This window comes from Larus michahellis, chromosome 1, assembly GCF_964199755.1.
Source record: "Larus michahellis chromosome 1, bLarMic1.1, whole genome shotgun sequence".
Classification (NCBI taxonomy): domain Eukaryota; kingdom Metazoa; phylum Chordata; class Aves; order Charadriiformes; family Laridae; genus Larus; species Larus michahellis.
Genome location: NC_133896.1, coordinates 82369915 through 82439941, shown reverse-complemented (window position 1 = coordinate 82439941; position 70027 = coordinate 82369915). Strand labels below are relative to the sequence as shown.

At 48.3% G+C, this 70027-nt stretch overlaps 4 protein-coding genes across 5 annotated transcripts in view; 1 reads left to right on the top strand and 3 right to left on the bottom strand.

Moving 5' to 3' along the window:
* The window catches only part of LOC141743781 (C->U-editing enzyme APOBEC-1-like), an 8512-nt gene extending 5960 nt beyond the window's left edge, over positions 1 to 2552 (bottom strand). Inside the window, exon 1 of one of the 2 annotated variants that reach the window (XM_074588714.1) lies at positions 2283 to 2552. In XM_074588714.1, the coding sequence (XP_074444815.1) occupies positions 2283 to 2305 (23 nt within the window). In that variant the 5' untranslated portion in view covers positions 2306 to 2552. The remainder of the gene's footprint in view (positions 1 to 2282) is intronic. The other variant, XM_074588724.1, reaches the window with a different exon arrangement.
* A 19130-nt stretch (positions 2553 to 21682) lies between these two features.
* Positions 21683 to 26132, top strand: LOC141737792 (homeobox protein NANOG-like). The gene is made up of 4 exons (XM_074572759.1): positions 21683 to 21851; positions 22274 to 22542; positions 23314 to 23403; positions 23873 to 26132. Exons 1-4 carry the CDS (start codon positions 21683 to 21685, stop codon positions 24287 to 24289), a joined length of 945 nt encoding a protein of 314 aa, XP_074428860.1. The 3' UTR covers positions 24290 to 26132.
* Positions 26133 to 31446: 5314 nt separating this feature from the next.
* Positions 31447 to 37330, bottom strand: LOC141737790 (homeobox protein NANOG-like). The gene is made up of 4 exons (XM_074572758.1): positions 37150 to 37330; positions 33639 to 33913; positions 32238 to 32327; positions 31447 to 31809 (listed from the first exon to the last, which is right to left on the bottom strand). The coding sequence occupies exons 1-4, from the start codon at positions 37328 to 37330 to the stop codon at positions 31447 to 31449; spliced, it is 909 nt and encodes a 302-aa protein (XP_074428859.1).
* A 21137-nt stretch (positions 37331 to 58467) lies between these two features.
* Positions 58468 to 69690, bottom strand: LOC141743775 (solute carrier family 2, facilitated glucose transporter member 3). Its single transcript, XM_074588703.1, has 10 exons — positions 69523 to 69690; positions 66362 to 66457; positions 64832 to 64992; positions 64311 to 64551; positions 63979 to 64141; positions 63134 to 63321; positions 62658 to 62762; positions 62136 to 62237; positions 61690 to 61893; positions 58468 to 61173 (listed from the first exon to the last, which is right to left on the bottom strand). Exons 1-10 carry the CDS (start codon positions 69535 to 69537, stop codon positions 60958 to 60960), a joined length of 1491 nt encoding a protein of 496 aa, XP_074444804.1. The 5' UTR covers positions 69538 to 69690; the 3' UTR covers positions 58468 to 60957.
* Positions 69691 to 70027: the final 337 nt, after the last annotated feature.

Genomic DNA, 70027 nt, shown 5'->3' with positions numbered 1-70027 from the left:
AATCTCTGTGTATATAAACCACAGAAACTGTACATGCAGATTTCTTTATCAGACTTTCTATTGAATTTATGTAAATGTAGCAAATGTAAATGTCACCAACTGTTTAATTCTGGTACAGGAATAACTTTTTTTATTACACTTAATTCCTTTAGTATGTTGTTGAAAAAAACAACAGAGAGAGACAAAAGTGAAGCATGGGCTTAATTTTTATTTTTTCTCATTTGAGCTGCTAAAAGAGATATATTTTTTCTCTGTGTGTGGGTGTGCGTGTGTATACAGGAAATATAGTGACCGTGGTTGAAGTTTACCGAAGAAAATACATTTAACTCCCAACACTCAAGCCCAACCAGTTCATCTAATTCTTACAGAGGCTATCTTTACTGTTTTGAAAAGCAATGTTACAATAGATTACAGAGATCTGACTTGTTCAAAGGTATCTGTAGTTGTTGCCATCCAACTATAACATACAGACAAGTTAAAATTTCCAGGTCTTACTTAAATTGGTCTTAAGCATCCTCTTGCCTGTATCTTGACCATAAAATATTGCACTGTGGATAAGCTATTGCAGTGGGTGTTGTGTGCGTATTTTCAGGGACATAAAGCTATTTCTTTAGAACAGACTTGCACTACACTAATCTTCAAGATATAGCCACCTGAAAGACGTGTTAAGCCAAGTGGAATCGATTGTGTCATCAACGCAATAGAAACAAAAGTCTGCATTCTTATAAATATCTGCTACAGATATAACTTGCTATTTTTTAGATAATGGATTAATTGTAAATTTAAACAGCTCTAACAGAAGGACAGACAAGAAATTTGAAAAACATCATTAAAACATTCCACACTACAGAATATATACAGAATCCCAGCACCTATTCCTTTTTCTCCCCAAACCAGATAAGAAAATACTTAAAATAAGCTGTGAGTTTACAGATGAATTGCCCAAAGCCATGCAATCACTTTGATTTTTTTTATTTTTATAACTATCACAAACAGTCCTTGCTGTTCAGTATTGTTACATACGGTAGACATATACACATGGAGCCTAACTCAAAAAAATGGTTCCTTGATACAAATAAGAGATAAAATTACGAGTTAGCAAAAAAAGAAAAAATAAAAAATCCTAAAACTTTTTTAGTGTTCTTACTAAATTTGGTGCATCGGTCTCATGAAGGTGAACTTGTAACCTTTTCAGAATTTAAGAGCTGGAGAGAAATACACCAACTGTAAAGACTGAGTATTTGAAAGGTGAATTGCACACAAAAATGTTTAGAGGAGTTAGGGGAGAAAATGGCAGAGGGATGACAGCCAACATAACTTTAGGCTTTATTTTCTTTTCTATTAATATGCCACTGCTATGTAAATGTGCATTAAACCTTAAAGATGTATTGACTGATGACAAATATCTTCTAAAATGTGTTAGTTATACCTTTTCCATTGTCCCATCATCCTTAACTTGGACAGGAATGCAATGAGTTTGTTTTAAAATGGACTAATTTTATGAAAACGGCTCCTAAAACTCATCTCTCCTTTACTAAAACTTTGTGTAATACACTGCACCATTATAGATATTTAATAATTTTCCTTCCTTCCTCTCACGCTTATTAGAAACTATTTAAAATTCTGCTCATTGCAAGATAATAACAGTAATAATGACAATATCTAAACTGTACAAGCATAGGTGTGTCAAAACTTCTTTAATCCACGTTTTTCTTCCATGGCTAAACATTTGAACAGCTCATGCACTTCTTTACTGAACTGTGCATTAAAAGTATTGTTTTTTCCTTCTATTGGACAGAGAATGTCTGGTCTGACACTTCCTGTTTATTTCGTGGCACAACAGCCATTTCAAGACCTCAAAACAGTCGAGCAGGGAATAGGCACTTTTGGATTCTCTTGCTGCCCAGCGTTGGGGTGAGCCAGCTCCTGCCGTAGCCTGTCCCCAACCCACCCCATCTTCCGCTCATTTTTATCAGCACTTTTTGTTCCTGGACGTTTTATGGCTCCCATGACAGTTTTACGCTGGCAGGAACTTCCCCGCCAGGCTCAGAGTTCGGTGCTACCCCCGGCCCGCTGCAGTGACACTGGGGACCAGGTCTCCCAGTCAGGTATGCTGGCACCAGTACCACCCTCGCCCTTCCCCAAGCAAGGCAGAGACTTTGCACAGACAAAAAGCAAGCCCCTGGGCCACACAGCGCGGGGTCCCCTTGGGTTGGAGCAGCGATGACACAGAGCTGAAGCTGGGGCGTTTTTCTTTTGGTCAGCGATTATTTTTTTTTTACCCTCTCAGTTTTTTCTCATACATGGCTTCTCCTCTCCCCGTGAACCCTCCGGCTCTGCTCCGTTCCTTCAGTGGTGTCCTCCTTTCTGTTTCTGTTCCTGCAGACGGGGGCTCCACCCACGGCCGATGGCGGAGCACACTCCCCAGGCTCTGCTGGCTCCGGGTGATGTAGGAGGAAAGGGAAAAAAATGGTTTGACCAAGGTTGCTACCACATAATGGCACGTCTTTACCAGCCTGCCCTTAGCAGCACTACCTTAGATGGGGAGCGAGGGCTGTTACAGGTTTCCGGTTAAAAAAACGTAATAATTGGACAACCTCTCTGAAGCCTTCTTGTAAGTTTGAAAAGGATGATAGCACTTCGTTGGCGGAAAAATGAGATTTATTCAACCATGCAGGAAACTCCTCCCAGTAGCGCAGCTGCTCCGTGTGGCACGCAGGCCTGTCCTCCGAAGCACACAAAGCTCAGCTCGGTGGTGGCTCGGCCTCACGCCCTGCGAGGTCGCAGTCCTTCTGTGCTGACACAGCTGTGTCAAGGACATATATCTATATATACATTATACACACACCTCTAATGAGAGACTTCACTCACAAGGTATCAGCAAAGCTTCCTCACCTTCCCTGCCAAACCCAGAGAGGAGGAAGAGAGGGGGCCGTGTCTTGGGAGCCTTGCAGAAGACACAGCATTCGAGGAGATGGTGATCTCAAACAGGCCATGTCTTCTTTCTTGGGCCTTGTGCTTAGGGACTGAGAAGCCCGTATGTTACCAATGCAATCCGTAATTTATATACACAGGTCTGTGGTGTCCCTGCAGCATGGCCTTCGGGCCGTGCCGCGTTGCACAAATCCCTAGGCCGCAGGACAAACTTATCTGGTGGATCATAACAGAGGAGCCTGCAGGCACGTCCTGCTTGGTTCCAGCTATTCTGCCACCTTCACGGCCCTGACGTTATCTACATGTGCAGCAGGAAGTTCAGACATCCCTTAGGAACAGAATTGTGCTCCTGTAAGACAATAGGTAATAGGTCAGATGACCCAAACAGGGGAGCTGCCCTTCATGGACAGGACCTGTGCAGTGAGCCATGGGGAAATCCAGACAGGGCCTGACCAACGCTGCGTGAACGGGGGGTGCCCAGCATCCGAAGGCATATTAGATTTACTCACTGTCTATAGTCCTCTTCTTATTCTGTCTTATTAAAACAGCTACTTTATTTAGCCATTTGTTGTCAGGCCTTTCTTACTGATACCCACTAAGTACCCTGCACCATCTCTCTTGCACATATATATGATCCTAGCCAGGCCACTGAGATGCACACATCTTGGTGCTGAGAGATTTTTTTTTTTTTTTGAGATTTGTAAAATAAAATCACATTCCGCTTCCTTAAGGTCTTTTTGTTATACTAATTTCCTACGGAGACGTTTAGGAAAGATAGTAGCTCCCATGTCCCACAGAGTTACTACTGTTCACCCAACCGCTATGCTAGAAGAATAGAGTGTGGCTCAGCAACTTTGCCAGCCGCCATCTGAAAACACTGCCAAGGCAAAACTAGCAAGACCTAGGGTGACACTGAGGAGCAGCTACAATTACCAGTCACTTGGGTGCTCATATTCGGCTTGCAGATTAACTGGACTGTGGATGCAGAGAGCTTAGCTGGCTCCATGGAAAGTCTGGCTGGGTTCATTAGCTGAGGCACAGCACTGCCTGCTCAGGTCTGGAAACATTACAAATACTTTCATAAGACACCAAACCTAAGCTAACAAGGACCAGATGTGTCTAGAAAGAGCGCTGCAGAGACTCTGCAGGCATGTTCCTGAGACTAGGAGCCATGGGGAGCAGGGGGCAATGACACCCGAGTGACTCTTCCTAGACCCATGAAGGGGCCAGCTCTGCCTGAAGGTGAGCTATGCCACGCTCTGCATGTCGGCCGCACTCTGTGATCTAGGAGGCTAGGTGACCTCAGGCTCAACACTGCTTGGATGCACAGAGCCAGCTTTGGCCTAGTACAGTGACAGAGCTCTTTGGCCCTCGAAGAACTGGCCTTTTTTTTGTTGTTTTTTCCATTACCTGGGATATCCCAAAACTGCATGAGTTGACAGTATACGGATTTTGGTTTCCATTTCTCTTTTCATGGAGTATCTGAAGAAAATTGCTGAGCCCTGTCTCTCCTGAGGGACAAGGAGCTTCAGTGATTTCAGGGCTGATGCTGGAGATAGCACCAGATGTTGACGCCAGCTTGTTAAAATCTCTTGGCTTGAGTGCTGGCTGCCTCAGAAACCACCTCTCTCCATGAGGGGCAAAGAGAGCACTGTGGGCTGTTGTCTAACCAATGCATGCCACTCCAACCTGATGGGCACACTGTGTGCACCTTAGAAGAGGATGTGAAGACATGCATGACCAGTGTGTTCCTTTTGACATGGTTGTTTCTGCCTGTGTTGTATCTGTGTCAACAGTGCAACTTTCTGAAAGCTGAAAAGGATCACAGATACTACTGGAAAGGTTTGCTAGGAGTGCATACGTGTCAGGTATTAAATAAGGTACTCCTGTCATAAAAAAAATACAAATGGAAGTTCATGGTGGAAATTCATGAAGCTCAAGGTTGTGATAAACACACCTACCTTTGACTGAAAAACTTACATTACTAAGGAATAGGCCTCTCTGGAGATTTTAGATTGAGACACACAACACTCATAAGAAAGTGACACTCAGCCTGTAGGGGACTGAGTGGAGGTTCGATGAGAAAGTTTCCAGCAGGATAACGTGAGTATGCGTTTGTTCACATGACCCATTCCAGCCGCCCTGCTCTGACAGCAATAAACATTACCTAAGATGAAGTCAAGAGATGGGACGGTACTTTCTTAAACTGCAGAAGCTCTCATCACCAGAATGTGCCTGTCAACAACTTCATCCAAAGATGTAAGCAGTATGTCACTGGCTAACACTAAGTAATGCCTATATCTCTTCTCCAGAAGCCATTTCCCATTCTACATATTACTTCACCTCTAGCTCCACAAATCATATTGCTTGTATCTGTGACCCCTGAAAGCCCTTAGTGGACAGACACACACTCATTGCAACAACTATAATTTCTCAGGATTAGTAAATTTACCCGTGATTCTCACTCACATATTCTCCATCATGCAACCAACACTACTGAATGACACAGGGGTATCAAACTAACACAGCTTGAGATGCAAGAACATATCTTTTCCTAGGTCAGGTTCTCTTTCAGTCTTCCAGAGATTGCTTTTCCTGACCAGGCTTTATCATCTCCTGTGTACAGCAACAGCAACGTGGCATGCTGATCTGGATTTCCCACAGCTTGGGGAAAAAGATGCTTTTGTTGTGCTGTGACGGCTTCACATCGTGTTGTCAAGCCACACGTTAACCTTCTCTGAGTGAGCCGACAACAAAAGGCTGGATGTTGAGGGCTTCCAGTTTCCAAACACCCAGGGCTTGAACTGCCTCCTCCTGCTGCTGCAGTGTCCTAAGACTCGATGAAAATGACATGCTGCACTGCTGAGATAACACGTTAGCCCCTTCGCTACAGAGTGGGATGTCCTTACGTAAGGTCATGTCATGGGATGGTGGCTGCCCTCAGAAACAGCCAGTCCCTTCCTGGGAAGTTGTCCAAACATCTGCTCTGTGCAACAGGAGTGCAACCCTGCAATGCACAGCATGAGCCATGCTCAGGACCACCTGAAGCACCAGCTTCACACATGCAGGGCATATGCTGGCACAAAATCACAGCTGGGGGGAGTCAGAATGTGGCTGTGGGCCCACACCTGAGCTAGAACAAATCTGCGGCACCTACCGATGACCAACAACACTGCCTGGCTCTGGCATTAATGGTCAGGATCTGCCGGGTAATTAATAACTGTTATTAATTACTGATGAGTTTATAGAGGAAGTAGGTTAGGTAACTAGATTGGCAGACAGCCAATGAAGAAAAAAAGGAAACTGATGACTTTGATTGATGTGTCCACCGTCATTTTGCCTTTTGAGCACTCTGTCCATATTTGTTATTTCAGTGAAAGCTTAGATACCACGATGAAAAACATGATGTGAGATCATCAGCAGGTAGGTAACTCAAGCAGGAATACAAAACATCTTGTTCTGACAGCTCAGTCATGGGACATATGAGTCATAATTAGTTGGATTTCTCTCATTCTGTATGCTGCTCTTTTTTTATATTTATTACTCAATGAAATAGAAACCGTAACATAACTGCATTTTTGTGATCCATTTTCCTCTTTTAAAAGCTTGCAGGAAATATTTCCTATGCAGATATAGGATGTTGGTCCCCCAACAGCTGGGCCTTTTTGTCCCCCACGTCTGTTTGTGATCTTGTTAAGGAACTTCTATCACCTCCCAGAGTTGAATAGGATAGGTGAATCTGTACAAGCCAGGAGCTTTATAGGAAACAATTGTCACCAAAACCAGTGTATCACAAAACTACAGCGTGCCCTAGCACATCTCTTTGTAGCCTCTTGGGCATTGTTGACCTTTGCTGTCAGATTCTGAAGTCTTTCCTTACAGCTCAGCCCCTCTAGCCTCAGACCTGTGTCACAGCCATTCGTCTGACATTATATATATGTCCAGGCCCCTGGGACAAAGAACAGGAGGGACAGTTTAGAGCTCAAAAAACAAGAGACGAATAAATACCTCAGTAAAATTACTGATCCCTGTTATTAAGCTTGTTTCCTTGTTCTATAAGGCACAAGCTGCCCTAATGCTTTTCAAAGAGTTTAAATTGGATGACTGGGCAGACAGCAAAATAGCTTCTGTTTTGAAAGCTGGTGTTTGAAGAAAGAAGAATGGAACGGGAAAAGTCATCTCCCGATTTCAGGCCTGAGCAGTGCAATAGCATACAGGATTTCCCTCTCTCTTTAAAGGAGATCTCTCTTTCCTGTGTCATCTATGTGCCAACTGACCACTTCTCTCCTCACTGCCAAAAGACTGCCCTGAACAGTGACGCTGCCCTTCGGTTACTCCATCTTAATTAGCTGGTGAAAGAAACTCTTCCCATAATGAGGAAACATGAGTCAGACAGAAGCAAAGAAAGCCAGACTGGGATACATCACATCTCTGTGCAGCTCTAGTTGCCCATTTGCAAGGCCTTCCCATTACCAGAGGAATTTCTTGGAGACATTCGTGGTAACAGAAGCCAGTCCACCCCTCAGTACTAGCCAGCCTCCTCCATGCCATCCCAGAGGCAGCAGGCAGCTGCCTACGCATCCGTGTATGAGCAATGAGCCAGCAGAGCTGAGGACCCATGGACAGCCCTTTGCTGCACCAGCACCAATAGCTCTGGGGAAACCCAGCCTACCCGGTGGTTGAACCCTCGGGCTTTTTTTCGGACAGAGATACATGAGCATCCAAGAGGCAATGTAGCCAGGCAGTGGAATTTGTCTCTGATCTCTGTGCCCAAGTCAGCCCTGTGTCCACCTCCTCTCTTGAATCTGAGTATCTCCAGAAGGAAAATTCAAGTTGCAGCGGTGGGTAGTAGACGAATGAAAGGAGAGATGGGGATAAAGAGGTTCTCTAAGGGCATGGTGGCTGTGCGGGGGCTGGGGGGGAGTGGCAGGGACAAGGATTTTGGCAAAAGTCCATGGCGAGGGAAAAAATCCCAACTGCTGTGAAATCTACAGAGAAACAAAGAATGAGGAAAACTTCATTTTCTTCTCTCTGGCCCCAGTTTGTCCTCAGTCTCTAGCCTTAGAAAGATACAACACGAGCCAGGACACCTTTATCTTGACTTTGAGCAACAGACTGTGTCTATGCTAGGATTTTGCAGTCATGCCTAAAGGAGAAGGAGCAGGGTGAGCTGTGAAATGGGCTTAAATCCAAATCCCAAACAAGCAAAGTTGCTTTATTGGGCTTGCATCTTTGCAGATGCTTTGAAGCAGGATAGCTCCACTTACTACGGCACAAATCGTTCATAAGGCTGCAGCGGGACTGTCACCGGGTGTGTGTTATTGCTGTTCTGCTGCCGGTTACCACCCTTGCAGTCCTGTTACTGGGGAGAACAGGATGAATGGTCTCCTCTGTAGATTTTTTAATGTTTAATTCTAGTCAATTATGCCAAGAGGTAGTAAAAGAGCTTGGAGAGCCGCTCTGCTAAGGAACAAATGGATTTTGGCCAAAAATAAGCAGGCACCGAAGCAAACGGGAAGCTGCAATGGGATATGAAGCAAGGTATCACAAACTTGGGAAATTCCATTTTCCCAGAAATATCTTTTCTGACTGACTTCAGACAAGCTTGAAGACAGCTGGCCAGAAATCAGCTTGTTCCCTGAAAAGCACCATCCTGATGAGATGTTTTTATTCAGACTCACAACACCAACAAGGTCCCTCCTTCCCTTCCCGCCCAGTCTCACTGGCTTCTCACCCACGTACTGTGTTGTCCTCTGAAAACAGCTGATAGCCAGAGGCATGCAGCTAGGATGCCACAGAGCCAGGTTTAAAAAGGGGTATGAACCTGAGTCTCACCCGGGAGTGGCTACTCAATTAACCTCCTTCTTTTTAGCCTGGAGAACCCTTCCCAAAGGAATAAAAAAAAATGATAATAAAAAAAATAAAAGAAAATCAAAACTTTCCACAGAAACCTTTTGGTTCTGTCCAAGAAACCTTTCCCTCTGAAAGCCAAGAAATCCTGGTCAGCTCAGCTCTCATTCCTGCACGAAACTGCTGTGTCTGCAATATAGAAACCAACTCTGCAGAAACAGATTGTCCTCAATTGAGGAGAACAAAAGCTACCACTAAGCACACAAGGGTGGGATTTACATTTTGACAGCTTCTTCTACAGAAGGATGAGGCTTTTCTTAAACGTAGCATTGGACTGTGCCGCTGTAGCAAGTAAAGCTCCTACTTTGTCTTTCCCTGCTGTACCCCACCCCTACTCTCTGTTGCTGCTACTAGGGCAGGAGGGCACAGTTCCTTCAGGTGAGTCTCTGAGTTTCAAATAAGGAGTGAGCACTGTCAAAGCCAAAGGGACTGCTGAGCTGGTTAGTGTCCATGGCACACCGAAAATAGTATGGATATTCAACATGATAGTGTGGGAAAGTCCTCCTGCCCTCGACAGTGAATGGCCATGCACTCCTAAACCTCACAGCCGCAGAACCTTTGCTTTGTTGGTGCCAATGGTTACTCCAGTCTGGGATGCTGTCATCCTCACCGTCAGGCAGGAGAGGAATACGTGCGAGGCTGTGAGGCAGCATACTCGATAGGTGGATAGGGCTTTCTTCTAAGATACAACAGATTTTGACGCAAATAAAGAGCATCTACCCACATGCAAACATTGAAACAGATGGAAGTTGGAGATTAAGAAACTATTGTTATTTTGGCTTCTGTGAGCATGCAAAGAAGCCTGATGCGATCTGATTGTGATTTAAGAGGCAGGGCTGGAAAGCAGATGACAGTGTCCTCAGTGTTGCCAATACCATGCACACCAAGAGCACCCCACAACATAAATGACCATAATGGCAATATAAAAGATCATAAAACAGAACAAGAGAATTCTCCATCTCCAGAAGAAGAAGAAGAAGAAGAAGAGAAAAGCCTTAATAAAAAGAAAACAGCAGAAAGGCGCAAAGCAGAGGTTTGGTCTACACTGGTACGGTGCCTGCATCCTTGTAGCTGATGGCAGCTACTGTTACGGTCATATTGGTGCAAGCAGCGGGCGCATCAAAATCGACTCTATCAGCAGCTATGTTTGGCTTCAAATGAAGTTTGCCTTGGTTACTAGCCAGAGACTGCTGCACGTCACACAGAAGCAAGAAAACAGAGTAAGGAGATAGAGTCGTGAAGGAAAAAATACAGGGAGAACGAGAATTTAAAATGGCGGGCCATCTGGAAAACAAAATGAACAGGAAGAAATACATGAGAAAAATAAAAGCAAATAAAACAGAGAACAGAATAAGCAGAAAGACCTGAGGGGGGATCAGAGATGGACCAGGCACAGGAGGCTCCCTGGAACGCCACGCTTCCATCCTGTCTGTGCAAGGGGAATAAAATGCTGAATACCCCATGCCACAAGGCTCACTTATCCCGTGTGTGGAGAAGACAGACCAGAAGAGCATGACAGGTGGTGGAGGGGACGGAAATCCTTCTCCTAGACCCGCCTTTAGTCTTTGCCAGCCTGGCTTCTGGCATATGTTCCAGCCCTGCCGGGAACCCTGTTAGCAACAATATCATCCTAAAATAAGGAAAGTTCAGCCTCATTTCATATAGCCTCCAGCGGCTCAGGGCATGTACCCTTGGGGTTTACACCTTACAGATTAAGATCTTCAGAACCCATTTTAGCTGAAGGGCTTATTTGCACAGGAATTTTCCCCCAGTTATGGCCTTTATTGTACAGGTATCCGTGTAGCGGAGTCTCTAGTGCATGAGTCACTCTCCTGCAGCTCCAGTAGCAAAAGCAGCACCAGTGGAGAATTTGAGTAGCCTGCCGCAAAGCCAAGAGCTAGTAACTGTGTCACGCTGAAAGACGCACAAGTAAAGAGTAGTGAGTTTCAACTGCCGCTGAGACCAGAACAGGTGAGTCAACACCTCTGCAAGATTTCCGGTGGCACATTCCGTCTTTGCAAAAAGTTACAGTTTGCAGTTACAGTCTGACATGTCACCCCAGAAAGGAGGCTAGTCCCTCCCTCTGTGCAAACAAGCAAAGACGCACATTTTGCACCAATTAAACTAGGCCCAGCTTGCAGCCAGTGAAGTTGATGCCAACGCAAATACCAGTTTATAAAGGTTGTGCCTGGGACTTGCTGCCAGCAACAGAAATCATGCCCAAAACACAAGTGCGGGTGAGTGCCGTGAGCCTGAAGAAGAGGGGAAGAGCAGAAAGGCACAAGAACCATTGTGCAGGGCGTTGGGGGGAAGCTATGTTTTCAAGTTTTTATTTTGGATACAAAATGAGTAAATAGAATTTCCTGGATTTATGTGCTGTCACGGCTGTTATCACTGCATATCTTGTTCAGGTTCACAACACTCTCTGGATGTCTTGTGAAGGTACCTGAAATTGTCCTCTTGGGAATAGCTTTCAGGAGCCAATCCGGTTATGAAGGAATAGACAAAACAAGAGAAGAATAAAGGAAGAAAGCTCATGTCACTAAATTCCCAAAGATTTTACTCATGTGATAGCAGTGGACAACGCTACGAGAGAATGCACAGCATTCCCCTTTCTGAGGAGCGGGACTTCTTCATCTGGATGATGTTTCCCCATTTGTCCTGTCCCTCAGCCGCAGCTCAGCTCTTGTTTTGAGACCTGGAAAGAGTTGCTTGTGTGTGGGAAGAGGGGCCCAAGTTTGTAAAAGACCTCGGCAGTTCAAGCCTGTCTAACCCAATGTATGGAGCCGCTATTATGGAGATGCGCATCCGCGGTGCCTTGCTGCAGCATTCATAGCAAGCCGGTGACCGAGCCGGAATTTCTGTCGCTGAAGTGGGAAGTAGTTTTCCTTCGTGAAGCTGCCAGCTTTCCAGAGCTCCTGGAAACTGTTGTTGAGGGATGGGAAGAGGGGAGGCAGGACCAACGCTCCCGGCGTATCTCAGCCCGGTGTCTAAAAAGACGCTGGGATACGCAGGGCGAGCCCATCGCAGCACCGAGCTCTCTGTACCCGCTCTCACTCGGTACCACCTTGCCCTGCCCGGGAGGGGCAGTAACTAATGGCGTAACCTGCCCCATCTCGGCTCGCCGCCTCCGCGCTGCCCGGTCCTGCTCCCCCACGGGAGACCGCCAGCTCCCCCGTCCCCTCACCGGCTTCGCTTCCAGCCCCTGCCCGCCTCGCTTGCCATATACTCGGCGACGACGAAGGTGGTGGCGGCGGCGCTAAAAACGCCCTCGCCCCCTCGGAGGCTCTGGGGACGCTGTCGCAGCCCGGCGGGCAGACGTCCCCCGACAACCCCCCGCACCCCGCCGGGCCGCCGGCGGCGGGAGGGGCAGGAGGAGGGGGACGCGGAAGGGGACGCAGCCTCCCCCCGCCGCTCCCGCGGCCGGCGCGGCCGTCTGCTGCCCCTCGGTGGCCGCCTGAGGGTGAAGCAGAGGAGAGACGGGAGGGACGCCACTGCCCCGACCCCCGATTTCCCCACCCCCGTGTCCCAAAACCGGCTCTTTCTCACATCAGGGCCACAGCCCGGGGTGGACTCCGAGCCGCGGGGCTGGTCTGCGGGCAGGGTTACACCTTCTTCTTTGCAGATGTGAGATGGAGCTGATTGCATAAAGCAGAAAACCCCGAGGAGCTGCTTACTTGGGTAAATGCAGCTATTTGGGCTAATACGAAGCGACTCTTTGCCTGAAAGTGGCGTTCCCTCAGAGGTCTGAAGGGATTCGAGCGCCGCAGTGCCCCAGGCCAGGTGCCCCTCTCCCTGGAGGGCAGCACAAGGCAGGAGCGCACAAGGGAAGTGCTACAGCTCCCACAGGTTGTCTTTCGGGATCGGGAGTAGGCAGCTTCCACACTGCCCTCCTGGCAGGGGGCATCCATCCCAGCAAAGGCCTGTGGGAGAAGCTGTCTTAACAGATACGTGATGAATCCCAACAGCCTCCTGCCCCACTCTGTGCGGCGCCTATGGCTGGGGCACAGAAAGCAGCAGTGTCACGGCCTGTACGCCCTTTCCCTAAATACAAGCAGCGGTCTGGGCAGGAGGCGTTGCCAGCATGTGATCCTCAGGCCAGGATCTTCACTTATTCTCAGCCTAAGAATGCGAGGTGTCAAAGACACGTGAATCACCTGATGCTTGCTCCAGGCCCGGCAGGACCGCCAGGCCACCACAAAGCCTTGTGCCTCCATTTCCTAGCATGTGGGGAAAACAAACAACAAAAAAAAATAGCAATAACAGTTAGCCAGTGCTATGTGCACTGCTGAGGGTGGGGTGGGGAGGTGGGCAGTGACCAGTTTGTGGGAAGTGATTAATTAGGACTGTATTTTCTTTTTGTCAGCTATACTGAGGAGACAATGTGTTATTTTCAGTCCTGCCCCTAACCTGAAAATTTAGGTCATGCCAAGCCAGGCCATAGGTAGATCATTTTGCCACAGAACTACCCAATGTAATTGCATTGCGTTTGCTTGCAGTTTGGACACCACTCCTTCAGATCGCTGCAAGAGTATTTAACCAGCAGCTCAGCTGGGTTTTGCAGCTTCTTAGATTCAAACGGTGCAAACTCCATCATTATCCATAACCAAGCCACAGAGTTAAGTGCTGGCTTGGAGATGTACCCTAGGACAGCGGTCCTTGTGGTAAGGTAAGGTCTTCCCCTGATATGAAAAGCTGCCTGGAGCTGAGTCTGATGATGAACGTGGGTTTGTGAGGAACCCGGCACAGTGTGATGGTGGAGATCCCTCAGTTATCCTGGACAGTTACTGTGTTCTAAGCACACCACTTCCTAAAATACCAGGTCAGACCAGCTGGCCGGTTATCGTTCTTCTGACAACGCATACAAAAAGAAACTCTCCTCCCCTCCCAACATGAGTTAGCAAACAGTGTTGGCAGCCTCCAAAGTCAATTGACTAGAGCACAAGGGCAGGGCTGGGAAGCGTTTCCCCCACCCCCGTTGACCTGCTTCTCTTTGTATCTGACCCATGTTTTCTAACTGAGGCTGCCCCTACTTACCAAACTGTCCAGTTCACGGTCTCCTTGATGTACTCAGCCTCAGACCACCGTGTAGAGATTCCTTTAATGCTCTGAAGTCAACAGCTGGCATCTACTGGTGTCAGCAGTTCCACTTTACTGGTACAGGGGAGCTCTCTCAGCCTGTGAAAATCAAGTCTAAACAGGAGGCACAACTGTCTCTGAGGTCTTAGTAAGGCTGTGCTACAAAATACCCCGATCTCACCGCTTTGCTTTCCAAGTAGAAGGTGCACTTCTACAACATACACCTCAAATGCAAACAGCTGTGAGCACACTATGAGCAAGCCCTAAACCAAGCCAGCTACCCCAAACTCAAATCCTCCACAACACGTGCAGTTCTCTCCCTGCGGAGAAGACGAGAAAGAGACAAAGAACCACATGTGGCAGATCTGAGTCAGGGCACTGAATAGTCCACCGGAAAATGCTCAGACACCATGACGATGAAGGCAATCTAGGAAACTAGACAGAATAGGATGGTTTTCTGTTCTCTTTTTCTCTTTCCTCCCCTCTACTTAATGTGGCCTATTTTTTTCTCACTGTGTTTAACTTTATTTCTTTGTCCAGGAATGCATGTATTGCCACATGTAAATAAAGGGTCAGATTATGCACTCAGATACGCTGTTACAAGCATGGAAAAATGTCAAACCTCAGTGCCACCCAAGCCAATGTGAAACTCTCTTAGACTGTCATGGGACCAGAATCTACCCAAGCTGAGGACTTCTCCCAGTTACACAGAGGGAAAAGAAAGCAGCACCTGTCCCACTGGGCTAATTCCCTCTCTTCTGGCCTTAAATTCAGGAGGTTGAAACCAGACGTTCCTGTGTTTCACCACAGGGGAGGTTTTAAAGCTAGGAAGAGATGTTGTACAGAACAGCCTGATTCTGAGGATTTTCTTTTCCTCCTGTTTCCTGGTGCTATAGCAGATTGCTGTTAAGCAGGCTGCCAACAGCCCCTGGCATTTCCGTGACTGCATCATTCAACGCTGTGATGGACGGGTTCAGGTGCTCCAAGCAGCTCTCTCAAGCCACTGGAATGTCAGTACATGAATGACACATGCAAGGGACAGGCATTGAATCCCATGACCCTGGTACACCTGTTCTCTGGGGATTAAATCACAGAAGAGGAGTGCAACAGGGGATGGCCTTCATCACTGAACTGTGCTGGGGAACACGTTGCTCGATAGCCTGCTCTGGCTGCAGGACAACGCTGCTGCCTTGACCCCGTACCGAGTGCAGCTGGTGGACAGATCAGAGATCAGATCTCCAGCTGGGCCCAGCACATGGTGTCGCAGAGCAGATGGGTACTGATAGAAACTGAAATCTTCAGTGGTTTGTGTCAACGTGCTGTCTGTGAACTGCAGTGGCTGAGGAGAGGTGAACGGCATCTGGCTTGACCATTTCTGCTGCAGAGGTGGGGAAGTCTGGTGGGTGCGGTAAGCGAAGAGAGACAGCCGAGGTGTTACCATGTCACAGGGCCCTGCTGGATCACAAGTCAACACCTGCATCTTTGCACCAAAGCCATGCAACACTCCACAAGGTTACTTTGCATCTGCAGGCGCTTTGACACTATTATTAGGCTGTTTACAACTATAATAAAGCAACTCAGTCATGAGTGGGGTTAAGAGAAGGTGTTCTCAGGCCTGTCTTAGCCCCAGAGTTTGCATGGAGCACACAACTGGGGTTAGAACTGGATTTTTTAGCAAGATGTTGTTCCCAACACAGACAGTCATGCCTGCTCCTCCTCCTTCATGACTAAGCTATGCTGGGGAAGAATTTTTATTTTGTCACAGCAGAGGCTGGGGTTCTGGGCTTCTTTCATTGTGTGATCCTGTGGCTTTTTCTGATCTTGCAGCCTGGGAAGAGATGCAGTTGACAATAGTCTCTTTTTGATTCTTTCTTTGCTGCCCCAAAAGATGCGCTTTCACAGCCTAATATGAGCTGTTTCTCCATGGACAATCTGAAGGAGATGAAGCACAGGCAATTTTTACCTTTAGGCCAGTAGCTGATGTCAATGCTATATTCCCCTCCCCAGCCTCCACCCTTCACTGGATTCAATTCCTAGGCAAATGACATACAGTTAAAAAAGCTACAGCCTCTCACCGTTGGTCTCTTCTTTGTCTCTTTTTTTTCCACCTAAGCCAACTCGGCCATCTAAATACTGTCAGACAAAGGCAGGCAAATCTTTTTCTTCCGTCAGTCCCAGACAACATCCACTTGCAGATCCCATTCCACAGCCCTGGGCTTCACCGGCTCTACTATTCAGATGTAGAGCAGGTGCCAGCCAGGGAGCCTCACGCTCTAACACTTGCTAATCGCTCATGAATGCATGTGCAAGAGCCGGTCTTGGAGAAAAGGAGACAGGTGGGGGTAAGGGCCAGGCAATGCGGGGATCCCTGTCTCATCCCCTGACAGATTTGAAAGATGAGCACCCTTTTCCCTAATCCTAGCCTTCCCTGTAATTAGACACTCACTCGCCTCACAGGTGATTTGCTCTTATGAGGACTTTCTGGGGCTTAAAAAATACAAATGGCACAGAATGGGCACAGTGACCTGCCCGAAAAGTACGTGCTAACTTGGAAGAGCTTGGTTACTGGGATGTATTAGCAGCACTTGCAAACTGTGTGCCCACTTACGACCTGTGCAAGTGTAATTGCAATCCTCCACTTGGCGCATAATCCTCATTAGTTGTGTTCTGATACGCATTAACAACGGTGAGATGTGTGGGATCAGCCTCGCATGAGAGATGTGAAAGAAAACAGGTGCCACAATACACGGTGAACTCGAAAGAGCCTTCAACACGTGTGGAATCTAGCTACCACTTCAAGGCCCCCGCTCGAACCGAAGGGTCTGGCAGCAATGGGTTTTCCAGAGACTTTTCCCACTGGGTGAGTTGTAGGAAACTGTCCCCATCAGAATGGGGAAGACAAAGCAAAGACAAAAAAAAAAAGCGCTTCTGTTTCATTTCAAAGTTCCTAAGCCATCTGTGTTTGGGGAACAAAAGGCAAGCTGCCTGATGCACCTGAAACAGAGCATCCTTTCGGAGGAGAGTGGGGGACGTGACTCCTGTTTTGAGGCGGCACAGGGCCTTCCGTAGGCTGAGAACCACAGGACTTGCTGTTCCCTTCTAGTGGTGGAAACGGCAGAAAGTATTTTAACACAGCTATGTCTATGCTGTTTTCTTTTAATCAGAGGACACCTACCTCAGCCTGCGGGAACAACCACCCTATGGCTAAAGGGAAGAGGGGAGAATTCGAGGAGAGAGGATGCTCGGAAGGGTTTTGCTCGATATACACAACCTCTCTGTGTTCCCCAGGACACAACCCTGCTCATTTGCAATAACCTTCACACAACCCTGGCTCCAAGCTGTGCTGCTCGCAAGTCTTCCCTTGGGCACGCTATTTCGTATTCCAGCTGATGGGCACTAGTAGGGAACATTTCTTGAGATCAGTGCTTACAACTACAGCACTCCAGCATCATGTGCGTGGCAGGCATGGATAAAGGGTTGATAAAGAAAGAACAGACCCGTCAAACCCTAGAAATTTGTGTTGGCTCACTAGCCTGCTTCCCACCTGTTTTATGACATTCAGTTTTCCTGCCTTTTCAGGGAGTCGCTTGGTTTTGGGCCATGTCTCCGCTGTCCCAGTCTGCCTCACCACTGCTAACAAAGGGCCACATCATCCAGTAATTCTCAGGTGATTGAGACACTGGGAGGGAGAAGCTTTGTCCTTTTCTCGACCTGCTCCCCTAAAGAGTCAAGAGAAAGGAAAACTGTATTTTAATATGAATGAGAGTCTAATTTTTGTTATTCTTTCTTGACCCCCCTTCCTTCCACAAACATGGCATCTTGGGTCCAGACTGTGAGCTGTGACCACGCTACAGGGGGCAGGCTGTCCGGAGCCAAGAGCTGGGCAAGTACTGAGGGCTGCAGGGCAGGAGCGTTCTCACATGACTAACTTGAGAAGCGTTCAATTTTAGGAAAAAATAAAAAAAATAAAAATAAATAAATAAAATCAAAGGTGCCTGCTTGGGAGAAAAGCCAGACAAGCTCAACAGAATACAAGGGAGGGATTTCTACCTGCCTTCCCCAACCACGCACAGCCCTGACAGAGAATGATGGCTCCCAGGGAAACAAACCTCTTGAGGGGAAATGGGGCTCAGGCCAAGGTTCCCTGTTCACTAATACCAAGCCTGCACCGTGGCACCTCGCTGAGGCCCATGGACATGAGCAGAATGACACAGCAACACTCAGTGACACTTCACAGTATTCACCAAAACACGGATGACCCAGGTTTGAGCTAGCTACAGGAGGACAGAAGAGCACCTAAAATAAACATAACGTCTGAGACAACCTCTTCCGCTATAACGTTAACCTGCTGATGACGATGAGTTTGGCAATGCTCTGAGGTAGGAACCCGTAGCATTTCTGACCCAATGGTATGAGCTCCAGAACTGGATTTACAGTATCAGTGATCTGCTAGTTCCCCAACTCCAGCCTAGGTAAAATGGTGTGTTTGTATCACCTCAGTGCAAGGTTGAGCTCCAGGCCTCTGAAGGTAGTGACCCTACTGGCACTAATGGGGGACCCCTTGTAGAGGGAACTTGCTGGATGAAAATATCTTCCAGCCACAGTCCCATCTCACCTGTGCTTGGGCCAAGACTGCTTTTAGACCTGAGCTTCTATCTCTGCTGCTGGGCTACAGAAAAGGCTTATTATGGCATGCTTCAGCCCAGTGAGTGTCTACATTCACTTCCCTATACTTACTGAGCCAACTTATGCTTACTCACGTGACTAATGCTCCACACTATTAGGCACATAATGATTTTAGAACTGCAAAAGGGGAGGTGGTCACAGCATGAAGGGAGAGTGGGACACGACCTTGGGCCAAAAAAAACAAATCGTTGCTGCTATTTGGCCCTGTTGAGAAAAACAGGACTAGACTAGACTAAATCTGGACTGTTTTGCTGTTCCATCTGAAAACAGCTCCAAAAGAAACACGAGTGGATACTTGCATCTGCTCTATGAGTCATTCCCAGCAGGTATTTTTTTAAAGCACAGCAGCTGTAGACAGTCATGAGCAGCATATCCAGTTTGCGGGCTGATGGTGCCACAGGGTGGATGTCCCAGACCTGCCGCCCTGGGGAGCCTCTCAAGTGCCCACATCTTGCTTCCTATAGCATCCTCTGTGCCTGTATGACTTCTGGATTTACCTTCCCAAGATATTTTTATGGATACCATTTATGTGGGGGGAAATAACTGGGTTTCTTTTCCTAAATAAATTCTGACTTTAGATAGTATGGTTTTATACTCTCACACAAGTCTTGTTTCTCTCACAAAGACATTAAAAAATATGTTTGGTCACCTGATTAGAGATATGGTTGGGGAGAAGGAGCAAATTATCCTCACTGGAAGGAAATATGTGGTGGTTAAAGCATAAAAGCAACAGGAATGGAAGACAAGTGGGACAAGAAAAACAGAAGATGAACAAAAAAAAAAAAAAAGAAGAAGAGGGGAAATGAAATCGATTCCACGCACACTGCAAAGCAGGTCTGTCTCTGGGACGGAATCCGACCTATACGTGAAAACTGATCCATATATGAAAACTGCAAAACTATGAGCAGCTCTGCTGCATTTCCAAACACACACGCAATTCCCCGAGGGAGGATCTGCTGGCGGAGGCGGTGTTACTCCGGCTATGAAATGCTAATCCCTCTGCCGCGGGTGTCCCTCGCAAGCCGCGTCCCCTCCGATGACTCGGGGGGGTTCCTGCGGCCTGTGAGACGGTCTCCAGGCGGGTGCCCTTGCGACAGTACGGTATCAGTCCAAAAAATTATTTCGCCTGGTGCTGTAGAGGCAGACACGGGGCGGCCCTAGAGCTGTCACTGCCGAGAGATACCCGAACGCCAGGGCTTTGGTTTGCAGGCACATGCCCCCTCGCCCCGACCCTGCGTTTTTCTCCCTCTTTGCAACGGGCTGGTTTTTGGCGGAGAGTCCCCGTGGGGGAGCGGGCGTGTCCCGGGGCAGCAGGGGGACGGGCGGCCCCTCGCTCCCACAGCGGGCAGCACGATCGCTTCGCGTCCGTGGGGCAATCCCGTTCCGTGCGTGCGCCGGCGGGACGGGCGGGAACCCCGAAACCCACAGTCCGGGGCTGCGAAGGCAGGGGGAGCGACACGGCACGGGGAGACGGGGGGGGACAACTTCGTTCACACACACACCCCCCCCCCGGCTGGCACTGCTTGCTTCGGGGCCAGAAGCGGGCTCTGGCTCTAGCTCTGTATTTCATCCCTCTCCCCCGATTATAGTCACTTTCCCCCGCGTTCCTAATCGTCTCTCCGTCTAGATACTGTCCGGATTCTAACCGAGAAACGAAATCACCGTTAATTAGGAGGTGATCAAAGGTGGGCCCGACAAGGACCCCTCCAGGCGGGCAGCGCCGCGGCGTTACCGTGCGGGCCGTGGGCTCGGGCTACCAGCTGGAGCTCGTTTCTCATGATGACTCAAGAGAGGAGGAGATATATGGGAGACAAGGGAAGACCCACTGTCATCTCCAAAAGATTTTTTCAACGGGACAACAGGTTAGGAGCTACTCCCCTGCCTTTGTATACAGGTAGGTGCCCATGTCCTGTTTCCTTGCGCTGGGGGGGAGGTGAGGAATTTGCTTGATGTGTCACATGCCCTCATTTGTACTTTTCCCAGGTGGTTTTCCAGGTTTTGTAACTCCCGGGCTATGAGATCCTCCCAATAAACTTTTATTTCCTTAAAGGAAGTAGTAATAGTTTGTGGGGGGAGGAGAGTATCTTTCCCAAGCAGACCGTGGACCCTGGTTTCAAACCCTTAAGATCTATAAGGCTCTTTTTATAGTGGTACTGCTCTTGTTTCCTTTGGGATCTGACTGGGTGATTCCCACCTCTCTCTGGTGCATAGCAAAAATAAACCTTTTTTTTTTTTTCTAACCTACCGGTTCTTTCAAAAGAAAAAAAAAAAAACCAAAACCAAAAAACAAACAAAACCAACAAAGTGTCAAATAGATAAGGAAAGAAGCTTGAAAAAGCTGAAGTGCCATCTCTCTGTGCCCCTGCAAAACAGGCCTGCCTGTCTCGGCCTTGGGCTAGCCGCTGGAGAAACAGCTTGCCTTTCTTTGAGCCCTCTTCCCTGCAATACAGACACCGCTCTGTAGCGCCCCCCCCCCCGCCCCCAGTCTGTATTCACTTGCGGGGAGGTGGGGGGGCTTATCTGTTTGCAACCATGGTTGCGATCTGCAATGCAGACGCGCAGAGCCTCCGCATGCCCCGGGGCAGGTTCTGGGTTCCCCTCCATTCTTTGCGTTTGGGTGGGGACGGGTGAGGAGGCGGAGGTGGGGAGAAAGAGTGTTAAATGTGGGGGGTGGGGGGGTGTCTGCCAACCCCCGTCCAACTCACCAGGCGTCTCTGCCGGTCCTTCTGGCCCCGAGGGGGAAACAAGGCTCTTCCACCCACCCCCCAGCAGGGAGAGGTGTGCTGGCGGCAACGGCCCGACCCCCACCGCGGCACCTAGGAGCCAAGTTGGGAAGCGGGGCCTGGTGTCCCAACCCTCCCCCACTCGCCGAATACCCCCAAAGTCCCTCCCCTCCAATCAACTGACTTTTAACATGACAATGGCCGTGACAATCCCTTCTAGCCAAGGCCAGGCTGGGGAGGACATAAAGCATCCCCCCACCTCCGCCTAATGGGGGTACCCGCCCGCGGGCTGCCTGCAGCCTCCACCGCCAGCTCGCCGCCTGCTCTGGTCTGGGGGTCCCGGCCCGGCCATGAGTGCCCACCTGGCCATGCCACCTTACGTGCCCTACCCCGGCGCGGTGAGGTATGGGGATTATTACTGGCTCTCTCCAGGGAGCATGGACAGCCTGCCCGCCGAGGAGGCTCCGGCGGCGGACGCCCCCTCCTTCCCCGCGGCGGAGAAGACGCCCAGCCACACAGGTAGGCGCCCGGCCCGGCTGGTCCCGGCGGAGCGATCGGGCTGCCCTGGACTGGGAGGGTGGTTGTGTCCCTCCTGACCCTGGGGTGGGGGGCGATGCCGGTGTTGCCGACGGTCCCCCGCCCCGGCGAGGATGCGACGGGCCCTGGTCCGTCGGCTGCCCCGCTGGAAGCGGCGGGGAGCCTGCCGGCGGCCCCTGTGTCCAGGCGGGACGGGGCAGAGGTGTGAGCAGAGAGGGATCTCGGTTCCGTTGCCCCGGGGGGGCCTGTGCCCACTTCTCCGCGCTGCATTGCCCGCGGCTGCGGAGCCCCTGCAAGCCCCCGAGGCCCACACGATCTTAAAGTCTCCCGAGAAGCTGGGCTTCGAAGTCTTTGCCTCTTTCCCAGATGACCCTGCTCACCCCAGTTCTCTCTTTTCTTCCCAGATGTCTCCCCAGCTTCCTCCAGCTCTGGGACGCTCATCCAGTACACCCCAGACTCTGCCACTAGCCCCACCGCAGAGTGCCCATCTCCCCATCCCTCTTTCCAGAAGGCCAAGGAGGAAGGTGAGGGTGTGGTGAAGAAGGCCAAGAGCCGCACAGCCTTCTCCCAGGAGCAGCTGCAAATCCTGCACCAGCGGTTTCAGAGCCAGAAGTACCTCAGCCCCCAGCAGATCCGGGAGCTGGCTGCTGCCCTGGGGCTCACCTACAAGCAGGTGAACATCTTGCTCTGAGCGGCTGAATCGCATCCCCTGTGTGAACTGCTCTTGCGAGCGGAGTTTTTTTAGGTGTTTTTTCTTAGACTCCAGAGATGAGTTTCTTTCGTGGTCTTGTTCATGCCATTGCTTACGTGGGAGAGCAGAGGGTGTGAAAACTTATGACTCAGTCTTCCTCTTATGTTTGGTTCCAGCCCTACTATTCAACCACTCCGTGCAGGTGTTTGAAAGGCCATACAGATCAGGGCCATGCAGAGTCAGCTTACTGTTCTGGGTGGACATGTGCTGTCTCTGAATGTGAAAAGTCCGATACTGGCATTGCTGTGCCTTTCTTAGTCAGAGTGGCACCTGGGTCTCTCCCTAGAGAGAGGGTCCTTGCCCCACCAGCTACTCCTTGCCCCACCAGCTACGCATGTCTGGCTGAAGGAATGACTCACTCCTGAGTCAGCACTGATCTTCGCAGAGCAATGAGATGCTGCTGCTGTGCAAGCCGTGTTTCTGCAGTTGTCTTGGCCTGTCTTTCTGGTAGGGTTTTTGATGCCATGAAAGATACCATGGTGATCTGAGGAGTGAGAGTATTAGTTTTCAAGTCTCAGCTCTGATTCTATGGCTACCTGGGTCTGCTGCATACTGTTAGCTGCTGAAATGATACGCAGTATTTGAAGCCAAGCAGCAACTGGATTGTAGTAGAAAGTGAAACATCTTTAGGATGTGTAGTAAGCTCTGAGAATGAATTTCTAATGCCCTATGTCCTTTCCTCGTCACTTCTAGGTGAAAACATGGTTTCAGAATCAACGGATGAAATTTAAACGTTGCCAGAAGGAGAGCCAGTGGGTAGAAAAAGGAGTGTATCTACCACAGGTGAGATAATTTCCCCTTTCCCCCATTGCCACCAGTCGCAGTTCCTCCAGTCTATGGGGAAAAGTGTTATCATGTCCAACCTGTTAACTCAAAACAATGCACAGGACTCAATATTATCAAGCTAGTTGTATTTCTCGTAATAGGGCTTGCAGTGGCATCTATTTTAATTCTGCCCTGGCACTGAAAGAGTTTTACTTCCAGCCCACTTACCTCCCAAATGAGACTAGATAGAAAACGAAACAGCCAAAGAGGGCCAGCAAGGCTACTTGCCCTTTTTCTCCCCAGCATGGTGCTCCCAGACATGTTGAGTTGGTTATTAGTCTACAGTGAGGACAATGAGTAAAAAAAAAAATACACTATTGTTTGGCACGGGAGAGGGGGTGAGGGAGAAAGGAGGACCCATCCCAAAGAATGGGCACAGTTAGGATGGTGCTCTGCATTACTGAACAGCCTTCTCTGTCTCTCTTAGAATGGGTTTCATCAGGCTGCGTACCTGGATATAACCCCCACGTTTCACCAGGGCTTCCCTGTCTGTGCCAGCAGAAATCTTCAGGCTGTGACCAACGTGCACCAGGCTTACGGCAGTGGCCAGACTTATGGGAATGGGCAGAGCCTGTACTCGTTCATGGCTGTGGAGGATGAGGGGCTCTTTGGAAAAGGTGGGACAAGCTGCAATACCCAGCAAGCCATGGGTTTATTAAGCCAGCAGATAAACTTCTATCATGGCTACCCTGCTGATGTGGATTATGTCAGCCTGGAGTCGGAAGACAGCTACAGCTTCCAGAGCACCTCTGACAATGTCACACCGTTCTCAAGCTCTCCTGTACGGCATCAGTACCAGGCCTCTTGGCATCCCCTGGGGACCCAGAGTGGTTATGACTCTTAGACCTAAGGATTTTTTCCTCCCTTCTCCTGTTTTCTCTCATGGGGTTTCTAGGGTCTTGACTCAGGGATCCAGTTTCTGTTCCTTTCTCTTGCCCCTCCTCTCCTACTCCTGTTTTAACCATTGATGGGGCTCAGCACCCTGCTGCCTTGGGCTAGTTTTCTGTTAAAAGGCACCTGTCTGTTCATGGTTAACCCTTGGCAAGGGTGTTTTGTGTGAGGATAGATGAAACCTCATTCATGGGCGGTAATGAGCAATGCCACAGCCAGGAGCAGCAGAGGTTGTAAAGGTCCACGTTTTCTGGCCAAGTCTCGCATTCCTCTGCTGCCTCTTTAGCAGGTGATCTCTGATCCTTGCTCTGTGTGTCTTGCAAAGCTTTGCTGGAGAAGAAAACCCTGTACTTCAGCATATTTCTGCTAGAAATACCTTGTTGTAGCCCAGAATCTTTCCTGCTGTCTTGCCTACTTCTGTTGTTACCACAGTCCGCGAATTCTTGTTACCGAAGAACCGCGAATAGGTTCTTCATCTGCATCCTCTCCTCCCTCACTGAAAAGCTACATGAGATCATCTGATTTTGGATGACTTGATCCATTTAACTCTCAGCAGCTCCCCCTGCCCCGGAGCAGTCAGCACCTGCCTGCCCCTTGCCTGCTGCCCTCCTGTGTGCACAGGGCAGCTGAGAGGAGGAGAAGAGGAAGAGAAGTGGGGTAGAATATTGCCCATATCTCAGGTAGAAACTTTGGTTTCCAAAGCTGCTAACACGCTTGTGCCTGTCAGCTCGTTTGGGACGGTGTCTCTGGGACCGTCCCCACCCAGTTTAGATCTTTTCTACATCTCTGTGCTGAAAGACTGTTGGCTTGTCCCAACCTGAAAATTGCAGCAGAGGGTAGCCCGAAGTGGCGTGGTTGGAAGTGTTGGAAGATGGCTCCAAAGAGCCATCTTTGGAGTGGTGAGAACAGTCTGCTTATCTGTACGTGATGGTCCCCTAGCACTTCACAAACACAGCACCACTACGGTGCAGCTTTCTCTGGGGTGGAGGCAGGCAGCTAGGTAAAGGACTTGGTGATTTTTAAAGCTGATGTTTTATGTCACTTCTCATGGAACCTGGATGTCGGGGGTGGGGAATCCTGTTGGGTCCCAGTGGAGTTGTCATCCGCGGGGCTAGAGCAGGATGGTTCCCCACGCTCTTGTCCAATACCAGTTTTAAAAGTGTAAACTAATAGGATTTTTGGCCCTTCCCCAGGCCCTAGTTGGATCTCTTCTGTTTTATTCTGATGGAAAGGGCACTGGCTGCCTCATCTGGCGTAAGTACCCACGCGCTGGGGGAAGTGAGAAGTTTAGAGAAACCTAGTTAGACAAAATGAGGAAAATGCTGGTTTAAAATTTTCAGGTGTGTTTTTTTTTTAAATAAAACTGAATCATCTTTTCCAGTATGGAGAAACCGGAAGTCGGCTCCAACCTATGTGAAACTGACTTTTTTTTTTTTACAAGGTGTAGAATTGCAGAGTCCAGTCTGCCACTGCCCAAGAATACAAAATAGCATGAGCTGGCAAAAGCATAAATACTTCTGTGGTAGAGGTTTCGTTATTTTTGTGGTTAGTGCACAATTTTTGCTGCAACCCTGTCTCAAAATGTCTGCACAAGGGTTGTACGTCACAGTTAAATTTTCACTGCAAAGGAGGCGAACATTTGTTTTTGTTCCAGACCGATTTTTCTTAAACTGTGTTTTCTTGCAGTGATCTCAAGCATGTTTTATGTTTTGTGCATGTTGTCTTTTACTACTTTGTTTCTGCTTGATGTTCTTACAAACTTGTTTGAATTGAAAATAAATTACTTTATTTTAATGTTGAAACTGTGTTGCCAGCTTGCATCGGAACAGCCTGGGACGAGAATGGTTATTCTGCCTGGGTTAGACCAGCAGTACTGAGGGGGGGAAAAAGTAACCCTCCTGTGTTTCTTCCAGAAGTAGGATCAAGGCACTCTTTAAAAGGACCTGGTCACAGAAGCCCGTGAGCCTTGTTTTTAACATGCAGGTGTGTTGCCTAGTGCAAGGGGGGTGCTCCAGGGGCAGGCAACTGGACTGCTAGCTGCTGGCTTGCGGTAACGTGTAGCTCTGTAACGTGCTTGTGTTAGTCCTTAAACTGCGATGCTTCAAAACAGATTTTTAAGTACGAGGGTGGGGGCAAAAGAAAAAGTGTCTTTTGAGATTGGGTGGCCACCTCTCATCGCTCCAGAAGGTCACGGTTAGAGGTTTGAAGTCCTGCCTCATAGAGGGCTCTCTTGGGGTTCTTGTGCCAACCTCAAATAGCTGCAGAAGTTTGTGTAGAAGTTTGTGCGTGAATCCTGCCTCTGGCACTGAAACAAAAACTTCTTTCTTTCCCTGCTTTGCTCCAAGACTGCGTTTATCTCCTCTTAGCAGCTGGGAGCAACAATTCAGATGTCCTGAAATGTGAGACAGACACATTGGGACCAAAGCAGTGCATCAGCAGCTACAGATGTAGAGACTTAATTAACCTCTTTCCACTCAGTGAGCTTTGGTTCATCAGAGCTTTGCTTTCCTTATATAGCTCTTAGTTTGAACACCTGTGGACCTTGCGTGCAGCCAAGGGCTGTGAGTGTCCATGCACAGCAGCACTAATGGAACGAAGGGGCTGTCTGTGTTCAGTGGTTGATGCTACTGCTGTGTCAGCAGAGCCAAGTTCCAGTTAATAGCAACACTTCAAACTAGCAAAAATGATCTGTTTGGGTTTAATCCCAGGTTCCTTAAACTACAGTACACCACCAAAGCTTTTCATCGGCCTGAAGAGTTAGCTAAACCGGCAGCTGACTGCTCAGGCTCAAGATGTCACATGTTCTTTGCTGACTAGAACCTGCCTGTGTGGGTGCCGAAGCATGTCTGCTTTCCTTTTGCAGTACTGCAATGGTCTGCTTCCAAGTGTGAGATGGAATATGTGCAGGAAGGCGAGGGAGTGGAAGTTTGAGCCTTGCGGAGGAGGAAGAAAGGTGGAGTGGGTTGCCAGCCTTCAACAGTAGAATAATGTAAATCTGCCCTGGAAGAGGGGGAAAAGGCAGGTTCACACGGTGTCCTGTATTACAAACCAGATCCTTCCTCATGCTGACATAAGTTTCGTGTCCCAGCATCAGTTTGGATGAATTCTGAGTAATGGTCTAGTAGTAGTGTTAATTTCAGCAATTCCCTTGAAAACACAAAGCTGAACCACGTACCTATAAAAGTCATAGATACTAAAGCCTTGCCTTTCAAGTTTAAAATTAGCAGCTTCCAGGTTTGGGGGTGGAGAGGTGAGGCAGGGAATGAATGGGTTTGGGGGGTTTTTTTGCTGCTGTTTTTGTTTGGTTTTGTGTTGTGGTTTTTTTTTTAAATGCAAACTTAAACTCTCAAAAAACATGCAATGTTCACAGGTCTTCATAGAATGATTGCAGAGGATGCTTGGTACAAATTACCTGTGTTCCTTGGGAGTGTTTCTCTTCCGTGTTTCTGCCACAAGGGTAAGGAGGTAGCCGGAGCTCTGCTGGCAGATCTCCTGTAGAAACGGATCGTGTTGCTAAAACAGCCCTGAGAGTGAGATGACTCGCCCTGCACGCTGTGCTCTGTGTTACCGCATTTACTGTGGAACCGTTCTGCAGCAATAGAGTGTTCCTTCATGGGCGTATTATTCTCCCGGTTGCTCAGCCTGGGTTGCACGCAGGTTTGGCAAGCCCACGTAGTTGCAGAGCTGGAGGGAATATGCAGAATGTCTGTTGGAATTTTGGCAGGTGGGCCGGAAAGTAGATCAGGAGGGGTTTCTAAAAGCCATGGAATGAAATAGAGTTCTGCCTTTCCACAGTGCTGGAGATCTGTTACCTTGCCGTGCCTGAGTCACCTCACTATGTGAAACAGCTGCACAGGTAATCGCAGCACTACTATCCAAATGGTGGAGCTGCAACTAATCCCTCCAGATTCATACTTCCCAAAGGGAAGTAAGTGCGTGTCAGCAAAAGCCCTTTCTGTTGGGTTACATTGCGTCTCAGTTAGGACTGCTGCTTCGTGTGACTGTGCTGCGTAACAGTGATTTCTGCACACTGCAAACATGACTTGCCTTGCCAGTAAATCTTTTTAAGATAAAGCTGTAAACTCATACGGAGGTTTTTTTGTACGTATTATAGATTGTGGAAACAATCTATTTGCACTTTCACAGTATCTCTGCAGCATCAACACTCCGGTATGTCAATGCTGCAGATGTAGGTCCAGTGGTGGAGAGAATCCCACCCAAACGGAATACATTAGATCTGGTACAGACTATGTAGATGTTTATTCTCTAGTTTATTGGGTTCAAGCCTTTGCTGTCCCATAGGCAAAATACCAAGCAAGTAGAGTGGTGCAAGCAACCTCATTCCTTGCTCTCTGTGTCAACGTGGCCTGCAGCGATGTTTTACAAGCTGCATGTTTCTTCTGAGTGGGCCATGAGCAAGGGCTCACAGCCCCAGTTGTCTCTCCAGTGCAGATAAAAGACATGATCTTTGCTTTAATAGGCTCTTCCCTACAGGCATGTGTAAGCATTATATTTAGTTATCTAACTACACCGCATCACTCAAACGCTGAGCTAACAGGGTTTTGGAAATTTTCAGTAAAGCACTGCTACATGTCTCTTGCTTGGCCCATCATCAAGTGGCCAGGAGCATCTTGTCCAGCACCCAAAATCATGGCACTGGTCTTAGACCAAAAAAAAAAAAAGTTTTTCCTTTCCTGTGAGGGACATGTTATCTTCATGCTGTCCAAAGTTTTGAAGAGCACCCTCGGGTCATATCTGTGGATCTCTTTCATAACCAGGCTAGAATTAATTTCTCACATTTAGTGGCAGTCCATCTGCTCACAGAAAGGGTATGTCTCTAGCAGCTGGGCTGTGTCTGAACCACTAAATCTTTTACAAATTACAACATCGGGACTGCTGCCTTAGGTGAGCCCCAAGATCCATCCAAGTCTTTGCTAGATACTAGTGGAAAACCAGAAGAGAAAATAAGTCACAGATGTTCCTCTCTGGCTGGCGGTGGCCAAGTGGCTGCCTGTAACTGGAGCTGCATCCTGATACAGCAGACATCAATGAACTCCCTTCCTGGAAGTTGCTTTCTTGCCTGTTTGAATTCCAAAAGTTTCTTGGTCCTCAGAACCACCTGTGGCAATAAGCTCAGTCTTTGAGTGATGGCATCTGAAAAATGTTATGGGTCTCTTGAGGAAACTGCAAGATTTGGTACTGTTTATTAGCACAGCTTTGCTGAAGGTCAGTCATTGGGAGATCACAACTATTACTATTGTAGTCAGCATCCTTCTGCAAGCCAGTCCCAGAGACTTCACACCAAGATCCTGCTTGTCCTAAAGCATCCCTGAAGGAACAGGGCGTGATAGGTGCCTCCTTTTCCAGAGAAGTATTAGTGAGGAGCAGTCACAAGCTCAACTTCTTTGCCTACAGCAGCCTTTTATGGAGGTGTCATGGAAAGGTTCCAGGTGATATTCAGGTTAGTGACAGCACTGTTGGCTCCAAAGGAGCTGAATAAACTCCTCCCACTCATGTGAGAGCCTTGATAATTGCTGCTATCGTAGTCCACCTTCAGATATTAACCAGCACCTTTCAGTTAAGCTAACTCAATTGATTTCCATCCCTCTGACGGTGCAGCAGTTGCAAGAACATGTCTTTCCCAAGCTTAGGCACTTACTTTTTGGGTGTAAGACATTTGTGTTTGGGCTGTGATTTAAAATGCATCTCCAAAATGGTACGACTTGGAAATTAGCCCTCCAATAGATCTTATTTTTCCCCAAATCATGCTGGTTATACAGTTTACAGTACAGCTCTATAAACAGTGTAGCTGGACAACCAAAGAGTGTCTGCATGAGGGAGTGGAAGTGGGAACAAACAGCTGTGAGGCACAGGGACAGAAACTGGCTTTGCCAATAAAAGCCCATGCCTCTTATTACGCCGGTTGCAAGCATCAATTGCCTTCATTTTATGCTCATTTTTTTTTAACCATGACAGCTACTTCATTGCATTAAGATAAAGTCATTGTCATCATCAAAGAGTGATAGAAAGCCTGTGGCTCAGGTTACTGGGGCTCCGTTTTTAAATCTACCTTGATACACACATCTGGTTTTAGGTACTTAGACATTTATAGTGGTACCTCTATGTTTTAGCCGGTCCCAGTATTAAACGTTGCTAGGTAGGGGAAATTCTTAAGGTGGGTGGTAGTTAGTCACTTTGTCCTTCAACTCTAGATATCTGGCATTGCTAAGAGTCATGAAGCTGATCCACTAATAACACAGAAAAATCTCTATTTGTAGGTTCAGAGTCAAATCAGTAACGACAATGGCATACGGTTGCTATGGCTATTTATGCTCCGTCTGGATTTTATACTGCAATGCTCTGTTACAGTGGAATAAAGATACAAAAAAAATACATAATCCATCTTAAAAAATATTTTATTATTTGCCCAATTGAACGCACTGTTTGGTTTTCTTGAGGGGAGGCACAGAAAGATACACACTAGAACAAAGGGCTTATTTACCATGTTGATGCTTATGAGATCATCTTGCCAGCCTTTCTGCAAGCTGCTTATCACATCTCCTTTCACTAGACACTTCATCAATTCTATACCTTAGGGCTGACCTACAGGACTGGCGGTCTAACCATCAGATGGATGCCTGGCATGTGACAGTAACTTCTCCAACTTCTGTGAAAGACATGTGACCAGCACCTCTCCATACAGACCACGGCTTCACGTGTTACGCGTACACAACTGTGCAGTGATACGTATAAAAGAGATCCCCGAAGGAATCTGTGCCTCCTCTGAGACAAGTTACAATAATTTAGAAGGTCCAGGGGATAGTCTAGGTAGCCAGATCTTGGGTCTTGCTATAAGGGAGCTTGGTTGTCTGTGCCAATAAAGAAAGGTGCACATGTAAGGGCATACAAATCAAGGGCTGTATGTACCTATATGGTCAAACAAGTATCTGCATGTCTGTGTGTCTGTGCATGCTTGCAGGCACATATTTGGATGTCAAAACAAGTTCTAGCTACGTAATGCCCTTGAGTTGGAGAACACATGAATAACAAAGGAAGAGATGAGAATAATATTTGATTTCTGGGTGCCCAAGTACCCCACATCCACAGTGCTTAGGAGTGATAGAGATGGTGGCCGGCAGTGGTTGGGAAAGGAGCCCCCATGGTGGCCGAGTGGTGGAAGTTACAGCCGTCACCTGTCTTTGTGCCTGGATATTCCACACTGCCAGGACAGCTGTGGTAAAAGTCTACTTTGTGCTGGGCAATGAAGCCCACTGTCTGCTGGACACTGCAGGTGCCCCCACCTTTGCCAAAGACTCCTCCATCCTCGTTGGTCACAATGGTGTAAGCGTTCTGCCCTGTTCCGTAGTGCTGACGGGGGGGAGGCATGGCTTGGATGTTGCTGGCTGCGGTGATCGGGTAGCCCTGGTGGAATTTGGGGTGCACGTCCAGGTAAGTACTTGGCTGGAAGCCACTCTGAAAGGGAAAGACAGAGAGTCAGAACACATACCTTCACTGGTGTGGAGACACATAGTGGGGCTATGTCCCTTCACATTTCATGTTGTCTCTTGATCAGCAGCAATGGCACGGGAGGGCAAGAAGAACCATATCCATCTCCATAGCTCAGGGGTGGATACGCAGTCGCATATATATATATATATATATATATATATGTGAGGAAAAGAGCTTTTCTCTGGAAGCATTTCAGCGGCATAGTCAGCCCACTGCTAGGCTACCTACAGAACATGGAGAGTTGTGCCAAGTCTGTGCCTCTGTGCTGAACAAACTAGAAGGCAGGATATGCTAGTACTTGTATGCTGAAGTTGCCCCTGTGAAGGAAATATATCACAGGACTTATCTGCCTAGATAGAAGGGCCATGCTGAGCCTCGTGCTATGTTCTTACTTGTGTGAGGCACTGAGCCCGTTCAGTCCACAGGCTGTGCTTCTGACACCTTTTCAGCTTCATTCTCCGGTTCTGGAACCAAGTCTTAACCTGCATGGGGAAGGGAGAGCAGAGAAAACATCAGCAAAGGAGAGGGAAGAGCAAACCTTATCAGATTCACAAGCAGCAAAGAGTGACCAGATGGCATAGATATATGGACAGCAGCAGATAAAGCCCTTTAAGAGCTCCCTGGGGTTGCTGCCAAGGGGAGATGTCTGTCTAGCAGCCTCAGCAGGTGGTTGGTACATCTGCATGGTTGGGGGAGGGAGCGGCATTATGTCCACGGGACAGTCATAGCTGTGACAAATTGACTCATTTCAATCATGGAGATGAATGAGTGGTGCAAATTAGACCCACCCAGGTCTCTACAAGGCCCCTGCACTACAGTCTGACTTCTAAGACACTGTTTCGGCGTGCCAGTGAGCGGAGAAGGTAGAGGACCAGCAGCTCCCAAATTCAAGGCTCCTTGCTGGGGTGAATTCCAGAGCCGTTTCCCCTCAGGGCTGTGTCTGCAGCCTTTGCAAGGATGTGGATTTGAGGAAAGAGCAAATTGTCCCACCGGTCTTTTTCCTGACAGCAGGCAGTTCAGCGTGTGCATGTGTATGTGTGCGCTTACAATGCATGTGTAACTTTTTTAGTCCCAGGGCATTCCCTGGCATCCAGGCCATCATGCCCGGGTCTGAGACCCAAATTCCAGGCAGATTTTGGACTTGTAACTGCAAGCGCTTGTGCCCCATTGCCCAGTCCCCTCTGCTTTAGGAAGGCATCAATTGAGCTAGGGCCAGTTCACTACACACGACCTACCTGGAGACCAGCAGAGACCCTAAAGGGCTGCGATGTATGAACCTAGCAGTACCCACACGGAGCGGGTGTCAAGCAGCCAGGCAGTGCTGAGGGTGGGACATTATTAGGCATTCAACAAGATCAGCCCCAGGAAAAGTTAGCAATAGCTTTCAGCATGTCGCAGTTCTGTGGTTCAGAGAACTGATGCATGCCAGGGTTTCTGTGAAGGTCACCAGTGCATGGAAAAAATGCGTGAAGTGCTGTCAAGCACAGGGTAGATGTTATTTGTGGCAAACAACATATTCATCACTGTATTTGCAATTCTACTACAAGTATTGGCAACAGTACCCTTAACTGACCTCTCACTGGGGAGGCCCCAATGAGGTGCCACTGACTCTCCTGTCCCCCGGAAGTGCTTCTGATCTTTGGGCATGAATAGATAGGGGAGCAACTGTTAGCTGGCACCTTTGCCTCTATACTATGCTGCTGGGAACTCATTTTTCCATCCTGTCACTGCCTTATGTGACCGTTAAGCCACTGTGTGACAGATATACCATGGGTCAAAGTCTCTGTGTTCACCTGCTTGTAGGTGAGCCCCAGGACAGCAGCCAGCTCCCGGATCTGCTGGGGGCTGAGGTATTTCTGGCTCTGGAACCTCTGGTGCAGGGTTTGCAGCTGCTCCTTGGAGAAAGCCGTGCGGCTCTTGGCCTTCCTAACACCCTCCATGCCATCTTCTTTGCCCTTCTGAGACTTAGCTGTAGGCTGTGGGGAAGAGGATGCCGAATGTGGACTGGTGGCTGAATCTGGTGTGAATTGGCTGAAATTCCCAGAGCTGGATGAAGCTGGGGATACTTCTAGAAATAAAAAGACAATGGGAAAAGGTATACAAGACATTATGCACAGCTGTATTCCTACAAGCATGCTCCCTGCCTGCTGTAGAGCTCCTTGCCTACCAGAGAGGGGCTTTCTTGAGGCAAAGGCTTTGTGTCACCCTGCTTTCTTCATGGATCCGTGAGCACAGACAAGCCCACTGACAGCAAGCAGCTTCCCAGCTCAGCCTTCTGGATTGCCCATGGCTCCCTTTTGCATGGTGGAAAAGTCAGGGCAGGGAGGGGAGAATGGTGGACGTTGTCTCACAGTGTTACTATCCTGTTCCAAAAGGCCCTGGTAATATTTTGGTCTCAGTGAGGTGTAAAGAGGCCTGGTCATGACTGCAAGCATGGCCTTGGGTTGGTGACTAGGGTCCCCAAAACTTCCTGCCCAGTAATTTCAAGGCACCTGATAGGCAGTGGAAAAGCATCCTCCGACCAGGTTGTATGGTGGGGCAGAGCAATTGGTGCCTCACAAAGATGGGGCGGCGGGTGGAGAGCATCAGTCAGGCCTTGGATATTGGCTCACTCCTGTTGGCCTGTGGCTCCCACTACAGACCATCCCACTGCTGGAAACACGTGTATAGATGAAGGGACCTATTTGGCTGAGGGGGGCTTCTGGTGAGAGAATAATGAAGGAGAGAAATTTGACATGGAAGAGGGGAGATAGAGAGGAAAGGTGGATGTGTGGGACAGGTGAGAAGAGCCAGTAATCCTGTACCAGGGGCATGGGGGACAAAATTCAAGAGTGCAGAGAAAGGTGTCCAAGCCCCTTCTCATTTGTCCTGGTACATGTCTTAAGGGGTCTCTGTTGAGGACAAAGTCGAGATAAAGATCTAAAGCAAAAACTTCCTAAACAATCTGGGCTACTAGTCCAGACAAAAGCCGACAAAATGCTAAGTCATTCAGGCTGCCTGAACAGGAGAATGCTAACAACAGAGATTACCCTAGAACCTTTTTGTCAGGTGCCTGGTTGCTGTGGTCTGTGAGAGGCTGAGACCTTCTCAGGCCAGCCCTGACAGAAGGGCCAGTCTGCCCCCTGCCCCATAACTGCAATGATAGATCTGTCCATCCCTCCTTCCTCCGGCTACTGCTCTGCAAACCTTCTGCATGGTCCCTCCCCTCTCTTCCTACCGACCTTTCAGGAGAGTCGGGGTATAGTGAATTGGGCAGTGCCATTTTCAGTACGCACCTTCTGACTACTGAGCCCAACCAATAGCTCCCAATCTCCTTCCTAGTCACCCTGCGAGCTGTGACTCTGAAGCCCACTGACACCCTCCTCAACCTCCCAAATGTATATCCAATGCAAAGTACTGATGGCCTCCTGAGGAATGGGCTCCTCATCCACCCTACCAAACCCTTCCTACCAAAACCTTCTTCTGTCCTAAACGGAGAGGCTACTAAGCAATCACTCAAAAGCCTTGAGGTGTTGCTGGGCCTAAGAAAGGTTGCCATATCTGCGGTATCTTTTCCCTTGTTACCCCTCTGACAGAGGCATGCCTGTCTTTGTGGTGCCTGCCCCTCTAGAGTTGCAGGGTCTTATAGGCCTGCTCTTAGCTATTTCCTATCCCTAAGAGATGATAATCACCCAGAGCTCGGGATGTGTGAAGAGACAGGGATGTAGTGGGGCAGGTTTCTAGTGCTGGGGAGTGGGGCCGTGAGGATTACAAAGGGATTCTGCCCATGAGGAGAAAGGGACTGTCAACAGAATAGGTGCAAGGGCCTGAGGTGTTATGGGCATGGGAATAGACTGCAGAGCCTGAGAGGAAGCTGAACATCTGTGATGACCTGGATGCACAGGAAGCTAAAATGTCATATTGGACCACAGGATGCTCGGCTTTTGCAGGCTGTGTAGTAAAAACCTTATAGGTAGGACGTGAGCATGCTGAGAATGTGGGCTTGGAAAACAGGAAAGTATTCTGTTAGACAGGAACCACAGCAAGACACCATAGAGCTAAATATCCCACACGTTCCTGCTCGGCCTGTCATCCCAAACCCTCATGTAGTTTACCACCTGCAGCTCAAGGTCAAGACAAAGGCGCTCCCTCTCCCATGAGAAGAGAGTGAAAGGAAAGAGGAAGCAAGAAACACAAACAGCAGTGCAACAGACATAAACATGAACACCTAAGACAGACCCACTCCCACAAACCCTTGACATCTGTAGGCTTTTGCTGCCACGACTGGGGCCTCTCTGTAGAGAGGCACCAGAGGAGAGAGTTTGAAGACAGGCTTTAAATCTGTATGCCAGGCCCATTGGGGGCACAAATGAGTCAATCTGCCTGCGGCCTCTGTGGAGCAGGCAGCACGCAAAGAACCTAAGCCTTTCTCCAAACTACCTGGGGCAAGTAGCCATGTGCCCAGTAGTCTCCAGTCACTCTGCCCAAGCCTGTAGCTCTCTGTAGCTACAGGGCTTGAAATTGGAACTCCAAAAGCTCACTCTCCTCCCACCTACTAATCTTACAAGAGCGTTAGTCACTCTGTTGACCTGCAACAGGGCTGGGCAAAAACCTGCTTTAATCAGCTGTTCTGTTGCCACTCTGGAGTGGGAGAGGAATGTCAGGAACAGAAAATGCCACCGCGGTGGGGCCTGGGACATTTTTTGCAAAGAGAGAAAGGCAAGGCAACAAGAACATAGAAAGGAGAGGGAAACAGAGAGAGGAAAATGGCAAACTAAAAGAAGCAGACAATAATGACGCTGGATTTAAAGGGAGGAGATTTCCCAGCACAGTGATTCAGAGCACACCCTGGCTCAAGTTTAATGAGCATATGATGGGCACGAGGAGTTTGTAAGGGGATAAGGGATGCCACAAGCAGAATTCCCTTCAGGATTTGTTTCTCTCCATAGCACACATGACAGCATTTGACTGAAAGGAGGCTCAGACATTCCTGCCCCGAGAACCATGAACTTGCATAAGACCATCTTGTCATACTGCCCTTCAGCCTGGGGCGGAGACCTGCCAGTGCCTGGACTCTCACTGGCTCTGCTGAGGTTTAGGAAACCGGTTCACAGCCACCAAAGAAAAGCAGCATGGAAAGGTGCTGTCACTGCCCAAGGTCACCCATCCTACTTGCCTACCACATCCCACTTTGCCCAGCTCACACATTAGGAAACCCGAGGCAGGAAGAGAGAAAAATTTGCCCAAGGTGGTTAAGTGAGCGGCTGACCTGGGAGCACAGGTATGCTGGGGATCAGGCTCTGGGACTTGGCGGAAACGCCTTACCTGCTGTCTGCCTCTTCCCTCCTGCCTCCGGAGACTGACTGGCACTGGCGGCTCCCGCTGGCCCAGCCGAAGCGGGGGCATGTCCTGCCTCCCCCGCCGAGTTCCAGTAAAACTCCACGTACCCCATGCCACTCCCGCTGGGGTAAGCCTGGTAAGGGGGCAGAGCCAAGTGTGCGCACATGGGGGGCAGAGGAAGGGGTGATTCCCCCGCCTTCTAAGAGATGCCACCTTCACCTGGGGGCCAGGTCTCACCACAAGCTGAGGGAGCTCCGGAGTGTAGACAGGCGGTTACCTTTATAGCTAGCTATACCCTGCCTGGGCCTGCAATATTCACCATCGTCCGCTCCTCCAGGCTCTTTGTCATGTTAAAGAGGCTGATTGGTGGGGTGGGGACAGAGCCGGGGGGGTGGGGGAAGAGGGGAAGCCACACATGGCATCAGGGCTAAAATATGTCCCCTGTGAATTCTTCCCATTCTGCAGGTTCCTCAGTCTCACCTGAGCAGGGGTCTGATCCAGGGCCCCGGGAAACCTCCTCCCTCTTGCTTCAAATTGTCCTGTCACAAAAGAAACCCGTGAGTGCAGATGTCCTGTGGAAGAGAGCTGTTCACTGCACTGGGAGAACAAATCCCAACTAATATCCACCACATGGGAGCGGACAGGAGGCAGATCTGCTGCTGAGCTGCTCTGTAGCACATCGGGCAAACCCAAGCCCTGGCTCCAGGTTATAGTGAGGGTTCTGAGACCTTTGCTTCATTGCTTGTGTCACATTGACACCCCCCACAAGACCCACACACACCCTCCTGACCTGACAGCACTTCCCACACTCTTGGTGCAGGTGTCATAGATGGAGCAAGCGGGGAAACCCAAGTAGGGATCAGACCTGGGGCTAGAACCTACCAGTTTTTTGAAACTGAGAAGGAATTTCCTTCATGCAGGCATTTGAAGGAGCCAGCTGAAAACGCATCTGGCCCATCTTCCACATGCCTGCACCAGAGCAAACTCAGAAACACTGAACAAGTCACATCTACCACCAGATCTCGTTTTGCAGAGCACACTCAGAAATCTCAGCTGGCTGGTCTACAGAGGAACAGTCAACAGAGACAGAGGTAGGAAGAGATTTAGCGCAGGTGAGGTCCACAGCTAGCAGATTTGCTCCCCCATGTCCTTTCAAAGTCACGTCCTTTCTTTTGCATAGTCTTGGCTGTGGCCTTTGCCAGGCTGTCACAGGCTGGTTGGAATATAGAAGATGAAGAGTTTCCTTTAAGGCAGCATTAGCTGATGCTTGCTGACATATGGCCCACACGAGGGGGACAGGCACCTTCAGAGCTGTCGATTAAATAACTAGAGTGAGCCACAGAATCCAGCTATGGGCCTGCAGGCTGGTCTGCTCTGTGGGCTTGGTCCAGTCCCTACCCCTCAGGAGGTTTTGGTCTTCCCGTGTTTAGGAAGATTTTATTAGTTTCATCTCAAAAGACATTGCGAGTCTCTAGCTAATGTCTGTATTTCTCAGTGCACAGACAGAAGTTCCAGAATAAATCCAAATACTTCTTGCCAGAAACAGCCCTGCCTTGGCACAAGGACATGTGCATGCCTCACATGAGATAGTCAGAGCTGAGGGTGCAGATCCACAGAAGCGTTAACTGATTTAACAAGGACTGTCCCTGCACCCCTCTGCACCTCATTCATTGCTCCACAGGTGCTTGTAGCTGCCTTCTTGTAGCTTGTATCTAGCCTGTGCTAGCACCCAGTGCCTCCTGAACGGGCTAGAGAGGGAAACCTGCTTGCCGTGAGAGTGTTCAAGCATCAGCAGGGAGAAGAAATAGACAGGTAGGGGATCAGCAAGACCATAGGAAATGGGATTTAGACCAGTTTAAAAGGATGTAGGACACCACCTCTAGCAGCACTTCTGCTGCTGCTCTATGTCCCATGGCAGGCACCTTCCCTGTTGGTAGAGCAGGGGCAACTTGGGAGCCTTCTGAGATCCCTGCGTGGGAAATCGAAAGGAACTGCAGGACTGGCCTGTGTGTGAACCTGAAAATCAATGCAACTGCTTTTGAGCTGTCATGGGCAGACCATTCAACTCACTTGCCACATGACCGCATGATTCTGCTGCCTTGGGACCAGCCACTTTCCCATGAGGTGCAGACTGTAGGGAGCTAAGGGCCTGGTTAGGGCCTTTTTAAAACTTGACCCTCAGTATTATGTTTTCTGTTTGCACGAAACAGTTTTCTATGCCTACAAACTGCAGTGACTGACATCTCTCTGCACAAGAAATGCATTTTTAAATATGAAATTAGCTTGCAAAACTGAAAGCAAAACAGGGCTTTTGAGCGCATCTGCCTCGATGGAATCCCAAGAACATCCTGAATATGGCAATTACTCTGCAACAGCCTCTACATGGTGGTTTTGGCTCATGCCTCACTTCTGAATCATTCCACCTTTCTGAGCTGCAGTGCTACAAGAGCTCAGATCACTTTCCCTCTTATTGGCCCTCAGGCCTTAACTGATTAAGCAAAGGGAGAAACACCAATGACATGAGCTGTACAGAGCTTGGGACCCCGCTGGGCAGCTTCAGTGCCAGTCAAAGAGAATGTCCTGGGCTCCTTATTCATGGCTGGCCTGTATGTTGGTGTTCAAGTTTTCATGGCCTTAGGTGCAGTTAGAAAACGAAAACAAGGTAGCAGACTTGGAGGATATCAACATGTCTTCTAAGACTGCTTAATCTGAATATCTGGCAGAGAACGTGGCATTGGGGTGCTGGTGTGGGTGGCAGTGGGTATCTGCGTACTTGTTGGGAGTCTCACTGGCGGAGCACTTTGCACCTGGTGTCCTTGATTTCAGCCACTTCTGAAAGGTGTGTGGGATCTTTCTTGCAAAGCGCCCAAGGCCATGATAAACTAGCATAGTCACCTGCACTACAAAGTCCCCGCTGGGCAGAAACCGGGGAGGAGGGTGGTGCTGCCCCTGGGAGCAGAGCCACCCGCCCAACTGGACCAGTGAGTGGGGCAGGAGAGAGGGAGTCACCACCCCGGGGGGCAGGAGGGGAACCAAGAGGCAGAGGAGCTGAAGGAACCTCCGGGCCTCAACCCCCACGGTTTCAGAGCAGCACCGCCTCTCAGGGACCAGCTTATCTCCCCGTGAAGCAGGTGATGCAGCCTGTGGCGAAGGCAGCGGCTCCCAAAAAACAGCACTGCAGGCAACTGGCAGATGTGGCTTGGCATCAAACTGAGGCAAATCCTGGTTGGTTTGGTACTGTGTTATTCCAGGCTGGGCCCAAATACTATTACCTTACAACGATCTCCACGAAAGCCTTCTCAGGCTCATGCTCTTGGCTTAAACAACCTTTATCTGCTCTTCTGTACCATGAAGCTGAAAGCACATTCCAATAAAAACAGGGTAAATTCTTCCCGGGCGTGTTTGTAACATGATCTTTCATCAACAGGTAAGTCCTTTGCTTTCTCTGAGACGGCACTGAACTTTGCAACAGCGACAGCAATGAAACAGTAGCCTGTAAATGACCAGGTTTCCTCCATAAAGATAGTGAAGTAGGAAGACTAGTAGTTAGAGAGACCAGGAGGAAAGAGGAAAAGTCCTCATTCTCTGCTCCCGTGCCCTCCCTGATGGGGCTCATGCTGACTTGCCCAAAATAGCCACAAAGTAGTGAACCCAGGTGCTACTGACAGGGTAGCTCTACTGACGTGAGAAGGAGGAGAGGCTGAAAAAGAAACCTTGCAAACTGGGCTGGGATTATGGACATCATTCAGAAGATGCTCAACCAGAGCAGAAGACGGAGAACATGCTCATGGAAATGTTTTCTGTAACTAGGTCCTTTCACTGGCTCAGTCCATATGGTTGTGACAACCTAATTTTCTTATGACGATCACTGCCTAGCCATGTTTGGTCACTGCCCTGATGTCTTCTACACCTTTCATAGGTGATGTCAGCAAAATCGTCCTGCCAGGCAACAGTTTTTGATTTGTTTGGTGAGGATTGCTTCTTTTTTTCATTGGAGTTTTAGGTAACTAATGACCTTTCAGCCTCTTCATTTGTCAATTTCTCCTCTTTTCTCCTAAAAGAGGAATCAGACCGGGTCAAATGGGAATGCTCAGATCTGGATAGAGACACTGAACGGACTTGACTCTGAGATGTCTGTGTTCTGGCAAAGTGTCCATGACAGCTAACACGAAAACAGGGCTTGACATGTACAGCGTGGACATAACAAGAGCCAGAACTGAAAGTTGAAGCTGACAGCATCCTGAATAGACTTAGATGTTCAGTCACAGCGTGAGCCCCTGTGGCTCCCCTCTTCTTGGTGTAGCTCTAGCCAACAGCTCTTCAGTGAAGATACAGCTGATGCCACCAACAGGAGCATTGCTATACCTGCATTCCTGGTTGGCTGGCAGAGCTGTGGCAGTTTGGGCTGCAACAGTTTAGAAGTCCTCGTTGCTGCCACGACGCCGGGAGAACACCAAGTTTCTCGGAGGCTTGGCCTCACCAGACCCCGCTTGGGGGGTGCATGGGGAGCGCCTCTCCCCAGAAGGTCCTGCGCTGCGGGCTCAGGTGCTGCAAGGGGTGGGCGAGCACCTGGCAACCCTCCAGAGGCTTTCTGGGCCACATAGTCTCTTTCTGCAACTAGTAATATTGGCAAACAAGCTTTTTTTTTTTTTTTCCCTGTTCCAGTTGGCTTTCAAAAAAAGTATGCTTTTCAGTCCTTGAACTTGCTGAATGTGATTTCGGTTAAGTATTCAAAGATAGTTAATGGAGTTGTTTTAAGAAAAAGGCTTTGACGCTGTTATTTTATAGTATTTCTCCTTTCTTTGAAGCCTTGAACAAATGCCCTGCTTTGTTTAAGCATTTGCAGGGCATTTTGGATTGACATTTATAGTAATGGCTTAATCTAAAAACATTTATAAAAGCAAAAAAAGTGGAAAATACAGTCAATGATAGGAACCAAAGTAGCTAAAACAGTTCCACATTGCAACGTTCCCATTCTGCTCCCCTTTCAAACACTTAGTTCAGCGTGTTGATTCTTTAGTTGTAACCTGAACTTGAATTTACTTCTTTTAAAGCACCATATTTTTCTTCAAAGACTTTTCTTTTTTTGGTGATTGATCATCTTGTACATTTTTTCTTTCCTTTGTGGTAGACTGTGCTGTAATCTAGTCAGATCCATGTGTTTGCCTGTTCTGGCAATGGCCTCGTCCCCCTTGCAAATACTGTTAATGAGTCTGTACCAGAAAAGGATATTTTTTTCCCTCTAACACATACGGTCTCGCTGTACTGAGGATAGGCAGTGGAAAGGAAAATTTATTCCAGAAAATCATAAACATGCTGCTGCTTTTTGGTTTTTTCAGGTGTGTCATGCTGAGCTGAAAAATTCTGAAAGCAGTAAAATATACTCCCAGTGAGGGAATATAACCAAGTTTTAGTTGGGTGATCAAATAGAAAAAGGAAAAGGATTCCCTTTCTCTTCTTAGGCTATTCTGGGCCTAGAGATAAATAGGGTCAGAGCTGGTACTTTACCGTACATAGCAGCCGTCCAGAGCCACAAAAAATTAAGTTAAAATCTCTCAGGGCTGGAAGATGTAAGAGGAGCTATGGTAACGCCTACCTAAAAAACACTGGGAAGGGGGGTGGGGGTGTGGTGTGTGTCTAGGAAGTCTGCAAATCTTAAATAACATTCCTCAGTATTTCCTTGCTGCCTTCCATTTCTCCTTCTGTAAATGTAATTTAGGAGTCAGCTTCCCATATTAAGTGTTTTTGGTTCACGAAGGAAGGGAACGTTTTGCAAAGGCTCTTTAATTGTTCAGATTAACAAAAGCCCAACTTATTTTGCTGTGCAAAATTTTTCAGTAAAATCGGCAAAAGGTAAAAGTGAAAATCTGTGCCACACTCACACATATATATACATATATATTTAAATCCTCTCCCTCTATCTCCTTCTCTCTCTTTTTTTTTTTTTTTTTTTTTAAAAATCCACCCAGTGAAAAAAAGGTAAGGGCCAAGAGACGAATGGACTTGGCTAGGCTCAAGCTATTGCTTTCCATGATCCTTTCGTGGTTTTCATTCATCCTCTTCATGGCCAGAGAATCAGGGCACAGCCTCATAAAGGAACTGTGAAAGGGTGTTCAATATCTTGTGAGCATGGGGCACGCATATAGAGGATGAGTTGGTCGGGAAATCTGCCCGCAGAACAAGGCAGGAGGAAGAGGAAACTGCATTGGGATATCTCTGCAGGGGTATAAGATACAGAGAGAGCAGGTGATGGATTTTGGCAGGTGGAGGAAAGTTAAGAGGTTTCTTGGTTGCAGTAAATGCAGAGAAAGCCTGTCTTAAGGGGCTTATAGGCCCTGGAGCATCAAACCTTACCGACTCTGACATATCTAGACGGGGAGAAGAATGCAGTGTGCTCCTTTACCAGTCACCGGCTCTGGTATCTGGGATTCCACCAGCCCAAATGTGCCAGGAATTAAGTCTCCCCAGACAAACAGAGATAACATAGCAGCGCTCTGATCAAGGGACTGATATCAAAGGAGCAAATCTCTCAGCCCCAGGGATGAATCATCAGAGCAGTTTATTCCAACCTTTTCTCCTCCTTTCAAATATCAGGTTCAATTGCAGCAACAGCAGCACAAAAGGCTTCGTCATCCTAGGTGCTGCAAAGACAGGGAAAACACAACCAGGAGGAATGGAATTCACAAGTGATACAAGGCTGGGAGGGTGTTGCAAATACCACAGAGAACAAAGAAGCAATGCAAAAGTAACCTATCTTGCTTGGGAAGGGAGGAAGAAGGAAAGATGGGGGCCAGTCATGCACCTGGAGAGAAAGAATCTCAAAGGTAAGTCATCAAAGGGAGATGTCTAGAAGACACAGCATAAAGAAAAAAAAAAAGATAGGCAAAAGAGATGCATGTTTGCCAGCCGAGGCATACTGAATTCAAGCAACAGCAGTACTATTTTGCAGGCATGCAAGCACTTGACAAAGAACCGTATAATCTCATTTTCATGGATGGGGAAACTGAGGCACCACATGGGCTCAGTAAACGACCTGCTATTGTGCAGCACCAGCCACACCTTGGCTAGGCAGAAACACCAGGTTGTCGCTGCAGAAAACTTTTGTCTTAGATCTGAAGGGCAGTACTAAGCACCGTTATGGTGAGATTACACTAAGAAGGTTACATTCTGGTTTGTGTGCCCTGCAAAATGAGGGGGACGAGGAGGAGAGGGAAGCACCAGGGAAGAGCAGCAGGCACAGAAGTGTTATAAAACACAGCTTCTTTCTGCCAAGCGAGTATCAAACCAGAATTGCAGCATCTCATCCTCTCTGCTCCTCAGCAATCTATGGATCTAATCTCTGTTTACACGCAGGGGGAGATCTGTCTCATCTGAAGGCATTCCCGTTGCCAGCTCCACTCAGGTTGCCCTTCCCACAGGGCAGGTGAGGACAGGTGGAAAGGGCCGAACAGGCAGACACAATGCCAGAGACAGGACTTTGATGAAAGTAAATAAGGTTGTGTGTCACTTCAGCTCCGCTAGTTCTTCACAGTCATCTCACCTGTGTATGTACCAGCCCACTCTGGAACAGACGCGAGCCAGAGGGCCAAGCCGGGACTGGTCCTCTGCCTCGTCACCATCACTGACAGTTCTGTTGGATGATGGTCCAGCAGGCTTTACTGTGGCATCAGTCACATCATTGCTGGATCTTAATAAACCATGTTGATAATGGGGCTGGTTCCCCCATGAGCTGTGTTAGCTCTGCAGGGCAAACAGGAGCAAGACTGTCAACTCTGTAGAAAAATCAGTTGATCCCCGAAGCCTGTAGCTGTGGCTCAGGTGCACACCAGGAGCCTCGGAAGTGCTTCTGTGCCGTAGTCTGATTTGGGTTGTGGTTTGGAGTTTGGGGTTTTGTGGGGGAGGGGGGAGGGAAGGGGTTGCATGTTTTGTGAGATGGTAGTATGGCATTCATATTTCAGAGTAGCCCTGCGCTTTGGCATGTCAAGATTTACCTCTATGAGATATCAGTCACTCTAAAAAAAATATTACTGATAATTACATTGCAGATGAATCTAAGCTTTCCAAGGAGAATTGGGGGCCCGGAGTGGATGACAACATCTATATGGACTATTTGCTAAGGGTGAGGCACCTGGGAAATGCCACATAACCAGCCATGTTTCCATGCTACAGACAGGGTAACACAGCATCAGCACCCTCCAGTAAGACTGCGCTTGATATCTTGTGTTTCCCTTGTGTGCTGTGCACTAGCAGGAATGAGAGGTCTCAGGGGTGAGGAAGCAATTAATGACCCAAAGGTAATCAGTTTTGAGGCGGTAACGTCAACTCATTGGGAAAACAACAGAGAGAGTGGGTGGCTGGTGGCCTGTGGAAGCCTCTGAGTGAATAAAAAGCAGGAGAACTTTTTTAAAAGGTTGTGATATTCTTCTGGGACACTGGCGAAGAAATACCTTCTGCTCACAGCAGAAGAGGCATGTAGCAAAAGTCGCCGGGGCTCACCAGAGAAAGCAGAGCCCTCGGGTTTCTCCCAGCCTCAGGCTTGGGGTCTTTACCAGAGTGGTGCCCGAGGAGCTGCGGGCTGCAGAGCCACCTGGGTGGCAGAGCCACACAAAGAGCTGCAAGGCGAGCACAGCACGAACCTCCGCCTCCCGCAGCAGCCCTGCTGGCATCCCTGCCGCGCTTCTCCCTCTCCAGCACAGCAGAAGCCATCGTGAGGTGACCCTGCGCTAGGGCAGGGCTTGTACTATGCAAGGATGGCAGTAGGAACATCCACTGGGCCATGGTCCCTGTGAGACAAGGATTTGGCTTGTGTTTAAGCTCAGCAGGTCCCCTGTGTCATGCAGAGTTTGGGATGGGATTAATGCAAGTTTAGTCACTGCCCAGGAGAACATGCCTCAAACCTCCACACCCTCCCCCAAAGCTTTGTCCACAGGGTTATACCTCTTGAAGAGAACCTGAGGCAGGAGAAGGAGAGCAGCATGAAGCAGGGCTTAAAGAACAGCTTTTTAAGGGGAGACGAGGAATAGCAAAGGGGAAGCAGAGAAGTGGGGAAGAGCAGGAGGAATGGGCTGAAACATCAGGGAAAATGCAGAGAGAATCCCAAAAGCGTGAAGGAGTGTAACACCAAGTCACCCTCAGCTCCGTATACAGGCAGACCCTGCAACACGCGACATGAGGCAGAAGGAGCTATGGGAGAAATGGCACCATGAGAAAGCAGTGGGAAAATGACCTGTGGTAGAATGAAGAACCAAGTGAGGTGCAGGGGCACAAGAAAGACCTTGAGGTATGAGAGAAATCCCAGAGCTGGCCAGGTAATGCAAGCCTGTCTCCATCCACACTTTTGGTCTACCCATCTCTGCCCCTCCTGAGGCTGAGAGGAGGTGTCGGCCTGGTGAAAGTGGGCAGTGATCACCCCAAAGGTGTAGTGGTCCCTAGTTCAGGGCATGCACAAGTACAGGTTCAGAGACAGATATACCAGAGAGCCTGTGAGGACCGAGAAGATCCACTATGAGATGGAAAGAGGCGCGGAGTTTAGTGAAATTCTAGCTGCTTCCAAGGCCCTGGGAGATCACGGAAAGGAGAGGAAGGACCCCGCCAAGGAGCACGCATCGTGTTCAACTTACAGTGACTCCGGTGGTGCTTGTGGGACTGGAGAAAAGACCCGGCTCCACTGAATGGAAGAAGAGCCTCTACCAAGCTCACTGTGCTGTTCTGCCCCTTTTCTTATGGTAGCTGGGCCTCTGATGTGAATCAAAGGCAAACTGCAGGCTCAGCAGCGATTTTATGGCCCCCTTACCACAGGGAGCCCCCAGGGTGTGGTATGGGGGCTAGGTCACCCTGGAGCTGGGTGGAAATCTTGATTCTCTCTGCTGCCTGTGTGTATGGCTGTACAGTTGCACTGATGCAGCTTTTGAATTACTTTCCCCTGCAGGAGAATGGAGGATGCAAGCTGCGATCAAGGCTCTCAGAAGGCCTCCCTAGGGCTGGCTGGGTGTGTGGACACTTTGCACCTTTTCATTACACCACTGGGGAGAATCAAGCATACTGTATGTGTGCAACCAAAGTGCTCACAGCCACAGACCACATATCAGATATGCGATCGTCATGGCTACGCTCCAAAACCTTCCTGGGTGCCCCATTTCTGAGAGCCGGGGAGTCAGGGACATGTCACCTTTGGCTCCCAGAACTCCCCAGTCAGCCGGCACCTCCCACAGCCCTTTGCACTGGCACCAGGCACAGCGCAGCCCCCTTCCCTTGTGCCCCTTTTCACCACCTTGCCCTTCCACGTCAGGCACCATGAGGGGATGACGACCCGCAAGCTGTGATACGCCTCTGCAGCGTTCCTGGTGTTGGGGCCCTGCACAAGCAAATACTCCTGGTGTCTGAGCCTCCAGTGCACGTCACTCCTTTAAGGCTTCCCATGAGCTTCAGATTTTCTCACTCTCTGCTTTTAAAGTGTTATTAACTTGGCCCGGCCCTTCCTTCAGCAGGAGAAAATGTGCTCTCTCAGTGCCGTTCAGTTAACAAAAGGTTAAGTCCCAGTCAAGGAAAAGAAAAAAAAAAAGAAAGAAGCTGTCTCTTCATGAGCCACCACTGTGCAGGAAATTTTTGCTGAAGCTGAATTTCTAGTCAGCCCTGGCACCTGTGCTTTGGCTGCTCTGTCCTCACACCCACAGCCAGTCAGGGGCTGGACTTTCCATACCCAAGAAAAAATGTCTCTCTCTCTTTACTTCTTTTTTCTTCCTTTTTTTTTTCTTTTTGGCTTCAATTACACTTCGAAAAAGAAATCAGACTTGCTCACACAGCAAAATTGCCCCAGATGATGCATGTGGAAACACCGAAACCTGCCACTAATACGATGTTTTCCATTTTCGTTGTTGTTATTGTGACCAAAGCATTACAATGTACACAATTAGCTATGGGCTATGTATGACCAGTGTGAATACCATTCTTGCATGAGAACGGGGAAAAAGTCAGCACGAGAAAAAAGTCAAAGAGTAAAAGCAGGGTGATGCTGCTCCATCGGTCCCAAAAAGCTCTGCCTGTGGCATGAGATAAGGAAGCTGGAAAGCATTTCTTTCAAGGCTTCTGCACCGACAGTTTTTCTGAGACGGCCGAGCCCCTGCAGATTGCAGTGCAGTGGTGGTATCTCTCCAAAAAGTTGGCTTTGCTGACATTTGTCTTGGCCGGTTCTGTTTGTCAGGGCCCTGTCTTGCACTACCTAACACAGTTAGGAATCTACCTTTGCTTTGTGTTTATGGAAAGGCTGCTTCTATTATGCTACTCTGCTAACTTGAGTCTAGCTGAGCCAGCTGTATTTTGCATGCCCATCAGTTCTTCCTGGCTGTGGCACTTAAAAGGTCCTGAGTATTTATCATTTTGCCCTGCGCCCTTTATGCAGGTAGCTCTGAATGGCAGCTGACAATAAATTCCAGCAGTTGATTGTTTGTGAAAAGTGTGTGGTCTGGTCATATTTCTCTTTGGTTTCATGTGAAAAATCTCATTCTGCAGACAATCAGGAGTCCTAATTTCTAGTCTGCAGGATGTGAGTAACTTTCTGCAGAGACTGATTGCGCATATCCTGTGGGGCAGTTGTAATCTAACCTATATGCATGGTAAGATACAGTCTTGAAGGTGTTGCTTTCATAACACAGTGAAACTATAGCTACGGTGTGCTTAGTGGAAATTTTCAAAGGCCACCCATAGAATCATAGAATCATAGAATATGTTGGGTTGGAAGGGACCTTAAAGATCATCTAGTCCACCCCCCCCTGCAGTAAGCAGGGACACCTTCAACTAGATCAGATTGCTCAGAGCCTCATCAAGCCTGGCTTTGAATGTCTGCAGGGATGGGGCCTCCACCACCTCTCTGGGCAACCTGTTCCAGTGTTTCACCGTGACCTCCCATGGCACCCAGCTCCCTTATTGGTGGTGGTTGTTAAAATTTGACTGTGCTGAATTTATCAAATCAAGTACAATTTCTGGGGGAACTTGATGCAACTATATGGCTGAAAAACTGCTGTGAAGTAACTGGAGATAGGAACGGGAGAGGTCCTTTAGGAAGCCCCCACTTAAAAAGAACCACAGCCAAGAAATATGTCTGCAGAAACGCAGTTAGAATCCTGTGGAAGGACCCAGACAATATTTGTCCTTCTCTCTCTCCGGCAGTGACGGGCAACCCAAGTGTAGCTCTGCGCTTTTGTTTGACGATGTCAAGATTTCATTTAGATGGGCATGAACTTTGCTCACTGACTTCCCTAGGGCCATCACTTTGTTCATGAAAATATTCAGGTGCAAGGAAGGGAAGTGGTTTGCTCAGGATCACTCAGCCAGTCAGCAGAATAAAATGCGAGCTTCTCGGCTCGATGCCCCTGCTCTGACCAGGAGATGGCACTACCAGCATTTCTGCCTGAAGCTGGCGAGCTTTTTGCGCAGCCACGCATCCCGGCCAGCCGTTCCAGTTCGACCCCTTCATGCCAAGCACCACCCCGTGATAAGACCTCGGTGATCTACCTTGTTCTGTTTGCTTGACTTTCACCCTGATTGTCCCTTCATCCAATGAGGTTGCTCAGGAAGAAAAAGTACGCTGGCACAACGTTTTGCTGCACCCAAAATACCCAGCCACCACTCCTCTTCTATCTATGTCGGCCCCCCTCCCTGTCCCTGTTTTCCCCTGCCTCTCATCACAGACCTGTCAGAAGAAGTGCGTAGATGCTCCAAACGAGTGCTGTGGCATGTAGTATTGCTGTCTGCTTTTAACCAGCAGGCTCAGCGCTGCGCTTGCATATCCAATATATCTGCAGGCACACCGATGTTTCCCCATCCTTCTCGTCAACTGCTGTCAAGATCTGCTTTAGTCACAGGACTAGGAGACAAAGAGCACACCACCTCCTGTTTCTACCTGCTGAGACATTATATCCCTTCAGCGTACCCCTTACTCCAAAGCCGTCTGCATTTTTTTGTTGATTCCCACCACCGCAGTATGCTTGGCAATGGTCTCTTTGTATCCACAGAACACTGTTGGATGGGCATGAAAGAACTGTTTTGGATGGCACATGGTGACGTAAAGACAAAGACTGCTGGGCAACAGCAAGTGCTGAGCTGCACATTCTCGGAGGATATAGGCTAGAGTTTATTTACGTCCTCTGCCTGCTCCCAATCCACCTTGCAGTCACGATCGCATGACTAAAAAGTGGGGTCTCCTACTGAGACGCCAAATAGCTACATAACACTGCCTGGCAGCCACTCCACCTCACTTCGTTCAGCTCCCCTCACAGCCATGCCACCTTCAAGGAGTCTCCCATATGAGGTCTTCCCAATCACTTTTGCCTTCAGAGACCTGGCCACTCTTCACCGCGTACTTCTTTCCTCTCCTTACCAAACAGCTTCCTCCTGTCTCCTGCTTTTAACTGCCAGCAAGTGACATGTTCTGCGTATATGATAACCCTCTTGGCTAGTTCACTACAGCGACCACCTCCTGCATGCTCCAGGACTCTACTCTGGAGTCCCTCACTGTCTCTTCAGGCCTTCTGCTGCACCATCTCTCACTACTGCACTCCATTCCATCCTTCCTTGGCTTCCTCTTGTTGTGTCCCCTAAACATCACCCTCAACTTCAATCCAACCCTGATCCACCAGCTCCTCCCCGCCTCTCTGAGCCTGATGTATTCTTTTGACTGCTCTGAGACAGTGGAAAGTACTCGCCAGGCTTTGGGAATGCATTATCCTTCAGCATGGACAGCCTCCCTTTTGTCCACATTCACATAACACCCAGGAAGGAAGGCATGCAACTGTTTCTGTCCCAGGAATCTGTAGTTCCGGTTGTGCCGTCAGTCTCTCTTCCACTGATTTGCAGCATCAGAGAGTTGTAAAAAGACACCGCATCAGCAGCTGTTTGCCCTGGCCTAGGATCTTGGAATGAGGAATGAAAGACGGCATTTTCAAACCATTTTGTTGTGCAGAGAGTCTGGGAATTTGGATGAAAACTATCCTGGTTAAGGAAGGAGTTTCACAATGAATTCAAATGCAAAAAGCGTGTATGCAAGAAGTGGAAAAAAGGATATGGAGGCTACGGAGGAGGAGGACAGAAGCACTGCTTGGGTACTGAAGGACAAAATTGGAAAGGCCCGTCGGAGCCCAGCTGGAGCAAAAACTTGCATGCAGAATGGGTGACAAGAGGGATTCTGTGATTATCCTAGTAGCCAGTCTAGGAAAAATACAGGTTTGCTGAGAAATGGGGGACAAACTAGTGATGGATGCCTCAGTCCCAGCAGAGGCTGAGGTACTCAAAGCCTTCCTTGCAACGGTCTGTAGAAGCAAAGCCTGCTCCCAGATCTCAAAACTTACCATAAGGGTTTGGAAAGCTGAGGGACAGCTAGGAGTAGGGCAGCAACAGGCTCAATACTACTTAGAGAGGCTGGATATGTCACAATGCATGGGGTTGGATAAGATACACTACAAGGGTGCTGGGATACATCCAAAGCTGCTGAAAGAAGTGCCTGACGTGATTATGAGACTGCAGTCTTTCATCTGTCATCCCTGACAACTGGAAAAAGGGTATTGTTGTGGCCAACTGTATGGAAAGCAAGCGGGATGAATCGGGAACTCCAGACCAGCCATCCTTACCTCAGTACTATATCCTCTTGGCACCCAGTGTCAAATGTGCAAAGGGCAAGACTGTAATTGGGAAAGGTTGATACTGGTTTACCAAGGGCAAAACACCTGCCTTTGAAAATGAAAGGACTGGCAATATGGATTAGGGGAGAGTGGTTGATGTAACATACTTTGACATGAGTTACACTGCAGGTACTGTCCCACACAGCGTACTCCTTTGGAAGGAGAGGGAGGTATGGCAGCAAACCACTACTCAGCATACTGGGAAATGGGAAAATGTAAAATATCCCAGTGAAGGTGAATGACACCACCAGTAGAATAGCTCTTCCTAATTCCATGGCGGTGTCCTGGCAATGTGACATGGCCCAAAGAGTTCCCTGAGCAACACATCACGCTCTTCAACAGCCTTCTACACAGGGTAGAATACATCAGAAAGACTAAGCGTAACACCTAGACGAGATGATTGTCCATTAAAATATTCTATAGCACCGGAGGCAGAGGGAAAGCTAAATAGACTACACAATGCCATAACCAACTGACCAAATATTAGCAGATTTCCCCTAACTTTTTAATGAGCAGTCTCTGGAAATGGAAGAAGCATGCCACATCTATTGCCACCCCATACTTCTGATGTTCATCCACTAAATGTTGTTTTTCTTGACCACGTAATTTGTAGAGATGCATTTGTCCATGAAATATTTGGCACCTCCATGAGGCCAGGGGATATGTCAATGGAGAATTCACAGCCAGGGAGACAGCATGAGGAAGAAAGGCTTCACACTAGGCTCAGCTCGTTCATAATGGTCACTGTTGGAAAAATCCAACAGTGCATGTATCTAGGCATAAGCTGTTGGGCCCACTAGCCTGTTCTGGTAAAGTGCTGGCCATGGTGGAACAGCCAGCAGGATGCTTCAATGCAGAAGGCAGGAACTAAGATAGCAGGCCATACAGGTCGACTAGCATTTTTCTGTGTACTGGGGTGTGGAATAGGCTAGAGCAATACTAGAAGAGGTGGGTCGGAAGCTGTGAGGTAGAAGGGCAAAGTGCAGCGTGCCAATATATGCAGGTCAGTATGGATCTGGAATGGCTGGAGACAGGACCCCACAGTACCTACTGGTCCATTTTCTGACTCACGTGATGGTGCTTCAGAGAATAAGGCATTGTTGTTTCCTTACAGCGAAGAAGCCCTCTGTTCAGATTTCTGTCCCAGTCTACTAAGAATGAGGAGCTGGCATTAATGGCACAGACAGGAAATATGGAAAAGAGGGATCTTATGGCTCCTAATTGAGTGATCAAGGTAGAATGGAAAACCCTGGGTAGCAAGACTATTTTGGAGGAACAGTTGATTTTAAAGGGCAAATAGGAAGAAGGAGACAGAGCAGGGTGATGAGAAAACCTTCTTTGGCGTTGAGTCTTCCCCAAAATTCACTCATAAAAAGCCACTACCTGTCCCTCTTACACTTCCCTTCCAGAGACACCATTTTTCTTCACGATCAGCGCAGGCTCAGCTGCTAAGGACTCATGTCCAGTCCTTCCTCACCCCCCGAGACACTGCCCCCTCTCTGCCCATGAGACTACTGGTCACAACACAGCCTGCTACAGCATTGAACACTAACAGTGCGGTGTTGGCACTGGGGCTAGGAGGAATGGTAATGGGCCACATGCAGCTTTCAGTGTGGCTGAGTCCTCTATTTTCTCATCTACCTTCACCAAGAGGACATCATCACCTCTCAGTCTCCAGAGTTCTGTAAGAAAACAGATTAAAACAGTGCTGAGGGTTTCATACCTGTCTGTCAAGGTTTCAATGTGAACCAAGGGGGCAGACAGGGGGACATAAATTCAGATGATGTTATTTCAAAACTGGGAGAGATAGGAAGTCCGGTTTAAACACAGAAACATCTTCTATCCCAGCTACCATGGCCTGCACTTTTAACACCTGACCAAGTAATCAAGTACACTGCATGTGTGCAATCAAAGTGTTCACACCCACAAACCACACATCAGATATCTTTTTATCTCAGAAGAAAGACGTGGCCTCTAATATGAGTCTGAACTAGGTTCTGCAGAGTTGGTGGGAAGCCACTTCAAACATGGTTTTCATGGCTACGCTCCAAAACCTTCCTGGGAGCACCCATTTCTGAGAGCCGGGGAGCCGGGGACATGTCACCTTTGGCTCCCAGAACTCCCCAGTCAGCTGGCACCTCCCACAGCCCTTTGCACTGGCACCAGGCACAGCGCAGCCCCCTTCCCTTGTGCCCCTTTTCACTACCTTGCCCTTCCATGTCAGGCACCATGAGGGGATGACGACCCGCAAGCTGTGATACGCCTCTGCAGCGTTCCTGGTGTTGGGGCCCTGCACAAGCAAATACTCCTGGTGTCTGAGCCTCCGGTGCACGTCACTCCTTTAAGGCTTCCCATGAGCTTCAGATTTTCTCACTCTCTGCTTTTCAAGTGTTATTAACTCGGCCCGGCCCTTCCTTCAGCAGGAGAAAAAAAGGTTAAGTCCCAGTCAAGGAAAAGAAAAAAAAAAAGAAAGAAGCTGTCTCTTCATGAGCCACCACTGTGCAGGAAATTTTTGCTGAAGCTGAATTTCTAGTCAGCCCTGGCACCTGTGCTTTGGCTGCTCTGTCCTCACACCCACAGCCAGTCAGGGGCTGGACTTTCCATACCCAAGAAAAAATGTATCTCTCTCTTTACTTCTTCTTTTTAATTCTTCTTCTTTTTTTTTCTTTTTTTTTCTTTTGGCTTCAATTACACTTCGAAAAAGAAATCAGACTTGCTCACACAGCAAAATTGCCCCAGATGATGCATGTGGAAACACCGAAACCTGCCACTAATACGATGTTTTCCATTTTCGTTGTTGTTATTGTGACCAAAGCATTACAATGTACACAATTAGCTATGGGCTATGTATGACCAGTGTGAATACCATTCTTGCATGAGAACGGGGAAAAAGTCAGCACGAGGAAAAAGTCAGCACGAGAAAAAAGTCAAAGAGTAAAAGCAGGGTGATGCCGCTCCATCGGTCCCAAAAAGCTCTGCCTGTGGCATGAGATAAGGAAGCTGGAAAGCACTTCTTTCAAGGCTTCTGCACCGACAGTTTTTCTGAGACGGCCGAGCCCCTGCAGATTGCAGTGCAGTGGTGGTATCTCTCCAAAAAGTTGGCTTTGCTGACATTTGTCTTGGCCGGTTCTGTTTGTCAGGGCCCTGTCTTGCACTACCTAACACGGTTAGGAATCTACCTTTGCTTTGTGTTTATGGAAAGGCTGCTTCTATTATGCTACTCTGCTAACTTGAGTCTAGCTGAGCCAGCTGTATTTTGCATGCCAACCATTTTTCCCTGGCCATGGCATTTAATAGGCATTTTTAATGCCTTCCTGCAAGCAAGCAGAATCCCAACTTTGTGGACCAAGAGGTGAGGTCCCAGTGCTAGGAAGACTGTAGCTCCAGAATAGCTATTTGCTTCAGCTACAAAGGCTCCTGTGGGCATTCATGGTGGAGAGTATACCCGTGCTTCCCTTTTCCTCAAGAACCGATGACCTCTTGCCTGTGAGTCATAAGCTTCCAGAGTCCTATGAGACTTCATGTTATTTCACACGTAGCTCAAGAGCCTGTACTTTGGTGCTGTGGCTGTCACCTTTCTACTGCATATTCTCTTCTATCTTTTTCTTTCCCACTCTCTCACGGGCTCCTGTCAGAGTTCATACTCACCTCTCTCAGGCCCTGTTCCACCTTCTCACACTTATGAACGTCTCACCTTCCTTCCAGATGTCAGGGGTTTTTTAGCTTGCATCTCATTCCTCCTTTCCTTGGAGATCAGCAACCCCCCGTTCTCTTTTTACTGGTTGCTCCAGTACATTCTCATAACCTTCACTGTTTCCCTTCTGTACTCAGTCTCCTATGGGCTCTTCCATACACCATAAATTTCTCCAGCCATCCTGCTGCAGCAATATCTCTCCACACCTTCACCACTGCTCCCAGCTTTCATCTCCTCCTGGCTCTGCATCCCTATGCCTTCCTCAGTGGAAAATTATTCTGGTGACGCTGTCCTAAAACTTGTTGACTCTTTAGGTCATAGACTTGCATCATAGACTAGATTCAAAGCAGAGCTACGAGGCCAAGACGTGTCACTGAGAGCTTTGATCCATATCAGAGAGAGCACTTTGAAAGAAGTAAGTAAAGCAGAGGGGAACAAATATAGTCCAGACCCCAAAGTATTTAATGTATGAATACAAGTGAAAAACAAGATAGTATTCAGTCCAGGTGACAACAGCAGTTGGTCACAGGAATATAAAGAAAGCAATAAACTGATGAGCACTTGATGGCAAATTTGTTCATGGTGGAGAAGAAAATGGGATGAAGGGAAGACCAGAGCAGAAATGAAAGACTGGGTGATGTTTGGTCAGGTTGATCATTGCACAAGGGACCGGTTACTTGTTCAGCACATCATCTGCAGTGGTCCCACACTGCATGCCACAGTGACTGGTGCACCAATCTGACTGCCTGACACAAATTCATGTGACCATTTGCTCAACAAGAAAGGGTTGTGTAATGCAAGCAGAAAACAGACTTAACAGGTCAGTCATGTGTCTATCAGATATGCTGAAGCTGTGTCTCAAGGAGCAGGAAAAGACAATCTTGTAAGCACTGTGTATTCTAGTGGGACAGAACATAGAAACAAGGTTCACCACAGCAAGTGAATTGTTTTAAAACTTACACAGTCTGCCTCCACTAGATATGGCATACTTTTAAGTAGCACCAATTAAATTGTCTTAGCAACATATATTTTAGGAAACAAAACCATTTTCTTCCTAGTTTAAGCAAGCCTAATTTCCCTGAGTGCTGTCTCCTCCCAGCAGCATGCTATGAAGACAACTGTCTCTTGTCTGGTATCTCACATTGTAAAGCCGGGGCCAGGCTAAAACCTAAGAATGACAGACCAGAGCCACGTACCCCAGGTTTTCCAGAAAGCATCTCACGTGTCTTCAAAGAGCCTTTCTCAAAGCGGAGCCCATTTCAGGGCCAGTCAGGGATAGGATGCAGAGACTTGGAGTGTCCTACTTCCCACCAGCAGCAATACTTCACCAGCTCTGAGTACACCCAAGAAGTAACGTGGCAGTATTAACAGGAAAAAAGCCCATGGCAGCTAAACCTTGATTTCATATGCTGGTCGGGGGACCAGTTTGATTTTCAGAGGCCTGTGCAATGCTTTGAAGGTGTCTGCAGCGCCACTTGCACGCAGCAAGCCAGAACAAAGTTCTGTGGGTAGTGTCAGAGACATACCTGTCCAAGCCAGCTCTGCCACCCCGCTCAGAGTGGAATGACATTTTTGTGTGGGATTGCGGCGGCCGCGAGAACCGCCTACATGCTCGTTTGAATGTAATGAACAGTTTCAACTGAAAACAACCCATCTTCAAGCATTCAAACCACTTAATTGCAAACAGTTTTTTCTTTTGAAGCTTCCTTACAATTTTCAGAAATAAAATAACCACATCTAAAACACTCATTCCCCGGACAAGAGTCTTTCACAAAAACAACACAAATTTGGGGCTCAGTGCATCACATGCTTTGGCCCTGAATTATTTTGCGCTCTGGTTCCCATTTTGATAAGAAAATGGAAACCTTAAAGTTTGACCTAGATACAATCGATGAGTTTAGATGGCTGGGTTTTATTGTTTTCTTTTCAGCTCAGCCACAGAGCTGTAAATGAATCATACACCAGAGCCCTCCCCGGCTCTTAGACTCCTTGCACAGCAAACTCTGCAAAACTGAGGCAGCAGCTAGGAACATGCAGCAGTCAGGCATGTCAGCTTTCAGAAAGCCTGGCTCTGCGTTATGTTGAGCTGTTTCAGACTATACCTTATCCCCTACTGTTTCCTTGTTGCTTTGTGCAGCCTGCTGCCTCTCAAGTTGTAGTAGCCTGACTCTTCCTCTGACTTCCCTCCATCCTCTCCCTCTGAAGTATATTTTAGCTCCTTACTTTTTGATGTTCTCATAGTTTCTGCCTGTGAAACACCAGTGCAGACTCCTTGGGCTTGTAAGATGGCTGTATGACAGGGAAAGGAATGCACTGGAACAAGAGCTTGCTGCCTCATGGCAAGAGGTGGGTGAAGCAGACCCATGGGTGAGAGGATGCCACAGACCTGCCAGTGGGTCAGGAACGCCATGGCCCGCTCTCTCCAGGCAGCGGGGTTTCCTTTTCAGCACCCCTACCCTTTCAGGCACACAGCACTGAGTGTACACAGGCAAGATTCCTTTGCAGGAATCGTTTGATCATTTGGAGGGGGAAGAGCTTCCTCTTCACCTTCATGGCAGAGAAGTTGAGAACCACTCTCAGAAGAGGGCAGGGGCAGAAGTCTCAGGTGTTTTAGCTCTCAGCAGGACTCCTAAGCTCCAGCCACTTCCCTCTCCCCTCCTGTTACTGAGAAATGCTGGGAAAGGATTTGGATGCAAAGAAAAGGATTTGGGCAAACAAGAGCCAGAGCAGCACATCTTAGTTTAAAATAGGAATAGCAGTAAGGGAATGTATTAAGATGGTAATAGAGGCTGAGAGAAATGGTCATTTCCTCTAGAATGCAAGAGCAAATCCAGCATGCTAGGTTAGCCAGAAAGGTTGCAGGACAGAAGCTGGGGCTGTGCCAGGATGTAGTCCCAGGCTGTGATAACGGCATAAGAAACTGAACACCAGATATTTAGTTCTATAATTTTTATTTTAAAAACAGGAAACAACCACATTAATAAGCATATAAAACCCATCTGAAATATTCACAACGCTGTTACAGAAAAATAAAATAACAAAGAGATACCATGTGAGAAAGACCTACACATTTCGGTCCAAGCCAACACACATCTCTGATGCAAAATATGGAATGCTCCTATGCACAGCTGTAGAGGGAATATAGATGCCCATATAGAAATATGTCTAGAATTGCTGGAGGGTCAAAGGGCACAAAAACCTGTATAACTGAGCCAAAATATGAAAGTTGGGAATAGTCATATATAATACTTCTGAGAGTAAATATCTGGCATGGAAGCCCGGTAGAAAGCTGGGGAAAACTGGTTGTAATATGATTGCATTGTGCAAAGCTGGAATATTTCAAATGAAGTCACAGGAAGTATTTCACAGCACCAAGTTTTACCAATCTTTGCAACTGTTTCTCAGTAGGGAAGGTAGAAACATCACCATTAGTTAGTGAAAACAACAGATACGCACCCCCAGAATATACATCAATGGAAACTTCTCTGACCTGCTCTGAAGCAGTATGTTGTCAAGAAAGCTCGGGCTATCAATTTTGCTATCATTCCCATCCTTCTGAGCCTTTCTTCCTTTTACCCACCTTGGAATCTGTGGGCCTGCCTCTCTTCTAGGATATCCAGCGATGAACTACAGCATGAGTTTGCAGGTAGACCAGAGCTCAGTCAAGTCTGACAACAGAGGTCTTAGAGCAGCTTAAACTGGACATACCTCTGTGATACCATTAGCTAGCTTGTGCAGGTCTCTCTCCACAGGCTTGGAGTCTCTCAACAGAGCATTGCAGTCAGTGAAGCAAAGCTCCCAACCCTTGATTCCAAGGGTACTCTATGTGCTGCTTTTTGCCTTCCTGAACTGAACTATGCTAGCTTGGCAGCAAGGGCAGATGCACATATATTCTCAATTGCCTAGCAGTACAACAAGCAGGGAGACCAATATTTACTGATGTACAATTACCCTCTGCCATATCCCTTTTAACAGAGGCAGGATTACAGAGCTGTACACATCTACACAGCATGCTGCACACTGCTGGGCATCACATCATGCAGATCCTCTGGAGAAAGCACACAGGGCAAAAACATTTGGCCTACAACCAACCAGTGGACTGAGCACTACAGACCTTTCATGCTGCTGAACTAGCGAGCTCCAGTAGCTCTGGTCTATAGTCCTGCATCTCTACCGTTTTGATCTTACATGCCTTAAGTGACCATGCCTGTGTCCAGAAGGGTATTTATAAGAACAATTGCTAAGAAAATACAGCTTTGGAAAATAACTGTTATCTTCACACACCTGTTAAGTAACAATCTGCGAATTTCAGACTTTCTGACCTATTGGAATACAGCAGAAGGCAGGAAAAGTTACCTTCTGGTTTGCAATCACCACCCTGAATCATCCCATACAACGCCTAACCACGACTGAAAATATAAACACCACCCATTTACTGCAATACCGCACTTTCCAATCACTTGGGAACAATACTTAAAATCGCCACCTAAAAAAAATCCCAAATAACAGAGATTTTGGTGGACAAGCAAACATACCTCTTGTCACTAGTACGCAATTATTCACAGTTCTTTCCAAAGGGCATAAATAATTTAATGGTGATGTGCATAATTGGCTCTGTTGTAGATACCATCCAAAATGCCCAATCTCCTATTTAGTACCACATTTCTCCCTTACATTCTTATTGCACCTCAAATCTACAGCATCTTTTGTTAGAATAGCTATTTCTCTTAAACAACTTCAATTTCTTTATCTGTACATTTTTGTACACCATTAAAAAAATAAATATTTACAGTGACATACAAATAAATAAACTTAGGTAAAAGTATGCTTTCAGTCTGTCTATACAAAAAAAATAAAAGCAGGAAAAAATATGCATGCAACTTGGTCCCCTTTTTCCTGAGGCTGAAAAAAGTGCACACTGGATAGGAAAAAGCAAGGAGATGGCTTTTTGGTAGGCTTGTTAATTTCCAGTGTAACACTGCACACACACAGAGAGTAGACTCGAAGGGCCAGGGACTTTAGTGGGTCACTTCAACTCACTACAAAAATAGTCTTAGATTCAAATGTGTAACGGTCACTGCGTGCATAAGTATGTTAACCCCAAATAGCAATTAGAAGGTGAGAAAAGCAAAAATATTGCCAGCTCTTCTCTGTTCTCTTGGTGTTTTTTTTTGTGACAGGGAAGATGAAAATATTTTTGCAAGTGCCAGGTGCCTTCCAGTACTTGAAATGGGGATCACCCATATCAGATTTGCTTAATGTTGGTAAGCCTGGCAGAATGGGGGAATATGTGGGTGCAAAGAAGAAAATAGCAGCAATTGAGGGAGGGGAAAAAAAAATAAAATGTCCCAGTTCTCATGGTTTTCTTTGCTCATTCCTTTAATGACTCTTTAAGGATGTCAGAGTCGAAGGAGTGTGTCGTGAATCTTAGGCAACTTCTTTGTCAGGTTGTACGCTGTTCAGCTCCACCATGGGATTCTTCTCTACAGGTGATGTGGGGCTGGCTTCCGCTCGCCCTTCAAAGCCCCTGGAGATGTCTTCAAAAGTCCTGCCCTTGGTCTCCGGGACTTTGAAGAATGTGAAGACAAAAAAGATGACCAGGAAAACAAGGAAGATGAGGAAGACATAGGAGCCACATAGTTTCTGCAGGGATGACAAAAGCAGGAAGTTTTAATTTGAGAAGCTCATAGCAAGGTCATTTGCTGTTGACAGGTCAAAGTTCTACCACCTTTCTCCAAGAATGCCCTTACTGACTTTTTCTCAACACAGCATTGTTTAAAAAAAAATCAAGTTCCTGTGGGCTTCCAAAGTACTTTTATGTTCCTGAGGCTGACCAAAATTGAGGCCTTTAAAGGGAAAGTCTGATGTGCTAATTGAGACATCTCTTCCAACTGTTTGTAAGCTACAAGCAGTTAAGGCAGCAGTATTAACATGCGTGAGTCACAACACTTAACCTTCAGTAACAATCAGAACACAGAATCAGGGACCTCTGAAGGCTGACCAGCCTTCTGCTCAAAGCAGGGACAACTTCAAGGAGAAATCAAGTTAAGAGTCATACAGTCAGGTTTTGAAGTCTCCAAGGATGGAGATTCTACAATCACTCTGGACACCTATTCCAATGCTGCAGCACTCTCGGTGCTTTGCAAACTGTGTCCTTACCTCTGCATAGGGGAAGAGCATTCCCACCAAGAAATTAGAGGTCCAGTTGGAGCAACCAGCCACTGCCATGGCTGCAGGCCGTGGGCCCTGGCTGAAGAGTTCTGCCACGATGAACCAGGGAATAGGGCCAGGGCCAATCTCAAAAAGAGCCACAAAGCCAAAAGTGGCAACAATGCTAATGTATCTGATCCACTGCACGATATCCTGCAAGGAAACAAAACATGATTGGCTGCAGTTTGAGACAAACATAGCACAGCGCAATGCCATCTCCAGTGTCACAACTTTTTCAGCTGCACTGCTAACACTGTGGCAGTTTCTGCAGTTAGGAAGTTGCACGCTCCACCACACACTCAGCTCTAGCCCCAGCTGTACCTGCCTACAGGTTAGAATTGCAGGGCAAGGCAGCTGTCCAGGGGTCAGCCTGGACAAGAACACTAATTACTCACCTTCAGAGCTAAAGCGATGGTCATAAGAACAGCACAGACAGCCATGCCACCCAAACCAACCAAATGGAGAGTCCTGCGCCCTGCACGCTCCACCAGAAACAGCTGGAAACATGGCAGAAGGAGAAAAAAAAAATAGTCTGTGACTTTGGTAGCAAAAGCTGAAGAGGCTCCCTTGCTCACTGTGCCCTGCACCTCTTTATCTGCCTGTAGCCCTCCAATGCCAGTGGTGATGTCAGTGCAAGTCACCAGGCTGCCCCATGCTTGGCTTAATTTTTTCCTACTGCCTTCTCTTTTTTTCCCCTCCCATGCATTCCTTTTCACCCTCCCTTTCTTTTAAAATAATACCTCTTTCTCCCCTCCCACAATGCTTTTAATGCATTCTTTTCTTTGCTTTTATAGGCCATTGCCTAGCCCAATACTTTGCCACAGCCTGGCTACTTGTGTTCAGTTGCATTTCCCAAAAAAAGCACAGGCAGGCAGACAGACAAGTTACCTCTCACCATAAGGCCCTGTTCCACTTACCGACACAACAGTGAAGACTGTGTTTACTACGCCAGCTCCAATAGTGGCATACACAGGCTGTGTGATACCAGCTCTTTCAAAAATCCCTGTAGAATAATAGAATACCTGGGAAAAGAAGCGGAAGTTGGACACCATCACAATTCCAGTGTTTAAGAGCATATTCCTCTTTCTCTGCCTCATGGCTTGCAGGCCCAACAGGGAGTTTCTAACAAGCACTCAAACAGCATAAAACTTCCAGTGAAAGTTCATTCACTTCATGCAAGACTGCAGTGTTTTGCTGGGGTATGTCAGGCAAAAGTGAAAGCCAATATAATCTCCACCTTCCATTTTAGCAATCTCTGCAGTATCACAAAACAGTGAACTCCAGTCAAGGTGCAAAGAGGTTTTTGGAAGCACAGTTCTCTCAACATTAGTGGCATGTGCAAGTATAGCTAGAGATAAGGGAGGCCCAGCAGATGGGACAGAAGGTAACTCACAGCATTGATGCCCGAGAGCTGTTGGGAGAGCTGCAGCATGATGGCAATGATAATGGCTTGACGGTAGTTTGGAGAACGGAAGAGCTCTGGCACAGTTGCCTTCTTTTCCTGGGACATTTTAGCACTCTCTTCTTTCATCTCCAGGATGTCTTGAGACACATCATGTGTACCACGGAGCTTTTGAAGAACTGGTCGTAGGAATAAAAAAATGCCAGCTATATATAATAGCCCCATGGCCAGTAGGTGCCCCCCACCCTGCCCTGCTATTTCAGGGAGGGCACACTGGGAAGACTGGACCACCTGCCAGTCAGTGTTTGGGCCTGCTGCATGGGAAAGACCATGCCTCTACAAGCAGCCTTGCTATCTTTTCAACCCAGAGGTCAGGGTGTCACGATCAGCATGGAAACCAGGCCCGGGCCCTGCCCATGTTGCTTGATCTCCAAAATTACATTTGATCCCTAATTCTGCACGTGTGCTTGCCAGAGCTGACTCCAGGCCTCTGCCATAGGAGAGGGAAACACCCTCCAAATTCCTTGTTAAACATCAGCCTATTTCCTGCCTTTCAGGAGGAGCTAACAGCTGCAGGAGCTGGCCCTACTACATCCCACCAGGCCAGGTGCCACTCCTCACATCTTAATCCCACCCGGAGCCTCTGTTGGGTTGCCAGGTTTCTCACACTTCCCAGCACTGGCACAAGCTATAGGATGGGAGGGTAGGCCTGCCGCCCTCTGGGAGTCACACCCTGATCCACCACAGGCTCCGGAGTCACTCCCGGCCTCCCACTCAAGTTCAGTGCAGGCTGGGAGCCAGAATACAGCCCTGCCCCTTCAGAGATGAGTTCTTACCTGCTTGCGCTTTCTCTTCCTCCATCTTGTTGATTAACAGGAAACGGGGGCTCTCAGGGCAGAAAAGAAGAGCCACGCACTGTAGGATTGCTGGAAGGATCGTGAACCCCAAAAGCAGTGGCCAAAGGGCTTCAGTCCCCATGATTCCCTCCAGGCCAAAGATCTACACCAAGAATTGGAGAGAAATAGTGTGATTTAAATATTCCAGTTCCTTATCCAAAACAGTGAGTATGACAGGACAACATACTGCACCCGATGGTAAGTGTGGCCCACCTCACCCTCCCCCAGCCCTCCTTTTCCCTGACGGATGGATCAGGTTGTATCTAGCCTACCTGGGCCACCAGGATGCCCACAACAATGCCCAGCTGGTTGAGGGTGCCAAAGGCTCCACGAAGGCTGGTGGGTGAGACCTCACTGATGTACATGGGCACAAAGCCAGTGCAGAGACCACAGAAGAGGCCAATGACGAAGCGGCCAATAATCAGCATCTCCACTGCCTTTGCCATTTTAGAGAAGGCCATGAGAGTGCCACCAGCAAAGGCCAAGATGTTCACCAGTAGCATGGAGTTCCTCCTGCCAGGGTAAAGATGTCAAGACTGAGCTCAAACTGGCAATATAGTAGGAAAATCACTGTGAGAGGGGTAAACCTACCTATGACCCCCACGAGAACAGAGTAATTCCTGTTCGGCTTCTGCCTTGGCCTGCAAGCCTTTCTTTTTGTAGCCCACAAATTCCTGCTTCCTCCACCACCTCCTCCTCCTCCCTTCCTCTCACCTCTGCCCTCTTCCTCCCAGCAAACCCACTGTACAAGGGAAAAATTCCCTCAAGGCTTGGATCCCTCTTCCCAACTCACCTGCCAAATCTGTTGACGAACAGGCTGACTGAGAAGGAGCCGATCATACCTCCTACCGAGAATATGGCCACAGAAAGGGACCACAGAGAGGTGAGGAGCTCTGGGGAGACAGCCTCCCCGCTCCGTTCTGACAGGGTTCTGTTGAAGAACCTCTGGATGATCTGCAAGAGAAACCAGGCGGGGACACAGTTACAATCCAGTGGGAGGCATTTTGCACTGGGGAGTGGGAATATTACTTCTGATTTCATAGAGGCAAAAAGCAAGGATAGACCCTAAAACTTCAGTAGGCAGCAACAAGTCATACAAGGGGAAGATGAGGGTGCAGAAAGAGGAACTGTCACTGAGTTCAGTTGACAGCTAGCAGTATGAGGGAGAGATTGCTTCATTGAACATGGGGGTTGAGGCAGTGCTTAAGGAAAACAGGCTTATCATCTGAATGTTTCTGGATGATGCGAGTCACTGGTGGTGCTTGGGAGGGGGTGTGAGACAGATGGGAGTGAGAGAGAGCAAGAAAGTGTGACCAGAGATTGGATGGGAACATTTACAGCAATACCAGAACTCTGGCAGCAGGGACAGGCCTTCTGGGATGGAAATAGTTTTGAGACACAGAAAATTTCACTGGTATACCTGATTTCACATGTATACCTGAAAAACCACAGCATTATGCAAAACAATCCTCTGTCCCACAGGGATGTGACAGGGCTATGCTGCTAATTTCCAAGGCATCCTCTTTGATAACGAGGGAAATTCTGCAAGGGCCAAGCGGAACATGGCCCGAGTATGTGCCCCCAGCAGATGGCAGCAGGACATTAGATAGAGAGGACCACCACATACACAGCCGTCTTCCCCCCACCCCCCCCAACGTGTGATGTGACATCTATTCCCGGAGACAGGGTGGATGTGGTATTGGTGACTCAGTTCCTGAGAGAGAGGAACCATCTTATAGTTACAAGAAAACCACGTTTCTCATTTTCTTCATCTCTTCTCTTGTTTCTTAGGCTACAATCATAAGATGCCTTAGAGTGCCCCAGTCACAGCCCTTTTACAAGCACTGAACCTACACTTAACAAAACAAATGAATAAACAAACAAAATAAACAAGCCTGAGATGATCCCTGAGATAGACTAAACTAGAGCAACCATAATTCCTACCAACCCTCAACTGTTTTCTGCATGCTGCTCTCTACATTCCTTTTGCCTTGCCTGGCTTGTTCTGATTCAAAACTGAAGTGTCCCACGTTCCTCCACATAAAATATAGACCTACCAGGAAATGGCAGATGGAGCCCTCCTGCCCCCTCTGAACTCCTAATTAAGAGAATTAACCTCTCTGCCCGATCTCTCTCCTCCCCAAAACTTTGTGCTTCCTGTCCATTGTTGTAGTTGAGAGGGGGTTTTGAATGTCTTCTTGACCTCATAAACCAGAATGAAATTAGCAGCTGCTTGGGAGACAGCTCCTCTCCTTTCTATATCTTTGTTTTCCCATCAGACCCTCACACTCATACTATCTCCTCAACTCATTCTGCCTCTCACCTTCTCAGGAGCATTGATGACACCAGTGTTGTACCCAAACTGGAGAGATCCAATGGCAGCAACGGCAACAGAATAGATAAGGGGTGCTGTGATTTTCTGTGGAAAGGGAGAGAAAACAATTATTTAGTTAACTTGGTTATTCATGCTTTCTACACAACTTGAGTTTCTCTTCAGTATAAACAGCAGCTGCAGCTCACAGACACCATGTGCAAGTGCACCAGGGACAGGGAATGGGCTTTTTTTCCTGCAAGGGTGGATACCAGTAACAGAGACCCTGGAAAGGGAAATGCAACTCTACAGCAGGAAAAAGTTCTGTGACTAGAATTAGCAGGGCCTGTCATGGCCTCCCTTTTATTATCTCCAGACCTTCCATCAACTATTACCAGCTCATTAGTAATGAATACACCGGCTGCATTACTGACTGTTATTTTGGGTTGATCTGCTTTACAGAAAAGCTTTTGCTGATCTCTGGCATGTCATGAAACAAGGGTCTAACTCTTCCCCGTGCCAACTGACAAGTTCCCATAAATCGAGTCTCAGATCTGGCAGTCACTCCTAACAGTTAAAACATGCACTCTTCAGCAACAGGCCTGCTTTTCCCAGGCTAGAGCTTCCCAACCCTGCCCCAGGCTACCTGGCAGGCAGCCTGTCTCGCAGAGGCAGCAGCAGTGCTGCCAACCTCCCCGTTTATTTTTCTTGAAGATGTGGCAATACTTGGTATTTTTAAATGAAGCGCAGTCCCTGGAATTTGAATATATGTGACTATTTATTAAAATAGAATAAAAATTGCTGATCCCTCAGAGCTGTAGAGGAAGCTTGTAGGTCCAACCTCAGAAGGCTCACAGACTGAGAAATTTAAGTGTCAGTGAAAATCATCTGACATTTTCTACGTTTTTAAAGCTTGTGGCATTTAATCCAGCTCTGTGTTAGGGAGGCATGGGGGAGCAGGTGACTCAGGAGTTGGCACTTAGATGGCCAGTGCTTGAGTTGGCACAATTTGGAAAGATCATGTTTCTGTCTCAGGAGGGATTGGAAGCTTTTCAAAAAATATTAACAGTCCCTTTCCCAGGGCTTTCTAATTATTGCCCTAAGGCTGGCAGAGGAGAGAAAAGTACTCCATGGGCCTACTGTTACAGCTCTTCCAGTGTCTCACTTTCCAGCTCAGCTCCAGGAGCAGTGGCTCCCAAGGCTGCCCAAATTTTTTGCCAATAACTTTCTGCAAGAGCTCATACCACCTTTACCAATCTTTCAAGCCAAGCACATAGGTGCTTCTGACCTGCACAAACCCCACATAGCTACCAGTTATGCCCCAGTAAACAGAAACTGGGGAAATTACTCTCAGGCATGGTTTTCCCCACCTACATCATGTAAATGTCTCAGTCCGAGCTCTCTTCCTGAGAAGGTTAGTGATGGAGACAAAGGGGACAACGTCCTTTTCTTGCTGGTGACAGATGATTCCCGAGGTAGGGTTCACACCTGAACACACCCTAGGTGGTAACAGGCCTTCTCCCTGCCACCCCATGACCACTCCCCTCATTTTTGAAATTGAGGGAAACTGGCACAGAGCCACAAGGACACAGCTCTTTCAAAGCACCTGGATGTCTGTAAACAGGCATTAAGCCATCTAAGCACTTTTAGGACTCCAGGCCAGGTCAGCCCTAGTCAGCGGGTATAACAAAGCTAAGGACAAAACCTAGCTCTCCACATTTTCAACACAGTGACTCAACACAACAGCATCTTTCCCCCCAGGGTTCTGCTTTGTCATGGCTTGCAGTGATCCCAGCTGGCCTTTTTCTTCTGGGTGCAGCAGGGACCATAGGGGTACCTGCTTTGTGGTACCCCTTACCTACATGGTACATTCACATAAGCTATGACTAGGTCGGTTCTTCTACCCTCTTTCATACTCCCTTCTGGCCTGCTATTCCTCTCTTGCCCACTCTCTTACAACCTAGACATCACATGGCCTGACCCATCCCCTCCAGTGAGCCAGACTGTGATCTAATGTATGGAACATTTGTTACTGCTGGAAGCGCCTCACTTCCCAAAAGGCAAACAGGGAGCTCAGAAATAGTACAGCTACACCCACCCTACCCAAAGGCTCAAGGCTAAGGTCTGTACACCAGCAAAAAATTCAAACCACCACCCCTCCCTCCAACCACAGGCATCAGCAGCATTCATTTTCCAGGAGATCCTTCTCACCAGCCCCCCATCTCCTTCACTGACTAGAAGCTCAGAGCAGTACAACTTGTTGAACTCTGCTTTAGTGGCCTCCCAGCCCTCCTCCGAGCGACCTTGACCAGATGCTCTCCTTTCCTCTGCTTCATCTTCTCACACCACCTGCATCTCTCATCAACATGGCGGTGAAGGCCCCCGGCTTCCCTGATTCTGCTGCTCCTGGGTAACTGTAATCCCCTCACATCCTGCACCGGGTTCAGGTGGATATTTGCCGTCCCTCTTTCCTCATGCCTGCCTGCTTTTCTCCCTTGATGCATTCAAACACACGCAGTCATTAGCTCACTCCACCGGTGCGCGCCTCACTCGTAGCTACAAGATGTACTAAAATACCGGCAAACGCTCTGTCCTCTGCTCTCCAAAGGGGAAAAGGCGAAAGGATATGCTTTGCTTTCTTCTTGAAATTTAAAGACATTTTTACTGTAAGCCATGCCACCACGAAAAAAAGAAAAGCCTTTAAGACTAATCCCCTTTTTAGCATCTTGAACCCAGGGACAAACAAACGAGTGCTTCTCTGCCAGCAAAAAAAGCTTCGTGATCGATACAACAAAACACGGAGAGCATCATGTGAACCATCAGGCCACACGGACAAAAACAAATCGATCTTGCGATCTGCAACAACCCCTCGCAAACTGCGTGTGCCGCCGCCCCCCCCCCCCCCGCCTCCATCCCGCAGACGAGGCTTTTCCCGAGTCACCCGCTCAAGGACCGCAGCGGTGGCCTGCTGCCGCCTCCGCCGCATCCACCTTCACCACGACCGACACGCACCCGGCGGCGGCGGGCAACGGCTCGGCGATGAATCCCAACCACCCTCCAGTCGCGACCACATCCCGCCCCCATCCCCGACTCTCCGCCGAAGCGCCCGGGAACCCCACCGGCGGCTGCCACCCGCAGCGGAGGGAAGGAATAAATCGCCGCTGCCTCCCTACCTTTTTGGCATCCATCCTCGTCGGCGAACGGCGACCGACTGGCAACGAACGGCGAAGGAACGGCGGCGAACGGCTGCCGGCCAACGGCTGCTACTCCCCACCTAACGGAACCCGCGAGGAGGCGGCGGCTCCGCCCACACACCGCGACCGCCCCGCGCGAGCGCACGCCTTCACCCCCGCCGGGGCCGGCGCATTTATGGCCTCTGTCGTAGTGGGCGGGGGCGGACGGGCGGGCCCGGGGAGGGGCCCCCTCGCGGTTACCCACCAAAAAAAAAAAAAAAAAACAACGAAAAAAAAAAAACCCAACAAACGCAGCCAAAACACTCCTGTGAGCTCACACCACTTTCTGACTTCAAACTGACATCAGCGGCCTTCCGGCAGCGTGCGTGCCGAGCGGTCGGGCTGCCATGGTGCGCGGCGGGCGGCCCGCGCCGCCGGCTGCCCGGCTCCGGAGGGGGGGCTCGGGGACAGTCACAAGGGTGGAGGGGAAGCGTTTGCCACACGC

Excerpts from the sequence above, each read along its gene's own strand:
- LOC141743775 (XM_074588703.1), bottom strand. Across the intron at positions 62,763-63,133 it reads AGCTCTCGGGCATCAATGCT|GTATTCTATTATTCTACAGG; the intron begins GTGAGTTACCTT and ends TTCTTTTCCCAG. Across the intron at positions 62,238-62,657 it reads CAGTCTTCACTGTTGTGTCG|CTGTTTCTGGTGGAGCGTGC; the intron begins GTAAGTGGAACA and ends CCATGTTTCCAG.
- LOC141737790 (XM_074572758.1), bottom strand. The coding sequence starts at position 37,330 with ATGTGCGCACACTTGGCTCTGCCCCCTTACCAGGCTTACCCCAGCGGG. Across the intron at positions 33,914-37,149 it reads AGGGAAGAGGCAGACAGCAG|AAGTATCCCCAGCTTCATCC; the intron begins GTAAGGCGTTTC and ends TTTTATTTCTAG. Across the intron at positions 31,810-32,237 it reads GGGCTCAGTGCCTCACACAA|AGTGGCTTCCAGCCAAGTAC; the intron begins GTAAGAACATAG and ends TTTCCCTTTCAG.
- LOC141737792 (XM_074572759.1), top strand. The coding sequence starts at position 21,683 with ATGAGTGCCCACCTGGCCATGCCACCTTACGTGCCCTACCCCGGCGCG. Across the intron at positions 21,852-22,273 it reads GAAGACGCCCAGCCACACAG|ATGTCTCCCCAGCTTCCTCC; the intron begins GTAGGCGCCCGG and ends TTTTCTTCCCAG. Across the intron at positions 22,543-23,313 it reads TGGGGCTCACCTACAAGCAG|GTGAAAACATGGTTTCAGAA; the intron begins GTGAACATCTTG and ends CGTCACTTCTAG.